This window comes from Eulemur rufifrons, chromosome 30 (assembly GCF_041146395.1).
Source record: "Eulemur rufifrons isolate Redbay chromosome 30, OSU_ERuf_1, whole genome shotgun sequence".
NCBI lineage: Eukaryota > Metazoa > Chordata > Mammalia > Primates > Lemuridae > Eulemur > Eulemur rufifrons.
This window is the reverse complement of record NC_091012.1, coordinates 18,504,292-18,576,380: the sequence shown is the minus strand read 5'-3', so window position 1 is coordinate 18,576,380 and position 72,089 is coordinate 18,504,292. Positions and strand designations below refer to the sequence as shown.

General features: G+C 37.0%; 1 protein-coding gene across 1 annotated transcript; it reads right to left on the bottom strand.

The window, feature by feature from the left end:
* Nucleotides 1-22,925: 22,925 nt before the first annotated feature.
* Nucleotides 22,926-60,136, bottom strand: CLIC2 (chloride intracellular channel 2). Its single transcript, XM_069463866.1, has 6 exons — nucleotides 60,080-60,136; nucleotides 51,844-51,953; nucleotides 51,628-51,753; nucleotides 25,167-25,273; nucleotides 23,926-24,107; nucleotides 22,926-23,087 (listed from the first exon to the last, which is right to left on the bottom strand). Exons 1-6 carry the CDS (start codon nucleotides 60,134-60,136, stop codon nucleotides 22,926-22,928), a joined length of 744 nt encoding a protein of 247 aa, XP_069319967.1.
* Between the last annotated feature and the right edge of the window lie 11,953 nt (nucleotides 60,137-72,089).

Genomic DNA, 72,089 nt, shown 5'->3' with positions numbered 1-72,089 from the left:
TAAAAAAACAAACAAACAAACAAAAAAACAAAACAAATAGCAGAAAACTCACCATAATCATTTTTTAAGTGTACAATTGAGGAGTGTTATGTATATTCACATTATTGTGCAATTTTTTTTTTAGTTTTTTGAGTTAAGTATTTAATTAATTTATTTTCAAACTTTTAATTTTACTGATAGAAATGTTTAGTATTACAAAATTTCCTCTGATCACTGCTTTAAATTCATCCAATAGATTCTGATAGGAAGTGTTTACATCAGCATCATTTGTTTTAAAAATGCTGTACTTTTGGTTTGTACTTTTTCCTTAAACTAACAGTTGTTTAATGGAAGATTTTTTTAAATTTATAATTGACACATAATAATTGTACATATTTATAGGGTACAATGTAATATTTCAATGCATGTATACACAGTATAATGATCAAATTGGGGTAATTGCCACATCCATCAATATAAACATTTATCATTTCTTTGTGGTTGTAACATTCAAAATATTCTCTTTTAGCTGTCTTGAAATATCCACTACATTGTTTTTTTTCTTTCTTTTTTTTTTTAGAGACCAGGTGTCACTCTGCTGCCCAGTCTAGAGTGAAGTGGTACAATCATAGCTCATTGTAACCTCAGACTTGAGCTCAAGCAATCCTCCCACCTCAGCCTACCAAGTAGTTGGGACTACAAGTACATGACACCACATCTGGCTAATTTTTTGTAGAGGCAGGGTCTTGCTGTGTTGCCCAGGCTGGTCTCGAACTCATAGCCTCAAGTGATCCTCTCACCTCAGCCTCCGAAAGTGCAGGGATTATAGGCATGAGCTGCCACACCCAGCCTTCCTGCTATCTAACTGTAACTTCGTGCCCATTGACCAACCTCTTCCGGTGTCCCCTCCATTCTCCCCACCCCCAGCCTCTGGTAACCACTATTCTACCTTGTACTTCCATGAGGTCAACTTAAGATTCCACATAGGAGTGGGATGATGCGTTGCTTGTCTTTCTGTGTCTGGCTTATTTCACTTAACATTATGTCCTTCAGGTTCATCCATGTTGTTGTTGCAAATAACAGGATTACATTCTGTTTTGTGGCTGAATAGTATTCCATTATGTATATGTACCACATTTTATTTATCCATTCATCCAATGATAGACACAGGTTGACTTCAAATATTGGCTATTGTGACTAGTGCTGTAGTAAACATGGGAGTGCAGATATCTTTTTGATATACTGATTTCCTTTCTTTGGGATATATAACTAGCAGTGGGATTTCTGGATCATATGTTAGTTCTATTTTTAATTTTTTGAGGAAACTCCATACTGTTTTTAATAATGGTTATACTAATGTACATTCCCACTGTCAGTGTGCAAGGATTCTCTTCCTTCCACATCCTAACACCTGATATCTTTTGTCTTTTGATAATAGCCATTTTAACTGGGGTGAGGTGATATCTCATTGTGGCTTCTGATGATTAGTGATTTTGAGTATTTTTTCATATATCCATTGCCCATTTGCACATCTTTTGAGAAATGTCTATTCATGTCACTTGCCTGCTTTTTAATGGGATTATTTTTTGTTGTTGGGTTGTTTGAGTTCCTTGTAAATTCTGGATATTAACCCCTTGTCAGATGTATAGGTTGCAAATACTTTCTCCCATTCTGTAGGTTGTCTCTTCAGTTTATTGATTGTTTCCTTTGCTGTGCAGGAGCTTTTTAGTTTGTTGTGATCTCATTTGTCTATTAATGCTTTTGTTGCCTGTGCTTTTGAGGTTTTATTAAAAAAATCATTGCCTAGTCCAATTTCATGAAGTGTGTCCTCTATGTTTTCTTCTAGTAGTTTCAGTTCTTACATTTAAGTCTTTAATCTATTTAGAGTTGGTTTTTGTACATGGTGAGATATGGGGTCTAGTGTCATTCTTTTGCATGTGGATATCCAGTTTTCCTAGCACTATTTATTGAAGAGACTATCCCTTCCTCAATGGGTGTTCATGACATCATAGTCAAAAATCAGTTGTCTGTAAATGCGTGGATTTATTTCTTGGTTCTCTATTCTGTTCCATTGATCTATGTGTCAGTTTCTATGCCAGTACCATGCTATTTTGGTTGCTGTAGGTTTCTAGTGTATTTTGAAGTCAGATAAAAACAATACAAAAGATCAACAAAATAAAGATAAACAAAATTGACAGACTTTTAGCTGGACTAAGAAAGAAAAAAAGAAAGAAAACTTCAATAAATAAAATCAGAGCTAAAAAAGGAGACATTATAGCTGATAGCATAGAAATGCAAAGGATTATAAGAGAATGCTGTAAACAATTATGTGCCAACAAATTGGAAAACCTAGAAGAAATGGACAAATTCCTGGTCACATACAACTTACCACAACTGAGTCAGGAAGAAATAGAAAACCCAAACAGACCAATAATGAGTAATGATATAGAATTATTAATAAAGTCTCCCATCAAAGAAAAGCCCAGGATCTGATAGTCTCACTCCTAAATTCTACCAACACACACATTTTAAGAAGAGCTAATACCAATTCTACTCAAACTATGCCAAAAACTGAAAGAGAATTAAATTCTCCTTAACTCACTCTAGAAAGCCAGTATCACTCTGATACCAAAACCAGACAAGGACACAAGAAAATAAAACCACAGACGAATATCCCTAATGAACACAGATGCAAAAATCCTTAACAAAATACTAGCAAACTGAATCCAACAGTACATTAAAAAGATTATTCACCATCATCAAGTGAAATTCATCCCAGGGATGCAAGAATGGTTCAACAAATGTAAATCAATATATGTGATCCATCATGCTAACAGAATCAAGGATAAAAACCATATGATCATTTCAATAGATGCTGAAAAGCATTCTATAAAATTCAACATCCCTTCAGGATAAAAATTCTCAACAAACTGGGTATAGATGGAACACACCTCAAAACAATAAATACCATATATGCCAAACCCACAGCTAACATCATAGTGAATGGGGAAAAATTGAAAGCTTTTCCTCTAAGATCTGGATCAAGACAAAGAAGCCCACTTTCACCACTTCTATTCAACATAGTACTGAAATTCTTAGCGAGAGCAATTAGGCCAGAGAAATAAAGAGTATCTAAATTGGAAAGGAGAAAGCCAAATTGTCCTTGTTTGCAGATGACATGATCATATATATAGAAACCCTAAATATTACACCAAAACTCTGTTAAAAGTAATAAGTGAATTTAGTAAAGTTGTAGAATACAAAATCAACATAAAAAATCAGTAGCATTTCTACACACCAATAGTGAACCTTGTGAAAAAGATATCATGACACCAATTCCAATTATCATAGCTGTAAAACTTAATAAAAAAAACCCTAAGAATAAACTTAACTGAGGAGGTGAAAGATCTCTGCAATGAAAACTATCAAACATTGATGAAAGACATTGAAAAGGACACAAATAAATGGAAAGGCATCCCATGTTCATGGACTGGAAGGATTAATATTGTTAAAATGGCTATACTACCCAAAGTTATCTAAAGACTCAATGTAATCCTTATCAAAATACCAGTGACATTCTTCACAGAAATAGAAAAACAATCTTAAAATTCATATGGAAATGCAAAAGACCCACAGATATCCAAAGCAATCTCATGCAAAAAGAACAAAGTTGAAGGTTGTTTTTTAAAAAAGTTTCCAGGTGGGAGCCCTCCCCCTTTTTTGTTAATACTTTCTAGTTTTATTGCATCATGATCAGTGTTGTTTATAATATTTGTACTTTAGGAAAGTTACTGATCTTTGAGACCTAACATTTGACTGATTTTTTGTGACTTTCATGGACACCTGAGAAGAAGATATATTCTTTAATATTATTGTGTAATCAATAAGCTCAACATCATTAATTATGTTGTGTAGACTCTCTGTATTGTTACAGTATTCCCCCCTTATGCACAGGGATATGTTCCAAGACCCACAGTGGATGCTTGAAACTGTGGATAGTACCAAACCCTATATACAGTATATGTGACAGTTGATCTGATAACTGAGGCTGCTACTAAGTGACTAATGGGCAGGTAGTATATACATTGTGGATATGCTGAACAAAGGTATGATTTACATCATGGAAGGGATGGAGCAGTATGGCACAAGATTTCATCATGGTACTCAGAACAGCACACAATCTAAAACGTATGAATTATTTATTTCTAGAATTTTCCATTTAATAGTTTTAGATCATAGTTGAACACATGTAACTGAAACCATGGAAAGTGAAACCATGGATAAGTGGTAACTACTCCACTTATTCTTGCCTACTTGATCTGTCTTATACTGAGAGGGGTATATTAATGTCGCCTATCATTAGTGTGTTTTTTCTATGGCTCTTTGTATATCTTGTATCGTCTGCTTAATAAAGCTGGTTATTGTGTTATTTGATTCATTTTGAATTGAGCTTTTAGCATCAAAAAGCATCCTTCTTTGTCACATTCAGTGTTTTTTGGCTTGAATTCTACTTTGACATATAATTACTCCCCCAATTTCTTATTGTTTCCATTTGCCTGGTATATCTTTATTTATTCTTTTATTTTTGGTCTTTTTCAATTAGTTTGTTTTCTGTGGTCTCTTGTATGCAGCATATAATTGGGTCTTGCTTTGTGAGTCAAATAGAAAGTCTTTTTTAATAGGTAAATTAAGGCCATTCACATTTATTGTTCTATTGTTTTTCTCAATTTAGTCATAATATCTTATAAGTATATACATTATGTTATATTTTAGGTTTCTCTGTAAGATGAGCATTCTATGCTTATTTATTTATTTATTTATTTAAGTATTTAGGAAGGTTTATATTTTTATAGTGGTTATCTTTGTACTTAAACTTTTAAAAACTTTTTATTTTGAAGTAATCATAGAATCACAAGAAGTTTAAAAAGTAGTACAGAGACGATTCTTGTACCCATCACATAGCTTCCCCTAAGAATAACATTTTACATAACTGTTGTAGTTACACATTTATGAAAAATTCTTATGAGCACATTAGTACAGAATTCCCTAAGCTCTGACAGGTTTAAAATTTTTTGTTTTTCCATAGCATTGATATTTAAAGACTAGCTTCATTGGATATAAAATCCTTGGTTCATACTTACATTCCTTGAATTTCTTGAAAATGCTGTTTCATTGTTGCTTTGCTTTGTATGTTGTTTTTGTAAAGTCTGACACCAGATTAATTTATTTGCCTTTATAAATTATTTGATTATTTTGCCCAAAGGCCTTGAGTTTATATTTTCTTTATCTTTCAAGTCTAATAGTTTTACTAGGATATGTCTTGGAGTCGATCATTCTAATAATGGCTAATTTTCCCAGGAACCCAGTGGGACTATCAATGTGTGGACTGAGGTTTTTAATTTTGGAAAGTTTTCTTATATTATAGTTTTAAATGTTAGTTATGTTCCTTTATTTTGTTTTTCTTCCACAATGATTGCAGTTATACAAATACTACTCCTTCTTTGCTGCTTTTTCAACTCATCAATTTCTTTCTAAATCTTTTTACTTTTTCTTTTATTTCACTTTCATTCTCTAAGTCACTCTCCTGCCTTTTTAAATACACCTCATCAAATTTTCTTGAGCGTATTTTCCCTTGAACACCTTTTAATTTACCTAGGGAAAACTCTTCTGGACATTGGTCTATCTAGGCAAAGAATTTATGACTAATACCTCGGAAGCAGAGGCAACAAAACCAAAAATAGACAAATGGGACTATAGGACTATATTAAACTAAAAATCTTCTGCATAGCAAAAACCAAACCAAACCAAACCAAAACAAAACAAAACAAATCAACAGAGTGAAGAGAAAACCTGCAGAAAGGAGGAAAATATTGGCAAACTATGTATCTGACAGGGGACTAATATCCAGAACATACAAGAAACTCAAACAATAACAACAAGAAAAATCCCTAGATAATCCCATTAAAAGTGTGCAAAGGACATGAGTAGATATTTTTCAAAAGAAGACATACAAATGGTCAATAGACATATGAAAAATGCTCAACATCTCTAATCATTAGAGAAATGCAGATAAAAACCACAGTGAGATATCATCTTACCCCAGTCAGAATGGCTACTATTGAAAAGAAAAAAAAAAAAAACAGATGTTGGCAAGAGTGCAGAGAAAAGCAACCTCTTATACACTGTTGGTGGGAATGTTAATTACTACCACCTCTATGGAAAGCAGTATGGAGATTTCTCAAAGAACTAAAAATAGAGCTACCATTTTATTCAGCAATCTCACTACTGGGTAACTACACAAAGGAAAAGAAATCATTATATCAAAAAGATACCTGCACTAATATGTTTGTCACAGCACTACTCACAATAGCAAAGATATGAAATCAACCTAAGCATCAATCAGTGCAAGAATGGATAAAGAAAATGTGGTACATATACACAATGGACTACTCCTCAGCTGTAAAAAGAATGAAATCATGTCTTTTGCAGCAACATGGATGGAACTATAGGCCATTATATTAAGTGAAATCAACCAGGCACAGAAAGGCAAATTAAGCATGTTCTCACTCGCAAGTGAGTGCTAAAAAATATGTTTACATGGATGTAGAGAGTGGAATGATAGACAATGGAGACTTGGAATGGTGAGGGGTTGTGAGAGGGGAAGATGGTAACAAATTGGTTAATGAGTACAGTGTATGTTATTTGGGTGATGGTTACCCTAAAAACCCTAACTTGACCACTATGCAATATATGCTTGCAACAAAATTGCACATGCATCCCATAAATTTGCACAAGTAAAAGGGAAAACCTGGTTGTTGTGAATTTCATGGAACTTAATAAAACATTAGATCTATTTGGGAGAGCTACATCATGGTGATATTCAGTCTCCTAAGGACATATGTCATCTTTCCAATTATTTCATCATACTTTGATATCTTTCAATGTATACTTTTTCTATTATAATCATTTGGTATCATCCATTAGATATATTTTAAGACTCCAGGAAAATTAGTTTTAACAGACTGTTATTTTCTAAAAAATTATTTTCAACAGCTTGTTCATGGTAATTCAAAATGCACTGCAATTTGTGTATTGAATTTGTATTCTGGAAACTTAACACAAATATTATGTATGCAGAAAATAAATAAAACAATTGAACAGTTAGGGGAGACACTGTAAAGGGAATATCTACATAATGACAACCAGGTGAAGCTTTGGGAGAAGACTTAACACCACACACCCCACTTGAAATGAATCCCAAGGGCTGAATCATCCCACTTCTCTCCAGATACAGGCAGTATTGTGAATTATAAGCTAATTTCCTTGCTATTCTTCAGTTTTATAACCTGTGTATGCATCCCTAGTCAATATACTTTATTTTTACAAAAATGGCATGTAATATTGTTTATTTTTTACACAGTAATAAATCTCCCATGGAATGATTTTTAAAAAGTATGTCTTTTTCTTTCATGTATTTTCTTAGTTTAATTAATTTTTTCATTGTTTTTCCTGGTTTTTGAAAGCATGATTTAAGGTACTTTTTCATATCCTCAAATATTTGTTTGCATATATGTTGTCTTGCATATTTTTTCTGCTTTATAGTTGTCTTCTGAAATGGGATATTTTATTGATTGAGTTGTGTTAAATCTTATTTTCTGAATTTTTGGTAATGACTCTGTATAGATTTATTGAGTAGTCTTCTTTTTTTATAGATTTTGATGGTTTACAATATTTCTAGTTTAAAGTCACACCCTCTTCTATCAGTGTATCAAAGTCCAGCATCTTTATAATTTTTTGGTGGAGGGGAGGGGTTATGTTTGTCTGATTATTTTTCGATTCTTGTAGTACCCTAAATGCTCTCCCTTTGCTTCTTTTTCCTATCAGCACCCGATTGCCTAGAGTTGTTTCTCACTCCATTTTTTATTTTTTTTGCATTCCCCCCCCCCCAGAGGCCATGTCTTTTGAAAATTTCTATTAATACAATAAATTGTACATTCTTTTAAGTTACTTCCCTGTACTCTGGTCTACCAAGGCATTTAAAAAATATTTTAACACTTGGAGCAAACTTATCCTTTTTTTTCAATGGTTTTAGGTCAAACTTAGGCTCATGACTAGGTCTCTTATTCCCTACAATTTTTCTCAGCCTGCCCTTGCTTACTGCAAAGGTTTGTGGTGAAGTGTGAATGTGGGAGAGTACTTGCTGGGATTTGATGTGTTTTCTTATTTTCCTCCTCATTCTCCTTTTTCTTTTTCCTTCACTTAGAGTTATATTGAAGTTTGAGGATGTTCCTGTCCTCAAGTTATGCTAATCATGTGGTTTTAGTGTCTTCTTAAATTTGTTTTTGTTATTCTGTGTTGTTTTTGGAGGAAATATTGAGAGACACAGACCAGGGCAGCCACCATTGTCTTTAACGACCTAGGGGCCTCATTATTTTTATTTATTTTTATTTTTTTATTTTAGTTTTTTTTTATTTCATCTTATTATGGGGGATACAGAATTTCAGGTTACATACATTGCCCATGTACCGCCTGTCCCCCCAAGTCAAAGCTCCAGGCATGTCCGTTCTCCAGACAGTGCACATTGCATCCATCATGTAGGTATATATCCATCCCCTCCCCACCCCCCCCTCCCGGAGTCAGCACCTTCAAGCGTGACCATTCCCCAAACGGTGCACATTGCACTTATCATGTAGGCATACACCCATACCCTCCCCCACCCCCATCTCAGTGTGATATCTGATTGGTATCGTTCCCAGATGTGAATTTAGGTGATGATCAGGGAAACCAATTTTCTGGTGAGTACATGTGATGCTTGTTTTTCCATTCTTGGGATACTTCACTTAATATAATGGGTTCCAACTCTCTCCAGGAGAACCACAGAGATGTCGTATCTTCGTTATTTCTTATAGCTGGATAATATTCCATGGTACACATATACCACAGTTTACTAATCCAATCATGTATTGATGGGCATTTGGGTTGTTTCCACATCTTTGCAATTGTGAATTGTGCTGCTATAAACATTCTGGTACATGTGTCTTTGTTATAGAATGACCTTTTTTCCTTTGGGTATATGCCCAATAATGGGATAGCTGGATCAAATGGTAGGTCAACTTGAATCTGTTTAAGATAACTCCATAATGCTTTCCACAGGGGTTGCACTAGTTTGCAGTCCCACCAGCAGTGTATTAGTGTTCCTGTCTCTCCACATCCATGCCAACATGTGTTGTTTTGGGATTTTTTGATAAATGCCATTCTCACTGGGGTTAAGTGATATCTCATTGTGGTTTTGATTTGCATTTCCCTGATGATTAGGGATGTTGAGCATTTTTTCATATGTTTGTTAGCCATTCTTATATCTTCTTTTGAGAAATTTCTATTCATGTCATTTGCCCACTTTTTGATAGGGTTGTTTGATTTTTTCTTGCTGATTTTCCTGAATTCTAAATAGATTCTTGTTATCAGTCCTTTATCTGATGTGTAGTATGCAAAACTTTTTCCCCATTCTGTAGGTGGTCTGTTTATTCTCGTGACTGTTTCTTTGGCTGTGCAGAAGCTTTTGAATTTAATCATGTCCCATTCATTTATTTTTGTTGTTGCTGTGATTGCCTTAGGGGTCTTCTTCATAAATTCTTTGCCTAGGCCAATGTCTGTAAGAGTCTTTCCTACATTTTCTTCTAGAATTCTAATCGTTTCACACCTAAGGTTTAAGTCTGTTATCCACTGCGATTTGATTTTTGTGAGAGGTGAAAGCTGTGGGTCCTGTTTCAGTCTTCTACATGTGGCTAACCAATTTTCCCAGCACCATTTATTGAATAGGGATTCTTGTCCCCAGAGTATGTTCTTGCCTGCTTTGTCAAAGATTAGGTGTCTATATAAGGATGGTTTTATATTTGGATTTTCTGTTGTGTTCCACTGGTCTGTGTCCCTGTACTTGTGCCAGTACCAGGCTGTTTTAAGAACCACAGCCTTGTAGTATAGTTTGAAGTCTGGCAAATTAATACCTCCCATTTTGTTTTTATTGCTTAAAATTGCTTTTGCTATATGGGGTTTTCTCTGATTCCATACAAAGTGTATAATTATTTTCTCTACGTCTGTGAAAAATGATGTTGGTAGCTTAATAGGGATTGCACTGAATCTGTAGATCACTTTGGGTAGTATAGACATTTGAACAATGTTGATTCTTCCGATCCACGAGCATGGTATAGTTTTCCACCTATTTTCAAGTTCTGCTATTTCTTTTCTCAGTGTTTCATAGTTTTCCTTATAGAGGTCCTTTACCTCTTTAGTTAGGTATATTCCTAGATATTTTATCTTCTTTGTTGCTATTTTGAAGGGTATTGAGTCTTTAATTTGGTTCTCCAATTGACTGTTATTGGCATATATAAATGCCTCTGATTTGTGTATATTAATTTTGTAGCCTGAGACTTTGCTATATTCGTTAATCAATTCCAGGAGTCTCATGGTTGAATCCTGGGGTTTTTCCAGATATAACATCATATCATCAGCAAAAAGTGACAGTTTGATCTCTGCTTTCCCTATTTGGATTCCCTTGATTCTGCTCTCTTGCGTGATAGCTCTCGCAAGGACTTCCAATACTATGTTCAAAAATAATGGGGACAGTGGGCAGCCCTGTCTGGTTCCAGTTCTAAGTGGGAATGCTTTCAATTTTTCCCCATTCAGAATGATGTTGGCTGTGGGTTTGTCATATATGACTTGTATCATTTTTAGGTAGGTTCCATCTATGTCTATTTTGTTAAGCGTTCTTATCATAAAAGGGTGTTGAATTTTGTCAAATGCTTTTTCTGCATCTATTGAGAGTATCATATGGTTTTTGATTTTGCTTCTATTTATGTGGTGAATTACATTTATAGATTTACATATGTTGAACCACCCCTGCATCTCTGGGATGAAGCCCACTGGGTCGTAGTGGATTATTTTTTTGATAAGCACTTGGATTCGATTTGCTAGTTTTTTGTTGAGAATTTTTGCATCTATATTCATGAGAGAAATTGGTCTTTAGTTCTCTATTTTTGTTGCATCCTTTCCTGGTTTTGGTATCAATGTTATATTGGCTTGGTAGAACGTGTTGGGGAGAATTCCATCCTTCTCAATATTGGAGAATAGTTTATGTAGGATTGGCACCAGTTCTTCTTTGTATGTATGGTAAAATTCGGGTGTGAACCCATCTGAACCAGGGCTTTTCTTTTTGGGAAGGTTTTTTATTGCTGTTTCAATTTCAGTTCTTGATATTGGTCTGTTCAGGTACTCTATTTCTTCCTGGTTGAGCCTGGGAAGGCTATGTGTTTCTAAAAATTTGTCCATTTCCTCCGCATTCTCCAGTTTGTGTGCATAAAGATTTTTGTAGAATTCATATCTTGTATCTTGTATACAAGATATGTATACATATCTTGTATCTCTGTAGCATCGGTTGTGATTTCTCCTTTCATGTTCCTAATGGAGGTTATTAGAGATTTTAGTTTTGTGCTCTTGGTTAGTCTAGCCAGGGGTGTGCCTATTTTGTTTATCTTTTCAAAGAACCAACTTTTTGTTTTATTAATTTCCCTTATAGTTTCTTTGTTGTCCTTTTCACTTAATTCTGATTTGTTCTTAGTAATTTCTCACCTACTGCTGGCTTTGGGGTCATTCTGTTCTTCTTTCTCCAGCTCTTTGAGTCTATTCATTAGGTTGTCTATTTGCAAGTTTTCTGTCTTTTTGATATAGGCATTTATGGATGTGAATTTTCCTCTCAGGACTGCTTTAGCTGTGTTCCATAGATTTTGATAAGTTGTATCTCCATTGTCATTTAATTCAAAGAAACTTTTGATTTCCGTCTTGATTTCTTCCTTTATAGAATAATTGTTCAGGAGAAAGTTGTTTAGTTTCCATGACTTTGAGTAGGAATGAGGGTTTCTGTTTGGGTTCATTGTTACTTTTATTCCGCTGTGATCTGAGAAGATGCATGGTATAATTTCTATTTTTTTGAATTTTTTAAGACATGCTTTATGACCTAGGATATGGTCAATCTTAGAGAATGTCCCGTGAGCTGATGAGAAGAATGTATATTCTGTCGACTTTGGGTAGAATGTCCTGTAGATGTCAGTCATGCCCATTTGTTCTAGCATTGTATTTAAGTCCATTATGTCTTTGTTTATTTTCTGTTTAGAGGATCCGTCCTGTACTTTCAGTGGGGTGTTAAAGTCTCCAACTATTACAGTATTGTTATCTATCATTTGATTCAGATCAAGTAGGGTTTGCTTTATGAATCTGAGTGCACCTAGGTTGGGTGCATATATATTGAGTATAGTCATGTCTTCTTGTTGAATTGTGCCTTTAACCAGTATATAGTAACCATCTTTGTCTTTTATTACTTTTGTTGGTTTGAAAGCTAAGTTATTGGAAATTAAGACTGCCACATCAGCTTTCTTTTGGCTACCGTTTCCTTGAAATATCGATTTCCATCCTTTTATTTTCAGTCTAAATGCATCTTTGCAGGTTGGGTGAGTTTCCTGAAGACATCAGATACTTGGTTTGTGTTTTTTTATCCATTGGGCCAGTCTATGTCTCTTGAGCGGGGAATTCAAGCCATTCACATTTATTGAGAAAACTGATAAGTGAGACAGTTTTCTGTTCAGCTTGTTGGGTAGAACTTAATTGCGATGTTTTCTCTCTTGAGCCATTGTGGTATGTGGAATTTGATCTTTAGCTCTTGAGTAGTTTTACATTCATGGGTCTTTCTTGTGCTGATCCGTGTGTAACTCTCTTTTGAGTACTTCTTGTAGGGCTGGTCTTGTCTTGGTGAATTCCCTCAACCTTTGTTTATCTGAGAATGTCTTGATTTCTCCTTCGTATAGAAAACTTAGCTTAGCTGGGTACAAGATTCTAGGCTGGGCATTATTCTGTTTCAGAAGAGTGAAAATGGGGCCCCAACCTCTTCTTGCTTGAAAGGTTTCGGTTGAGAAATCTGGCATAATTCTGATGGGCTTTCCTTTGTATGTTACTTGTTTCTTTCTCCTTACAGCTTGAAGAAGGGACTCTTTAGTGGATATTTTGGTCATCCTGGTGACTACGTGGCTTGGTGTTTTCCTATTTACTATGAATCTCCCAGGGGTCCTTTGAGCTTCTTGAATCTGTATGTCTAGAGTATTAGCAAGATCTGGAAAATTTTCCTCGATTATGTCTTCAAATAGCTTTTCCAACCCTTGCTTATTATCTTCTTCACCCTCAGGAATGCCAATAACTCTCACGTTAGGTTTCTTCACATAATCTCACATTTCTTGAAGACTCAGATCATTTCTCTTACTTTTTTGATCTATCTCTGTGACTGACTTGTTTAGTTGGAAGGAGTTATCTTCAATTTATGAGATTCTTTCCTCTGTTTGATCTACTCTGCACTTGAGACTTTCCACAGTGTTTTGTAGCTCTCTGAGTAAATTCATTTCTAGGAGTTCAGTTTGGTTTTTCCTCAATATTTCAATTTCTTTAGTGAATTTTTCCTCCAAATCCTGTATTTTTTGGTGGTTTATTTGTGTTGGTTATCCATTGTTTCTTGTATATTATTCAGCTTGTTTATGATCCGTAATTGAAATTCTTCCTGTAACATGTTGGCATTTTGAGTCTGGTTTGTGTCAAATGGTTGAGAGCTGGTATTTCTCCTTGGGGGTGAGATTTCCGTTTGATTCTTTGTGCTCCCCGTGTTTTTTTGCTGGGCCCTTCCCATCTAGATTTATTGTTGGATCTTTTCTTACAGTTTTAGTCTGGTTAACAGCACTGTTTGTACTCTGTTCTTAGGCTGTGAAGCAGTCTAGGTGTGTTGCTTCCTTTGTCAAGAGGGGGAGACTGTTGTGTATTGTTTAGAGTTTTTTCTATTTCAGTTGGGGGGCTGCTTCTGGTGGGTCTGGCCCTAGAGGATTGGAGTGATCCAAGACCCCTTTGGCGAGTTAAGACACTGTGTTGTAGTCTTTCAGTAGGCAGGCAGGGTCCACACTAGTTGCAGACCGAAATTCTCTTTGTTTGTTTGTTTGTTTGTTTCCCTTTGGTTCTTCCTCTATAGGGGTGGTTTCTGTCTCTTTCCGCAGGAAAGATACTAGCTATGGGGAGTGGACGGTGCCCTCACTCACTCAGCACCCCAGCTGCTGCAGCTCCCATGGGCAAAAGTCTTCCCTGGCCCAATGTCCCCAGGGACCAGGCTCCACACTCTCGCGTCTGGAGAAGTACTCAGTGTTTACACAAGGGCAGGGCCCCTATAGAGGGTCCGCGGACCAGGGGAGGGAGCCACCCAGGGAGCCTCTTGGCACCCTATGGTTCTGCAGCGACTTGGCTGTGGGCCCCAAGATGGTGATCGTGCGCCTGCAGATCGCCACCGCTGGGGGTGACTGCTCAGGGTCCGGTAGGTACCCGAGCTGGGGGCCTGGCGAGTTCTGAAGCCCATTGTGGCTCCCCAGCTAGAAGGCAAAAAGAGAGAAGAAAAACAAACAAACAAACAAAAATGCAGCAAGGCAAGGCATGGCAAGGCAAGGCAAGGCAGGGTAGGTCAGGGCAGGGCAGGGCAGGGCAGGGCAAGGCAAGGCAAAAAAGAAGAAAAAAATATATGAAATCTGTAGTTCAGCGATCCTTTGTTTTTTTACACATTAGCGCAGCTCTGTCCTTCCATGCTTAGCACGGCCCCGGCTGAGATTCCCCCAGGGTCCAAGCTGTTTTCCCGGTAATGTCTCTTGCCCACCATGTTTATGTATATCTCGCGCTCTTGGTGTGGGTTCAGAGAATAGCGGAGGGAGCCACCCAGGGAGCCGCTCGGCACCTTATGGCTCCGCAGCGGTTTCGCTGTGGATTTCAATATGTCGCCCGTGCGCCCACAGAACTCCGGGACTGAAGGGGATTAATGTTCCGGGTTTGGCAAACACCAGAGCCAGGGGCCTGGTGGGCAAAGATGCCCTCTGGGGCTGTCCGGCTAGTGAACCACCAAAAAAAGCAGAAAAATACACAAAAATAAAATATATAGTTCAGCTACCCTATGTTTTTTTACGCCTTAGCGCAGCTCCGTCCCTCCATGCTGAGCGCGGCCCCAGCTGTGATTCCCCCAGGGTCCAAGCTGTTTTTCCGGTAATGTCTCTTGCCCACCGTGTTTATGTATATCCCGCGCTCTTGGCGTGGGTTCAGAGAACAGCGGAGGGAGCCGCCCAGGGAGCCGCTTGGCATCTTATGACTCTGCAGCAGTTTCACTGTGGATTTTAAGATGGCGCCCACAGAACTCCAGGACTGGAGGGGATTAACGTTCCGGTTCAGCAAACACCAGATCCGGGGGCCTGGCGGGCAAAGACGCTCACCAGCGGCTACTGGCTGGAGAACCACCGAAAAAGGAAGCAAGGAGATACAAAGAAATCCGTTGTTTGGGGACCCTTTGCAGTTTTCTACCTTGGCGCAGTTCCGTCCCTCCTCGCTAAGCGCGGTCTCAGCTGAGATCCCCCAGGGTCTAAGCTGTTTTCCTGAAAATGCCTCCTGTCTACAAAGCCCCACGTCTCCCTCGGTGATTCTGCACCGGCTTGAGGCAGCTCTCTTAATAAGTGGGTGTGGAGGTCAGTGGGGAGAACAAGCCGCTTTCCTAGGAGGCTGCCCCCACCCCACTCGATGGTGGGGCGGGTGTAGCCAACCCGCGTTCCACTGTCTATTGTCCATCCCGCACTCTCCAGAATTTCGCAATCTTATTTCCCGTTCACCTCAGACTTTTCTCGCTCTGTGTGTCCCACATTGATTCTCTGTGGATTCACACCGCTGTTCTTGTGGGGGAGTGGTCCTCTAGCATTGTGGTAGGTCCGGATCCATGCCTTCCTCTCTGGGAGCACCAATCCAGGCATTCACCACCACTCTGCCATCTTTCTCTGATTTTCATAGGGGCCTTTTTAAATAGTCTTTTTGAAGTTTCTCTGTCTCTGTTTTTCTCTCTCTGTCTCTCTCTGCCATGTGAGGACCCCACGATAAGGTGGCCATCTGTAAGCAAGGAAGAGGGCCCTCACCAGAACCTGACAATGCTCACACCTTGATCCTGGACTTCTGTACTGTGAGAAAATGTTTCCATTGTTTAAGCTACCCAATTTATTTAGTTTCACTTTTGAAGTTTATTTTTCTGGGTATAGAATGCTAGGTTGACATTTTTTTTCCTTTAAGCACTTTAACAATGTTGTTTCACTCCCTTTTAGTCTCTGTAGTTTAGTCTGTGGTCATTCACATCATTTTTCCATATACGCAATGTGTAATCTTTTTCTGGCTGCTTTCAAGACTTTCTCTTTCTCTTTAATTTCTAGCAGTTTAATTATGAAGGGCCTAGCTGTGAATTTCTTTATATATTTTTTTCTCTTTCTGCTCTATTGAGCTTCCCAAATTAGCAAATTTATATCTTTAACCAAATATGGGAAGTGTTCAGCCATTATTTAAGGATTTCTGGAGTATTGCTGCTGTAGTAGGCTTTAAACTTAAATGTTAATTCAGTTATTCTTAGTTAAGCTGTTTGGAGTCTGCACTACATATCTGTGGTTCAAGGGCCAGCAATAGACTTGGGCTCAGATTATGTACAGAATTTGGTGTTCCTGGTCTGTGACTCATTTCTTTCTGGGATACCCTCCCATACTTCAGTGGCTATGATTGTCCAGGCCAGAAAGACAGTGAGCTTTCTATTAAGTTTCAGTGGCCCCATGGCCACTGTGGTTGCAGCATGTCTGTATGCTAAAGATAAAAAGACAGAAAACTCATCTGTGCTACTACTTTCCTATCTGTTTTTATTCCTCTCCAAAATCTGCCTACTCTTTTTTTTTTTTTTTTTTTGAGGATTATTTTTTTTATTTCAGCATATTATGGGGGTACAAAGTTTAGGTTACATATATTTCCCTTGGCCCCCCTCCCCTCTGAATCAGAGCTTCAAGCATGTCCATCCCCTAGACGGTGTGCATTGCACTCATTATGTATGTATACACCCATCCTCTCCCCACCCACATCTGCCCAACACCCAATTACTGTTATTCCTAAATGTGCTCTTAGGTGATGATCAGTGAAACCAATCTGAGGGTGAGTACATGTGGTGCTTATTTTTCCATTCTTGGGTTACTTCATTTAGTAGAATGGGTTCCAGCTTTATCCAGGAAAATAGAAGAGGTGCTAGGTCACCATTGTTTCTTATAGCTGAGTAATATTCCATGGTATACATATACTACATTTTATTAATCCACTCAGGTATTGATGGGCACTTGGGTTGTTTCCACATCTTCGCAATTGTGAATTGTGCTGCTATAAGCATTCAAGTGTTTATAGAGTGTTTTTTGTTCTTTTCGGTAGGTGCCCAATAATGGGATTGCTGGATCAAATGGTAGATATGTCTTTGAGATATCTCCATATTGCTTTCCACAGAGGTTGCACTAGTTTGCAGTCCCACCAGTAGTATATGAGTTTTTCTAGCTCTCCGTATCCACACCAACATTTATTATTTTGGGACTTTTTGATAAAGGCCATTCTCACTGGAGATAAGTGATATCTCATTGTGGTTTTGATTTGTATTTCCCTGATGATTAGAGATGTTGAGCATTTTTTCATGTTTGTTGGCCATACTTCTGTGTTCTTTTGAAAAATTTCTATTCATGTCCTTTGCCCACTTTTTGATAAGGTTGTTTGATTTTTTCTTGCTGATTTTCCTGAGTTCAAAATAGATTCTAGTTATCAGCCCTTTATCGGATGTGTAGCATGAGAAAATTTTTTCCCATTCTGTAGGTTGTCTATTTGCTCTCTTGACAGTTTCTTTGGGTGTGTGCAAGCTTTTTAATTTAATCAGGTCCCATTTATTTATTTTTGTTGTTGCTGTGATTGCCTTTGGGGTCTTCCTCATAAATTCTTTGCCTAGGCCAATGTCTATAAGAGTTTTTACCCACATTTTCTTCTAGAATTCTAATAGTTTTCACTCCTTTGGTTTAAGTCTGTTATCCACTGTGATTTGATTTTTGTGAGAGGGAAAAGGTGTGGGTCTTGTTTCAGTCGTCTACATGTGGCTATCCAGTTTTCCCAGCACCATTTATTGAATGCCTACTATTTTTTAGTATCCAAATTTCTAGGGTAGTTTTTAAAATTTTTATCTAATTTACAGTTGTTATCTGTGTGATGGTTGGTTTGTTAGGGGCTTTCCTTTTCATACCAGCAGTTGAACCCATTGGCTTTTATTGTTTTTAAGATTTTTTTTCTGCACCTCTCTCCTTCAGGAGCTCCAATTACATATATATGTTAGATCACTTGATATTATCCCTTAAGTTGTTGAAGCTTTATTCATTTTTTCAGACGTTTTTACTCCCTGAGCTTCAGTTTGGATAGTTTCTATTGTGTCTCCAAATTCACTGATCTCTTTTTCTGCAGTGTTTAATCTGCTGTTAGTTATATCTAGTATTTTTTCCTTTCATATATTATATGTTTATAAGTTCCATTTTGTTCTCTTATATCTTCCATTTCTTACTGTCTTTATATTTTCATTGAAATCCTTGAGCATATTTATAATAGCTATTTTAAAGTAATTTTGTTATTACATCACCTATGTAACTTCTGGTTGTTTCTATTGACTAATTTTCTCTTGGTTATTTATCATATTTTACTACTTCTTCATGGGCCTAATAAGTTTTGTTTGGATATTGGGAGTTGCAAATACTATATTGTAGAGTATCTAAATTTTATTGTCTTAAAGAGTGTTGAGATGTATTTTGGCTTTCAGTTAGTTTATTTGTGGATCAGCTTAATCCTCTCACAACTTGCTGTTAAACTGTGTTAGGATGGTACTGGAGTAGTGATTCTCAGCAGGGAGCAATTTTAATCCACAAGGGATGTTTGGCAATGTCTAGAGTTTGGCTTTCACAACTGGGTAGGGGATGCTACTGGCATCTAGTAGGTAGAACAAGGGATGCTGTTAAAAATCCTACAATGCCCAGGATAGATCTGCACAAGAAACAATTCTCTGTACCCAAGTGTCAATAGTGTCAACATTGACAAATCCTGGTTTTTAGGTGTGACCTTTCTGGGGTCACTACTCAATATCTTAGGTATGAAACAAAGTCATAACTCCATTTTTGTTGGTCAAAAATCAAATGTCTCCTAACCGTGTTCAAACCCTGGTTGTTCACTGTATAGCTTCCTTTTAGATATTATTTTCCCAGCAGTTATTCTTTGCCCAGCCCCATGGAATGTATCTTTTGTGTATGCAATTTAGTATTCAGATGAAGACTTAAGATGACTCCTATGCAGATTTCTATAGCTCTTTCTCTGCATAGCTCCCTTCTAGAACTCTGTCCTTCAAATTACATTTATTCTCAGCCTTTCCAAACTCTACTGTTTTTGTTTTTCCTCATGTCAGTGAGCCTGCTGTTCTCTGCTTGGGTGCTCTTTCCTTGTGTCAGGGTCTGGTAAGTGCCTCTAGGCAGAATGCTGTGGTGATAGTAGGGCTCACCTTGTTTCTCTTCTCATGGATAATAATCCTGTGCTGCCTATTATTCATTGTCTGAAAACACTTGTTTCACCTATTTTGTCCAGTTTTTTTGTTGTTGTTGATTATGTTGAGGGTGGATAGTGTTGTACCATAATGGTCAGAAGTGGAAGCTTTATCAGAAGGTGTAAATTTTATGTCGTCAAACTTATTAATCTTTCCCTCCATGCTTTCTAATTTTTGTGATATGCTTAGAAAGGTCATTTTTTAATATTTCCATCTTGATAACTTTAGGGGTTCATTTGTTATATTTATTTTATTTATTTGGAATTTGTTTTGATGGAAAGAGTGAGGAACAAGCTCTATTTTTTCCAAGGGCTAGTAGATGTTGCAATACATTTATTGGAGAAAAAAAATCCATCTTTTCACCAACTGATTGGAAATGCCACCTTATGAGATACTAAGTTTTCACACATATCTTATATTTGGAATTTCTATTCCACTACTATATCTATTTTTGTGCCATGTAATGCTTTCATAATAAGAAAATTTTTCCTTTTTATTTTTTTAAAAAATGTGACCCTAATTGGTAAAAATTTCCTTTCCATTACTGGGTAATTTATATAAGTAGGGGAAGAGGTTTCTGATGCTACAGAACCCCACCTTGAAGTCTTGTGTCTGCCAAAGTTGCACAAAATGTATCTAAGACCTATTCTTACCTGGTCATGAAAACGCATCTCTCAGAATTTTCACAGAGGTTGTGCAGGCTGGGGGATCACATAAGGATGTACTTCTGTTATATAACTTTTTCATAATAATGTAGTTGCATGTCTAATTGCCGATCTTTATTATTAAACTGTGTTTTTTTGTGAGAATAGAGACCATTGTTTTGATATGAAAAGAAATATTGTATTGCTAAAAGTATGGATTCAGATCACAACTCTACTACTACTCATTAGGTGGATATGAATAGGCTGAATATGTAACCTGTTTGAGCTTTAGTTTCCTCAGTAGTAAAAATAAAATAATAATGACTGAACCACTTTGGATCTATATTTTCTTATCTACAAACTGGGGATAATTATAATAACTTCATGTGAAATAAAAACAATTATTTTTTCCCTAAGAAAATACACAGTAATTCTTGCTTTACATTTTGGTGTCACAGTAGAGCATTTTCAAATAAGCCTGATTGACCTCATTTAACTCTCCTTGGGGAATGTAACTTTGCCAACATAGTATATTTTCCTAAAAATCGAAAGCTGATAAAGGTACAGATAATTTAGAGCTGTGTAAGGTTAGAACTGCAAATATGCAGAAATTGATATGTTCTTGTGATTTATAACCCTGTAGAGAACTTAACCCCAAAGTATCTTATTGCCCTGCAGAAGGTTAACCAGTTAACTTAGTAATCATTTGTCAGTATTCCTTTCCTGACTGACTGTATAAATCTCTGTTACTCTAATACTCTTCAAAAGGCTATTTTATCTTTCTGCTGGTTATTGCATAAATAAATATCATTTGAAAATTGTCTTTTTACATACTTCACAGAGTTGTTTTGAGGATTAATAACTAAATAATAATTAATCACAGTAAGTACTCAGTAAGTAGTTACTGGATTGGATTGGATTGATATTGTCTAAGAAGATAATAGGGGGTCCATTTCCCCTGGCCCTGGGAGGCCCATCTGGCCTTTTAAAAAATATAATAATTCTTTTGTATAAGAGGATAATTCTGAGCTGTGTAAGTACCTATGGAGTTGGATAACCACTTACTTGACAAAACTTCCCACCTTGCTATATGCTGGAGCTTAGCAGTGACATAAACATACTTTAAGTATGATAAAAATCTGTAAAAAGAACTTTTGTTAATGAATTTCAGGGAATGGTACTGATAAGCTTTTTTTCTTTAAAATCATAGGTCTTAAAAAAACCTTACTTTTTGAAATCATATTAGTGAAAGTGGAAGAATCTGAGCCATTCAGAGACGCCACAACCCTATCATCCAGTCCATGTCCAATTTCTCAGATCAGGGATCTTGCAGCAAAGAGGGGTACCACACTATAAATTCTTTTGTGTGTCACTTTTTACTATTATATAGTAAACATAAACAATGAAAATGATATATAGTATAAACACCTAAAATATTCTTTATTTCCCTTTGTCTCACTGATTTTAAATGGCTTATTTACTCAGTAAACATTAAAGCAGAAAAATCTAAAGCCTATACTAATGACAGTTAAAAGGTGGCACATTTTTTCAAGTGTATTATATCAGTTATAACTTGCTAGTTTATTACATTTAGTCTGTCATATGCTGATGAGAGGATGTTTCCCAAAGATTATCAACATAATTACAATTCTTGTTTTCCTAAATGTACACTATACATTTACCTTGACTTTCTGGTTTTCAAGGACAGTACTTTGGGACATTCCTATGCCTAGACTGATGTTGACTCTTTACTCATTGCCTTACTTTTCTCTGAACCTATTAAAACATTACTTCATTTAAATTTTATCTAAAATCCACCCTTCCACCAAAGCCTGTAATAACTCTGTAATTTCCTTTTTTTGAAGCTGGACTTCTGCATATGTTTCTCCGTGTAGGGAATAAATGTTAAGTTCAGCTTTTGTTTCCAGATTTGAATGATTTGAGAGTACTTTAACAAGTGAATCTGATGCATATAGCAATGTAACAATGAAAATTTTGTAGAAAGTTTTCTGATAATCCTCTAAGGACTGTGTACCTTATCCTTTTATGGACAGCAACAAGACCTTTTTGATCAGCCAAATTTCTTACAATAGTTTCCTTCTTATTTCTATGAATAGAAGATCCAATTGACTTTGCTTCTGATCTTATTTTTTAAAAAAATATGTTTTAGCTAATGAATGCTTCCTCATTTAACAGTAATATAATCTGGTCACAAAGGGCATATATTCCTCTCTGACTATGAGGTGATCATATTTCTAGGTGTGGAATTCTGTCCTAAGAACAATTGATCTTGATCTCTTCCTAGAACTGATTTTTAAAACCATTCTTTCAGAATTTGCCTTTCTGATATGCTCACTTTCTGATTTTATTATTTATATCAAAAAGAAACTCATGTACGTATTAAACTAACAAATATAAGAAATCATTGTAATGATTTAGATGGAAATGTTTTTTAGGAGCAGTTTGAGATTGTGTCTTTACTTACATCATCTGTAATGTTTAGCTTATACATTATGCGTTCTAGAAATTCAAGCAAAAGGCAAAAGATCTTGATGCTTTCCATGTCATTCAAGATTGAAGTGAGTTGTCACAGGAATAAAACAAATTAAGTGAAAATATGAAGACCTATAAGATACACAGAGGACGGGTTGTTTATAGCTAACAGAAAATAGAGTTCCTCTTCCTAAGAGAGTTGGATAGAGGAAACTATTTTCTATATTATTTTCAAAAACCTTTCTAATATGGCAACAATTGAAATCTAATAACAAATAGCCTTTTCTCACGTAAGAGCTGTCCTAACTCTTCTGTTTAGCCACACTTGCATAAGTATTTTCAATTTCTTTGTCTTCAGGACACGTGTGGGTAAATTCATCACGGGCATAAGCATTGTGGAGATAGCGCCAGACTCCTGAGAATTCTGCTGGAATATCAAACTCACGGTATTTCTTGGCAGCAACCTAGGATTTTGGGAAAAAATGAGGAAAAAGAAGTTGGTAGTAAAAGGCATCAGTAATATATCTACTATGTAGAAACAGACCTCAAAAGTCAAGGTTGTTGAAGACATCTTATCGACACAAATAGTACTACAAAATAAACTACAAAATAAAGAATATTAGATTTAATTTTATAATGTTTTGTCTACAAATGTTGACAAAGCTATATGCTTACAATCAATGTTTATACTGATACTGTATTTATTTATGAATATATTTGGAGGAAGGAAGCACAGAAAAGGAGCACATATCTCCTACCATTAGACTAAGAGTTTATTTAGGATTCTATGTCTTATTTCTTTATGTATTCTCTGTATCTGACATAAGACATAGAGAGTAAGTTATATGTAAGTTTTTACAATAAATATTTGTTAAATTGGTGATTAAATCATCATCATAATATTAATAACCCATATTGTTTATCACTTGCTATGATCCAGGCACTGTTCTAAGCATTTTGCATGCTTTAATTTATTTAATTCTCTTAACAAATCTGTGAAAGGGGTAATATTATTATCCTTATTTTACCGACAAAACAGTGAAAAACACTTTCTGACTTAGGAAGAAAAAAACAAGAAGTTTTAATGCTTCCAAGATTCTTATAGATCTTTCCTCTAAGGAGAAAAAGGAGATATATACTATGCATGATGAGATATATACTATGCATGATGAGATAGATACTATGCATGATGATGATGACAAAGCTATAATGTAACAGCCTCACACTGGAAAGTCACTGTGCTCTGTGCTGGCAACTTACAACCCGCCCCCATACCATTCAGCCTGCCCTATAAAAACTTACTTTAATAATGTTCAGTTTTGGTAACAAGCTACAGTCAGCCAATGTCAGCTGATCCCCATCCAAGAACAATCTTCTGGAAACTGTGAGTTCCTCAGCATTGTCTGGATCAATTTCATCCAGAAGTGGGGTGTTTAAGTAGTCATCCAGACGCTTAAATTCTCTGAGCAGAGATTGTTCAAAATCTGAGGCAATGAAGTCATAGTGTTATCTATAAATGTATTGTCTTTATGACTAAATACATTCTCAATATGCTTTTTACACATTTAGTAAATCTATTCAAGAATGTTTGTGGGAGATGGTGGGTGAAAATGTACACAGTCCTGCAGTTAGTTCATCCCTGGCATGTCAATACTCTGATTGAACTAAGTTGGTAATTGCTATGTTGAATATTAAGTTCTAAATCTGATAAAAGGCTGGGCGTGGTGACTCATGCCTGTAATCCTAGCACTTTGGGAGGCTGAAGTGGGAAGATTGCTTAAGGCTAGGAGTTTGAGACCAGCCTGAGCAAGGGTGAGATCCCATCTCTACTAAAAACAGAAAAATTAGCGGGGCATGGTGGCAGGCATCTGTAGTCCCAGCTACTCAGGAGGCTGAGACAGGAGGATCGCTTGAGCCCAGGAGTTTGAAATTGCAGTGAGCTCTGATCATGTCATTGCATTCTACCCTGAGCAATAGAGTGAGACCCTGTCTCAAAAAACAAACAAACAAAAATAAATATAATAAAACTTAATGCAAGGGAATTTCAGAGGAGAGAATAGAAAATGAGAGAAAAACTACACTGTTACTCAACATATACTAACTATATATTCAGAAAAATCCGGCCGGGCGCGGTGGCTCACGCCTGTAATCCTAGCACTCTGGGAGGCCGAGGTGGGCGGATCGTTTGAGCTCAGGAGTTCGAGACCAGCCTGAGCAAGAGCGAGACCCCACCTCTACTAAAAATAGAAAGAAATTATATGGACAGCTAAAAAATATATATAGAAAAAATTAGCCGGGCATGGTGGCGCATGCCTGTAGTCCCAGCTACTCGGGAGGCTGAGACAGGAGGATCGCTTGAGCTCAGGAGTTTGAGGTTGCTGTGAGCTAGGCTGACGCCACGGCACTCACTCTAGCCTGGGCAACAGAGTGAGACTCTGTCTCAAAAAAAAAAAAAAAAAAAAAAAAGAAAAATCCTATTTTTACTAAGTGAGAATGTGAGAGTGAGCGAGTGAGAAAAATAGATTAAAAGAAAGGTGTCTTACTCTTATTTGATTCCTTTTTTGTATTTTTAATGTATGCAGAAAACTTGGCAAAGAGGTTACAGCCCACATCAAAGGACTCCTTGTACTTTGGACTCAGGTGAGGATACCTTAAAAAGGAACACCAGCAAACTGTCATTCACACACAACAAGAAAGAGACCAGGTGTCTTAACTTGCACTATACTGAGAATAGAAATTTTGGAAAATTATGCTGGAAACTAAAGATTCTCAGAAATCTCTCAGCAAAAATATGTATTGTTCCCAATCTCAGAGTACTTTAATTTCTAAAATTCATAGGGAAATTAGTTGTCTGGAATTCAAAGCTCATTTACCTGTAGAAACAATGTTTCAAGTGATGGTTAGGTTTTCATACTTGCTCCTAAAAGCCTGTTTGGCAGAAGATATGGTTGTAATATAACATATTTATATTACATAATTATTTATTTATATATTATTTATATATCATATATTACATTATTTATAGAGATAAGTAGTAGAAAAATATGGTTTCAAAATATTTCAACTTATAAAACAAATGAAGAAATAGTTAACTTAGCATAATTAAATAAATAATGTAATTATGTAATTCACAACATTAACAAATTAAATAGGAAAACCCATATGGTCATAAATAGATGCAGAAAATGTATTCAATAAAAAATAGCAACTTGTAGAGATATCTGTGCTCCCATGTTAATTGCAGTATTATTTACAAAGGCCAAGATATGGAAACAACCTAACTGTCCATGAACAAATCAATAAATATAGAACTTGTGATTATACATATATATATATATATATATATATATATATAAAATAGAATATTACTCACCAAAAAAAAGGATATATTGCCATTTGAAACAACATGGATGAACCTTGAGGACATTATTGTAAGTGAAATAAGCTAGACACAGAAAGAAAATACCACATGATCTCACTTACATGTGGAATCTAAAAAAATGTCAAATACATAGAAAGAAAGATTAGAACAGTGATTATGGTGGGGAGGTCAGGGGAGGGAATACAGAGATGTAGGTCAAAGGGTACAAAGTTGCAGTTAGACAGGATAAATAAGTCTAGAGATATAATGTACAGCATGAAGACTATAGTTAATAATGTATTGTATACTAAAAGTTTGCTAAAAGATATTTTAAGTGCTCTTATCACACAAAAGGTAATATGAAGTGACAGATATGCTAATTTGCTTGCTTATGGTAATCATTTCATTATGTATATTTATAATTAAAACAGCATGTACACCTTGAATATATGTAATAAAAACAAAGGCTGAAATACTGAATTCCTATTCATAAAAAAACTTGCTAGAAAATGGTCAGATACAAAATGCACGCATCTTCCTTGATTCTTTTTTCCCTCCAACCCTATATTTGTGCCACAGCAACTCTAGCTAGCTTGCTTTCAAAATGTATCCAGAACCTATCTACTTCTCCCCACCTCCACTCTCTATGCCTTTTCCAAATCCTGTATTACTGTAACAGCCTCCTGACTATTCTCCCTACTCCCATACTTGTCCCTCACACCCCTGGAATATTCTCTACCTGCAGCCAGAGCACCCATGTTAAAATGCAAATCATATCATGTCTCTCCCTTACTCATTACCCAGAAATGTCCTCATCTCACTCAAAATCAGACAAGTCAGTCCTCACAGAGATCTACTAAGACCCCTATGATCTGAGCCACCCACCCACTCAGTGTATTTACCACCCAAAAGCCAGGGTGATGTCTTCCCCATACTCAGTACTCTGCAATGGCCTCACTTAACTTTGCTCAGTCAGAGCTCAATTCCTTATGGTGGTCTACTAGGACTGATGTGCTACCTCTCTGTTCTCATCTCCTTCCCTCTCTCACTTGTGACACTGATTTTCCTGCTATTCTTCAAATAGCTCTGGCAAGCTTCTTCCCTAGGGCCTTTTTACTTGGTGTGCTCTTGGATAAAGTGCTTTCTCCCATATATACACATACTTTGCTTTCATCCTTCTTTTGGGTCTTTTTATCTAATATCTCTTTCTAAGTGAAGTCTTTCTCTGGACACAATTTAACATTGCAACCTCTCTCATCCCTAATACCCACTACTTCTCTCCCTTGCTTTACTTTTCTCTTTAGCAGCACAGTTTTACATTATCTGCATCACCCCTCCCACAACTCCAGGCAGCACAGTATGGAGAGAGACAGCCCCTGATTGGAGGAAGGAAGGGAAGTGAACACTGGACTTTGCCTCAGACCTCAACACTATACCCACTCCAGGACCAGGCTCCAGACCCATTCTAGGCTTAAAGCCCATTCCACTTCCAGGCCATCCCCAGCATTACCAGGCTGCCTTGAGCATCAGGCCACCACCATGGACCCAACCCCCAGGCCTGCAACAGCTCCAAGCCAGCCCCTTCATCCTCAGGCTTCAAATTAGTCCCTGTACCTCTAGACTCAGCTTCTGGGCCCTCCCCAGAACCAGGTTAGCACCTGGATCCCAGCTCCAGGCCAGTACCCACAGAACCAGCATCCACACCCACCCAGCTCCAGGCTGGACCCTATGGCCTCAGGTATCATGCCACCACCCAAAGACCCAGCTTCCAATACAGCCCTCATGGTTATAGACTCCAGGCCTGCCCAGTGCCATGCCAGCCCCTGTGGCCCCAGGCTGCAGGCTGGCCCCTACAGACTCAGGCTTCATGCCCAGCTCAGGCTCCACACCAGCCCAGAGTAAGGCTGGCCCACACAGCCCCAAGTTTCATTCAATGTGACCCAGTATTGAGCTGGCCCCTGCAGCCCCAGACTTTGGGCAGTACCCAAGGACCCAGCCTCTAGTACCAGATCAGCACCAGTGTCCTCAAGCACCAGGCTAGCACCCATAAATCCAGGCTCCAGGATGGCCCCCACAGACATAGGCTCTGGACTTGCCCTCTGCCAGGCCAGCCCCTGTGGCCCCACACTCCAGTAGACCCAGGATCCTGGCCTACTCCAGAAAATCCAGGGTTCAGGCCCATACCAGTAAACCCCAATGCACCAGGCCTACCTACCTGCTGACATAGGTACCAGGATAGCCTGCCTGAGGACTTCAGCAACAGGCCTGCCCAATGGGACATACAAGACAGCCTACCCAGAATCTCTGGACAGGCTGACTGGTGAAGGGATTTCCCAGGCAAAGCCAGCCTGAAAAGACTGGAATAAGTCTTTACTTCTTCAAATGTGCAGATACCAGCACATGGCCATGAGAATCACAAACAATCAGGAAAGCATGCTACCACCAAAGGAACAAAATAAAGCACCAGAAACAAACTGTAAACAAATGAGGACCTACAACTGCCTGAAGAATTCAAAATAAATTTGTTAAAGAAGCACAGTGAACAATAAGAAAACAAAGATAGAATACTAAATGAAATCATGAAAACAATATATGACAGACTAAGAAGTTTGACAAAGAGATAAACCACACACACACACACACACACACACACACACACACAGAACCAAACAGAAATACTTGAGCTAAAGAGCATAATGGCTGAACTGAAGAACTCCATAGAGAGCTTCCACAGCAAATTAGATCAAGCAGAAGAATCAGTGAGCTTGAACAAGAAAGCCTACAAGAAATATGGGACACCAACAAGTGAACCAATATTTCCATTATAGGTTTCTCAAAAGGTGCAGAGAAAGAGAAATGGTCACTAAGGTTATTTAAAGATAAAAATGGCTGAAAACTTCCAAAATCTGGGGAAAGATTTAAATATCCAGGGAAACAAGCTCAAAGTTCTCCAATCAGTTTAATCCCAATGAGACTACACCAAGACATATATCCAAACTGTCAAAAATCAAAAACAAAGAGAGGATTCTGAAAGCAGCAAGAGAAAAGAAACATATCACATACAAGGGAACATCAGTAGAGTTATCAGCAGGTTTTTCAGCAGAAACCTTACAGGCCAGGAGAGAGTGCAATGATACAGTCAAAGTTCTGAAGAAAAAAAACTGTCAACCAAGGAAACTTTACCTGGCAAAGTTGTCCTTCATAAATGAAGGAAAGATAAAGCCTTTTGTTTGCCAGATAAACAAAAGCTGAAGGAGTTCATCACCACCATACTTGTTTTACAAGAAATACTAAAGGGAGTTCTTCAAGCTAAAAGAAAACAATGCTAATAGTAACACAAAAACACATGAAAGTAGAAAACTCACTGGTAATAGCAAGTACATAGTCAAATTCATAATATTCTAATACTGTAAAGGTGGTGTGTATATCATTTATAAATTTAGTATGATAGTTAAAAGACAAAACTATTAAAAATTATAGGTACAATAATTTGTTAAGGGATATACAATATAAAAGATGTAAATTGTGACATCAAAGACATAAAAGGCAAGGGGGAGGGAGTAAAACTGTAGAGTTTTTATATGAGATCAAAGTTAAGGTGTTGGCCCGGCATGGTGGTTCATGCCTGTAATCCTAGCACTCTGGGAGGCTGAGAAGGGAGGATTGCTTGAGCTCAGGAGTTCAGAACCAACCTGAGCAAGAGCAAGACCCCGTCTTCACTAAAAATAGAAAAATTTGCTGGGTGTTGTGGCATATGCCTGTATTCCCAGCTACTCATGAGGCTGAGGCAGGAGGATCACTTGAGCCCAGGATTTTGAGGTTGCAGTGAGCCATGATGATGCCACTGCACTCTACCCAGGGCAACAGAGTGAGACTCTGTCTCAAAATAAAACAAAAAACAAAGTTAAGTTGTTAATAGTTTAAAATAGCCTGATATAACTATAAGATGTTTTATGTAAGCCTTATGGTAATCACAAAGCAAAAACCTACAGTAGATATGAAAAAGATAAAAAGTAAGCAATCAAAGCATACCACTAGAGAAAATAATCTAATCACTAAGAAAGACAGCAAGAGAAGAACAAAGGATCTACAAAACAACCAGAAAACAATTAACAAAGTGGAAGTAGTAAATATTTACCTATCACTAATTGCCTTGAATGTAAATGGATGAAATTCTCTAATAGAGAGATAAAGAGTGGCTGAATGGATAAAAAACAAGACCCAACTATTAATATATGTTTCCTACAAGAGATGACTTCACCTTTAAGGACACACACTTACTTATTCAAAGTCAAGGGATGGAAAAATATATCCTATGCAAAATGGAAACAAAAGAAATCAGGACTGGCTATACTATATCAGATAAAATAGATTTTAAGTCAAAAAACTGTTAAAAAAGACAAAGAAATTCATTACCAATAATAAAAGGGTTCAATTAATCACGAGCATTTAACAATTGTAAACATACATACAACCAACATTGGAACATCTAAATATATAAGACAAATATTAATAGATTTGGAGGGAAAGATAGACTGCAATACCATAATAGTAGGGTACTTCAATACCCCACTAGACCTACAGATAGAAAATCAATGAAGAAACATTAGAGAATTTCAGGGGAGGGGGCAAAATGGCTGGCTAGAGACATCAATCACCAGATTGTCCCAAACAGAGGAAGAAGTTTCAGGTAAGAAATCCTCTCCCAGGTGAAATACTGAGGGAAAAGAGCCATAACCTACCCTTACCAAAGATCCCACAGGAAGAAGTGGCAGGGTAGAACAAGAAAGAGCAAAATTTTGGTGGAGATGGACCCTTGAAGGATTTGGAGCCCAGTGGAATGGGTGGGTGAGAGTGTTTACTTTTCCTCCCCTCACACCTGTGGTGGTCTGCCAGATCCCAATCTGTCAGAGAACCCTTTTTCCTTGAAGAACACAGGCACTGCTGCCATTCTTGAACTGATAGTTTTTTTGGGAACAGAGCACCAGGCTGCAGGTTGCTTCCCCTCACCATGGGACCTGAGCTGAGATGGTAGGTACCATATTACCTGTACACATGCCAGGTGCCTCTGTCCAGCCAGGAAAGTCACAGACCTTCAGTCTTCCTGTCACTGGATTTCACACAAATATTCCCCAGCACTTGCTTGGACTGTGGCAACCACAAAGGAACAGGGGGAGACACAGGAGAGTAGCAGTATTCCTAGTGTTCTGACCCATGGGGCAGAATGCCCTAAGGGGACTGGGAAATGTCATGAATGCTTATGAGGACAGAGGAAGGTGGAATACACACTCTCCTGCACCAGAGAGTCCCTGGCTTGTGATTCACAGTTGTCTTCACCCCTCCCAGTGGAGACACTCCCCACTATTTAGGGCCTTCACCTCCTACCCCCTCCATATCACCCACTGACACAAGGGCAGCCACAGCTGAAAGGCTGTTTCTACTCAAGACTGGTGAGTGTTCAACAGGGGACCATTAAGTCAGGGCACTTGGGAACAGCTGCCCCACTGACAGAGCACTTATCACACCCAAGCTTCCATGGAGCTTGGGCCTCACCCCTTCCTACTAAGAAGAAGCAGCAAGTGCTTTTGTGTGTCTCAAGGACAAAAGCTACTGCCTCCTCTGAGGATGGGCAGGGCTGGCATTGCTCTCCCAGAGCTGCAAGCTGCCTGTCTCTTTTGTGAGGAGCCTACCCTCTCTGGAGGCAACTCCCCACATTGGAGTATTTCAGCCACAGACCACACATAGTCTGGTAACCCTACACACTGTGGTTTGAGGTGATTCCACCAACTCTGCTGCAGCTTTTTCAAGGTGGGAGCTGGAAATCTGAGAACTTTTGTTCCCATAAAGGAAAGAGATCACTGTCATTGCTGAGAAAGGGAGGTGTGAGCAGCTTGTGTGTCCCCCAGATGCCCACCTTTGCTAGTCTTGTCAGGAGGGGCCCACAACTCCTGTCATAGTGCATCCACCCTTCTCCTGATTGAGCATTCTTCTGGAGGGGAGCATCCCACCCTTCACTATTACAGCAAGCACCTGAACCCAGAGAGGCTTGAGAGCAATTTTGCCAGCTCAATCTTGGTCTGGTCCCCTAGGATTCAATTATGCCATCCAGGGACCTAAGAACTAGGGCATACCTAAGCTAGTTCACCACCACTGGCACCTGAGCACTCTCCCAGGAGTCTGAGGTCCAACTGACCCAAATTGCCAACAGTGCCACAGTGGGTACCTATCTGCATGAGTCAGAAGGCAGCATACCTCTCCCTCTCTACACTGAGCATTAGAGTTCCTGGACAAGAACAGGTGAACCGCAAAGCTCTTTGTTTTGAGCTGAGGGAAGAGGTTCCAGTGAGAAGGAACCAGCATAAGAACTCTGACAATACGAAAAAGCAGGCTGTTTCAACACCCACCAAGGATCACACTAGCTCTCCAGCAATGGACTCCAGCCAAAAAGAAATTTTTGAAATCTTGGATGTGGAATTCAAAATATGGATTGAAAGTAAGCTCAAGGGGATTAATGAGAAATTTGGAAACCAACATGAAGAAACACAAAAAAATTTAAGACATGAATGAAAAATTCAATAAAGAGATGGATAGCTTAAAAAAAAAACCAGAACTTCTGAATTGAAAGAATCATTTAGGGAAGTACAAAATGCAATGGAAAGTTTTAACAACATACTAGACCAAGCAGAATAAAGAATTTCACAGCTTGAAGACTGGCTTTTGAGTCAACCCAGTCATTCAAAAATGAAGAAAAAAGAATCAAGAAGAATGAACAAGTCTTTAAGAATTACAGGGCTATTTAAGATGACTGAACATAAGAATTATAGGTATCCCTGAGGGAGAAGAAGAAAAACCAAAAAAGCATGGAAAACCTACTTGAGGGAATAATGGAGGAAAATTTCCCTGGTCTTGCTAAAGATTTAGACACCCAGATAAAGGAAGATCATTGAACTCCTGGAAGTTTCATTGCAAACAGGACATCTCCAAGGCACATAGTCATCAGACTGGGCAAAGTCAAAGTGAAGGAGTAAATCCTGTAAACTATGAGATGAAAGCATCAAGTAACTTACAAAGGAAAACCCATCAGACTAACAGCAGACTTCTCAGAGGAAACTTTACAAGCCAAAAGGGATGGGGTCCCATCTTTAGTATTCTTAAACAGAATATTGTCAGCCAAGAATTTTGTATTCTTCAAAACTCAGTTTCATAAATGAAGGAGAAATAAAGTCTTTCCCAGACAAGCAAACATTGAGGGAATTTGTCACCACTAGACCTGCCCTACAAGAAATCCTTAAAAGTGCTCTATACATTGAATGGAACAATCAAAACCCACTAGTGTAAAACCAACCAAAAGTAAAAACTAAGCTTGTATAAAGCAGTAACACAAGTGAGAAAACAAACCAACTAGGTAGCAATGAACATGAAGAGTGGTATCTCCCATATCAATATTAACATTTAATGTTAATAGTCTAAATGCTCCACTTGAAAAATATAGATTGGCAATAAGGATTTAAAAAAACTCACAACCCAAATATATGCTGTCTCCAAGAAATCCATTTAGCTCTTAAAGATTCTCATAGATTCAAAGTAAAGGAGTGGAAAAATTATTCCACACGAATGGAAACCAAAAGTGAATAGGAGTAGCTATACATATATCAGTAAAATAGATGTCAAATCAATAGTAAAAAAAAGACAAAGATGGTCATTATATAATGATAAAGGAATTGATTCAACAAGAAGATATAACAATCCTAAATATGTATGCATCTAACACCAGAGCTCCCAGATTTAGAAAAGAAATACTACTAGACTAAAGGAAAGGAATAAATAGCAATATCTTAATATTCAGGAACTTCAGCACTCCACTGACAGAACTAGACAGATCATTGGGGCAGAAGATCAAGAAAGAAACACTGAACTAAAATATGATTCTTGAGCAAGTGGACCTAATAGACATTTACAGAACATTATACCCAAATACTGCAAAATATTCATTCTTCTCATCATATGGAACATTTTTCAAGATAGATATTATGTTTAGAAACAAGTCACAGAAAATTAAAAAAATCAAAATTACATATGTACTTTCTAAGAACAGAATGGAATAATACTAGAAATCGAGTACTAGAGGAATTCTCAAAGCTACACAAATACATGGGAATTAAACAACCTGCTGCTGAATGATCCTTGGGTCAATGAAAATAAGACAGAAATTAAATTTTTTTCTAATTGAATGACAAAGGTGACACAAGCTACCAAAACTTCTGGGGTCTCGCAAAAGCAGTGCTAAGAGGGAAGTTCATAGCACTAAATGACTACGTCAAAAAGACAGAAAAGTCACAAATTAACAACCTATTTTTAGACCTCAGGGAACTAGAAAAAGAAGAACAAACCAAACCCAAAGCTAGCAGAAGAAATAAATGACAAAACTAAGAGCAAAACTAAATGAAATTGAAACTAACAAAATACAAAGGATCAAAAAACCAAGAGTTGGTTCTTTGAAAAGATAAACAAAATCAATAGATCACTAGCTAGATTAATCAAGAATAGAGGAGAAAGGATTCAAATCTGAATCAGAAATGGAAAAGGAGATATTACAACTGATACCACAGAAATACAAAATATCATCAAAGACTACTTTGAAAACTTCTGTGCACACAAACTAGAAAATGTAGAGGAAATGTATAAATGTTTGGAAACACATAAACTCCCAAGCCTGAAACAAGAAAAAATAGAAATCTTTAGCAGACCAATAACAAGTAGTGAGATTGAAACAATAATAAAAATCTCCCAGCACAAAAAATCCCAGGACCAGAAGGATTCACAGCCAAATTCTACCAGTCCTACAAAGAACTGGCATTTATCCTACTGAAACTGTTCCATAACTTTGAGAAGGAGGGAATCCTCTCTAACTCATTCTACAATTTCAGTATCACCCTGATACCCAAACCAGAAAAGGAAACAACAAAAAAAGAAAACTATAAGCCAATATCCCTTATGAATATAGATGTAAAAATTCTCAATAAAATCCTAGCAAACTGAATTCAGCTGCTCATAAAAAAAAATTATCCATCATGACTGAGTGGGCTTCACCCCAGAGAGGCAGGGATGGTTCAACATATGCAAATCAATAAATGTGATTCACCACACAAACAGAATTAAAAACAAAAACTATGTGACATATTTTATCAAAGTTGATAATTGTACTTTAAGTAATAGAATATGCTCATTTTCAAGTAAACACACTGGAGTACTTAGGGTTAATAATTCATGATACATGGAAATTATTCTCAAATGGGCCAGGGAGAAAATATAAATAGAAGGGGAAAAGTGATAATGTAAATGAGGCAAATGTTAGCAATAAGTGGATATGGGTAAAGTCTGTATGGGTTTTTTATGTACTATTTTTATTCCTGCAACTTTTCTTTACATTTGTTAATTCTTTTTAAAATAAAAACTTAAAGAAAATTTTAAAGAAGTAAACATTGGACTTAAACTACACTTAAAGCAAAGAGACTAGGAGAAATATGCAGAACATTCTAGCCAACATCAGCAGAATACACATTATTTTCAAGTTCACAGAAAAAAAATTCTTCAGGATAGATTATATGTTAGGCCACAAAACAAATCTTAAAAAATTTAAGAAGATTAACACCATATCAATTATCATTTCCAATCACAATGGTATGAAACTAGAAACCAATAACAGGAGAAATTTTGGAAAATTACAAATGCATGAAAATTAAACAACATGCTCCTAAACAACTAATGGGTGATACAAGAAATTAAAAGGAATATTTATATATATCTTGACACAAAATAAAATGGACACAAAACATAAAATTTGTGGGATGCAATAAAAACAATTCTAAGAGGAAAGTTTATAGCAATAAAGCCCTACATCAAAAAAAGGTGAAAGATCTCAAACAACCTACTGTTATGTCTCAAGGAACTAGAAAAAGAAGAACAAGCTAAACCCAAAGTTAGTAGAAGGAAGGAAATAATAAAGATCAAGTGGAAATAAATGAAATAAAGCCTAGTAAACAATAGAAAACATTAACTAAACTGAGTCAGTATTTAAAAAAATAAATAAAATTTACAATAAATTTAGCTAGAATAGATAAAAAAGGAAGACTCAAGACCAGAATTAAAGAAGAGACATTAAAGTTGATATCACAGAAATACAAAGGATTGTAAGAGAGTACTATGAATAATTATACACCAATAATTATTCTTGGATTACCTAGATAAAATGGATAAATTCCTGTACACATACAACTTACCAAAACCAAATCATAAAGAAATAGAAAATCTGAAGAGACCAATAATGAGTAAGAAGATTGAATCACCAATAAAATCTCCCACCAAAGAAAAGCCTAGGACATAGTGATTTCACTGCTGAATTCTACCAAATATTTAAAGAAGGACTAATACCAATTATTTTAAAACTATTTCAAAAAACTGTATTTTGCAAGGCCAGCATTATCTTCACAAAAGCCACAGAAAGATGACACACACAAAAAATTACAGGCCAATATCCCTGATGAACATTAATGCAAAAATCCTCAACAAAATACCAGAAAACCAAATTCAACAGCACATTATCCAGTCATTGTGATTAAGTGGAGTTTGACCCTGGGATCCAAGAATGTTTCAACATATGTAAATAAATAAATGTGATTTACCACATTAACAGAATGAAGGACATAAACCATGTGATCATCTCAATAGATGCAGAAAAGGCATCCAACAAAATCCAACATTTTATCATGATAAAAACTTTCAACAATTTAGGCATCACAGGAATATTTATCAACACAATAAAGTCTATATATGACAAACCCATGGCTAACAGTGTATTCAAAGGTGAAAAGCTGAAAGATTTTTCTCTTAGAAACAATACATGGATGTCCACTCTCTCAATTTCTATTTAATACATTACTGGAAGTCCTAGCCAGAGCAATTAGCAAGAGAAAGAAGTAAAAGGCTTTGAGGAGTGGCTCCAAGATGGTGGACCAGAGACACCACCAGCCAGAGTGTCTCAGTAAGAAGGAGAACCTTAGATGAAAGAGAAAAAATGAACAGATGGACAAACAGATCAGATGGGGGTCTGAAGGAAGGGTGCCAGAACCTTCAGGAGACTCCACAGGAATAAGTTGCAGAGAAGAACTGGAAGGAGAAAGGTTATCAGCAGAGATAAACCCCTGAGAGGCTTGGAGACCAGTGAAAAGGGTAAGTGGAGCAGTTTGTTTCTCCCTCCCTCACATCCCTGACATTTGTAGGGTTCCCGAGCTCCTGGAGAGACCTTCTACACACATGAGCCCAGAGACTGCTGCTGCCAGTGAGCTGGGATCTTCTTGTGGACAGGGTACCAGGCTTTGAGCCCCCATGGGGCACTTCCTGCCCCACAGACCTGAGCCTGGACAGCAGGCACCATATTACTTCTCTACCCACCATGCCCAGGGGACTTCAATTACTCAGGTTTCACCTTGCTTGGTCCCACACAAATATTTCCCAACTCCAGCTCAGGCTGCAGGAGCCACAAGGGTCCAGTGGGTGCCAGGTGATCTGCATGACTCCAGAGCCCAGTCATTCTTGGTGGACTGCCTCCTGGAGAGAGGGATGGACATAACCAGAGTGCTAGCATTCCTCTGTACAGACTCTTTTCCTCCGCTTCACCTCCCCGCCATGGCTGCCAAGAGAAACAATTGAGCCACAACACGGAGGCTTTCACAGAGAGTAGGGCTCAGACCTTTACCTTTGGGGTCCTGCAGCAGAGTGAGTGGTGCTCAGGCTGTGAACTCCCTGCCTGCTGGCCCTCCCTGGTGTTGCTTGCCTAGTGACCCCATCAGAGTGGGTCATGCCCTGAGGCAGAGGGACATTGAACCTGCTTGGCACCCCATGGGCAACTCAGGACCAGCATATTTCTCCATGGCATGGTCAGAGATTGATCTCTGGGGCCCCAAGGACAAGCCCATAGTCCAGATCCTGTACCCTAGGTCTTGATCTTGTTGCACAGGGGCACAGGGGCACAGAGCAGATATTTGTGAGTTACTCTCGGGAGGCATGGGTGCCCACATAGGCAGATCAGGAGGGAGAGTGCAGTGTGGGTCATCACTGCAGTGTGCTTCTGGGTCACCCCTCTTCCCACAGGAAGGCCACACTCCCAGTTCAGCCTGGGATCCTGGGCAGGGAATATCCCGGTCTGCATCACAGTTGTAGGGGAGCTGGGCTGGCATGAGGTCCTGCCAGCCAGCAGAGGCACAGGACAAACTGCAGAATAGGGGAAGGTGGAAAGGAGTAAGACCCACTCCAGACTGCCTCACTGAGGGTCTCAGACAGACACCCTTCCACAGGCACACTTACTGGTTGAGTGGGGCTGATTCACCCCTTCCCTGGCAGTGTTAGCCAGAGGTGGGGAGGGAATCTTTGACCCCAGCTGAAGCAGATACCTTGCCAGGTTTTATGGAGCTTAAGGGTAAGTTCACCCGGCCCAGCTCTGCCTAGCCTCAGTCCCCCATCCAACTCTGCTATGGTGGAGATTAAGGACTCACCTGGAAGTTCCAGGGACTCACCTGGAAGTTCCAGGGCCCCACTCACCACCTGGGGCATTTGAGTGGTCCTTCTGAGCCACTGGTCACAGGAACCAAAAACACTGCAGCTTGTTTCTTCTGGCAAGTGCCACCTACTGACAGGGAGGTCAATTTGCACACCCTTTACAGCATTTACTGACTCAATTATACAGGGTGTGAGTAATTCTCACTCACAAGCACCACCTATGGTCTCAGAGATTAAACTAGGCATGCCATCATCTAAACAAAAGAAAATCCAAAAATAAGAAGCAACAGCTTCTCCAGATGAGAAGGAATCGGCAAAAGAACTCCAGAAGTATCAAGAATCAGAGGGAAAGGGCACTCCCAAAAGGGAACTTTAGTTCTCTAGAAATGGATACCAACCAAGATCAGAATATGGAAATGACAAATGAAGAATTTCAAACATGGATTGTAAGGAAGCTTGATTAAATACAAGAGAAAATAGAAACCCAACACAAAGAAACCACAAAAACCAGCAGGAAATGAATGAAAAATTCACTAAAGAAATTGAAATACTAAAGAAAAATGAAAGAGAATTTCTGGAAATGAAAAATTCCTTCAGGAAATACAAAACACAGTGGAAAGCCTTAAGGATAAGTAAGATCAGGCAGAAGAAAAAAACATCAGAGTTTGAAGACAACACCTTCTGATTAAACAAGTCAGTCACAGAGATAAAGCAGAGAAATAAGAGGAATGAACAAAGCCAACAAGAAATATGGGATTATTAAAGGCCTAACATAAGAATCATAGGCATCCCTGAGGGTGAAGAAGAAAATACACAAGGGTTGGAAAAAGTATTTGAGGGAATAATTGAGGAAAATGTCCCAGGTCTTGCTAGAAATCTAGATATCCAGGTACAAGAAGCTCAAAGTACTACTGAGAGATTCATCACAAAGAGGCAAATACCATGACACATAGTCCTCTGACTGGTCAAAATAATCATGAAAGAGGCACTCATATGAGCCGTAAGGTGAAAGCATTAGGTAACTTACAAAGAAAAACCTGTCAGATTAACTGCAGTCTTCTCAACTGAGAGCTTACAATCCAGAAGGGATTGGGTTGACATTCTCAGTCTCACAAAAAGAAAATAATGGCCAGCCTAGAATTTTATATCCTGTAAAACTAAGTTTAGTATATGAGGGGGACATAAAGACATTCTCAGACAAGCAAACACTAGGGAGGTTGTCAAGTCAAGACCTACCTTACACGAAGTACTCAGAACTGCATTATATATGGATCAGCACAATAGACAGCCACCAGTGAAAAAATCACAGAAAATCTAAAGATCAACACCCAGATACTACAATGGCTCAAGAGATAAAACAAAGCAAAAAAGTTCTACTCAACTGTATGAACAGAAATTACCCCACTTATCAATTCTTTCAATAAATGTGAATGGCTTGAACTCCCCACTGAAGAGACATAGGCTACCTGAATGGACAAAAAAAAATACAATCCAAGTATCTGCTGTCTTCAGGAAATACATCTAACCTATAAGGACTCATTCAAACTGAAGTCTGAGCAGGGATGGAAAACAATATTCCATGCAAATGGAAACCAAAAGAAAGGTGGTGTGGCAGTTCTCAAATCAGATAACATAGTCTTCAAATCAATAAAAGTAATAAAAGACAAAGATGGTCATTATATAATGGTAAAGAGAAAATTTCAACAAGAAAACACAACAACTTTAACATTGATGAACATAACACAGCTGCACCCAGAGTCATAAGGCAAACCCTATTGGGTCTGAAAAAATTGAAAAACATCAGCACTGGAATAGCCAGGGACTTCAACCCCTCTGAAAGAACATGACAGATCCTCCAAACAGAAAATAAACAATGAAACTATGGGCTTAGACAGAATGGTAGAATAAATGGGCCTAACAGACATTTACAGAACATTCCACCCCAAAACCACCGAATATATGTTCTTCTCATCAGCTCATGGGACATTCTCTAAGATTGATCACATCCTAGGACACAACCCATGCCTCAAAAAATTAAAAAAAGAGAAATATACCATGTATTTTCTTGGACCACAGTGAAATAAAATTAGAAATCAACTCCAACAGAAACACTCAGATCTACACAAAGTCACAAAAACTAAACAGCCTACTGCTGAATGATATTCAGGTCAAGGAGAAAATTAAGATGGAAATAAAAAGATTCTTTGAACTAAATGATAAAGGGGACACAAGTTATCAAAATCTGTGGGAGATTGCTAAAGCATTCCTGAGAGGAAAAGTCATAGCCATAAATGCCTACATCCAAAAGACAGAATGCTGAACTTTTGTACCCCCATGATGATAAGCTGAAATAAAAACAAACAAACAAAAAAAACCCACAAAAATACAGAATGATCACAAACCAACAATCTAATGAGTCATCTCAAGGAAATGGAAAAGACAGAGCAAACCAATTCCAAACCCAGCAGAAGAAAAGAAATAACCAAGATCAGAGCAGAACTAAATGAAACAGAGAATAAAAGAACTATAAAGAAGATTAGTGAAATGAAATGTTGGTTCTCTGAAAAGATAAACAAAAGTGACTGATCTCTTACTAGATTGAGCAAAAGAAGAAAAGAAAATACCCAAATAGGCTCAATCAGGAACACAAAAGGAGAAAATAAAACTGATACCATAGCCATAAAAAATATCATCTCCAAATACTATAAAAATCTCTATGCACATAAACTTGAAAATGTGGAGGAAATGGACAAATTATTAGAAACACATAACTTCCCTAGGCTCACTCAAGAAGAAATAAAACTCCTTAACAGACCAATATCAAGTACTGAAATTGAAGAAGCAATAAAAAACTTTCCAACAAAAAAATTCCTGAACCAGATGGTTTCACACCCCAATTTTATCAGACCTACAATGAAGAGCTGGTACCTATTATGCAGAAATGATTCCCTAACATCAAGAAGAAAAGAATTCTCCCCAACTTATTCTATGATGCCAATATCACCTTGATACCAAAGCCAGGAAAGGACTCAACAAAAAAAAGAAAATTACAGACCAATAACCCTTATGAGTACAGACACAAAAATTCTCAATAAAATTCTAGCAAACAGAATTCAGCTGCTCATCAAAAAAATAATACACCATGACCAAGTGGGCTTCATCCCAGCTATGCAAAAATGGTTCAACATACACAAATCTATAAATGTGATCCACCACATAAGTAAAAACTAAAACAAAGATGATAGGATCCCTCAATAGATGCAGAAAAAGCATTTGACAAAATCCAGCACCCTTTTATGATAAGAACTTTGAAAAAAATAGGCAGAAACAGGACTTATCTCAAAATGATAAAAGCCATATATAACAAACCCACAGGCAACATCATACTGAATCAGAAAAATTGACAGTATTCCCCGTTAGAACTGCAAACAGACAAGGTTGCCCACTATCACCACTTCTCTTCAACAAAGTGCTGGAAATGCTAGCCAGAATAATCAGGAAAAGAAGCAAATCAAGGGTATCCAAATAGGTGCAGAAGAGGTCAAATTATCACTGTTTACTGATGATATGATCTTATATCTAGAAATCCCCAAGGATTCTGTGAAGAGACAAATGGAGCTGATAAATAAATTCAGCAGTCTCAGGTTACAAAATCAAGGTACACAAATCAGTAGCATTCTTATACACCAACAACAGTCAATCTGTGAATCAAATCAAAGACTCAATAATACCTTTCACAAAGGTATTTCACCTTAGCAACAAAGAAAATAAAATACCTAGTAATATATTTAACCAAGGAGTTGAAAGACCTCCACAGGGAGAACTATGAAACACTGAGGATAAACTGCAGAGGATGTAAACAAATGGAAAAGTCTATCATGCTCATGGATCAGCAGAATCAACATTGTTAAAATGACCCTTGATATAGCCAAAACAATCTTAAGCAAAAAGAACAAATTGGGAGGCATCAATTTGCCAGACTTCAAGCTATAATACAAGACTATAGTAACCAAAACAGCATGGTACTGGCACAAGAATAGAGACATAGACCAATGGAAGAGTACTGAGAACCCCAATATAAAACCATGCTCATATTGTCATCTGATCTTTTAAAAATCATACAAAAACATACAGTAGGGAAAATAATGCCTATTCAATAAATGGTGCTGGGAAAATTGGATAGCCACACAAAAAAGACTGAAACAGGATCTGCACCTCTCACTACTCACAAAAAATTTATTCACTATGGATAACAGACTTTAACTTAAGGCATGAAACTATAAGAATTCTAGAAGAAAATATTGGAAAAACTCTTATAGATATCAGGCTAGGCAAAGAGTTTCTGAAGACCCAAAGACAATCACAGCAACAACAAAAATATATAAATGGGACTTGATCAAATTAAAAAGCTTCTGCACAGACAAGGAAACAATCAATTGAGCAAACAGACAACCTACAGAATGGGAGAAAATATTTCCATGCTATACATCCCATAAAGGCCTAATAATCTGACACTATAAGAAACTCAAGCAAAACCACAAGAAAAAAAATCAAGCAACCCCATTAAAAAGTGGGCAAAAGACATGAACAGAAGCTTTTCAAGGGAAGAAAGACTAATGATCAATAAACACATGCAAAAATGCTCAATATTATTAATCATCAAGGAAATGCAAATAAAAACCACAGGGAAATATTACCCAACTCCAGTGAGAATAGCTTTTATCAAAAATTCCCAAAACAAGAGATGCTGGTGTGGATGCAGAGAGAAAGGAACATTTATACACTTGAAGTGAGACTACAAACTGGTACAACCTCTGGGGGAAGTAGTGTGGAGATACTTCAAAGAACTAAAAGTAGACCTACCATTTGATCCAAAAATCCCATTATTGGGCATTTATCTGAGGTAAAAAATGTCATTTTATTAAAAAGACACTTGTACTAGTATGTTTAGTGAAGCACAATTCACAATCACAAAGATGTGGAATCAACCCAAGTGCCAATCAATAGTTGAGTGGATTAATAAAATGTGGCATATGTATACCATGGAGTGCTACTCAGCCATAACAAATGGGGAACTAATACCTTTTGTAACAACCTGGATGGAACCGGGGACCATTCTTCTAAGTGAAGTATTGCATGAATGGAAAACCAAACACTATACGTACTCACTATTAAACTGGAACTAATCAATCAACACTTATGTGAACATATGGAAGTAAAACTCAATGGAAATCAAGCAGGTGTTGGGGGGGACGGGTTTGGTAAATGTACACCTAATGCGTACAACACACACTATCTCGTGATGGGCACACTTATAACATTGACACAAGGTGTACAAAAAGCAATATATGTAACTAAAACGTTTGTACCCCCATAATATTCTGAAAGAAAAAAGGAATAAAAAGCATCCAAATTAGAATGGAAGTAGTTTTGTTTACATTTCCCTAACGACTAATATTAATCATCTTTACATGTACTTTTGGCCATTTCTGTATCTTCTCTGGAGAAATTTCTAAAATTATTTCCCCTTTCTAAGACTTCTTTAAAATTTTTTTTTCTAAATTCACCATTCAGCTTTACTACTGTATAATTGATAAATAAAAATAGCATACATTTGTAGTGTACAATGTGATGTATTGACATATGTATCCATCATGAAATGATTACGATACTCATGGTTGTAAACATATCCCTCACCTCACATAGTTATCATTTTGGGGTGTGTGCATGTGTGTGTGTGTGTGTGTGCGTTTGTGTGTATAACAGGGTAGAAGATCTACCCCCTTAAAAAATTTCAAGTATACCATATAGTATTTTTTAAATTTCAGAATATTATGAGAGGTACAAAGGCTTTGGTTACATAAATCGCCTTTGCACCGCCTGAGTCAGAGCTACATGTGTGCCCATTCCCCAGACAGCATGCACTGCATTCTTTAGGTGTGAGTTTACCCATCCTCTCCTCCTGCTCCCACCTGCCTGACATCCTATGAATGTTACTTCACATATGTGCACAATAGTGTTGATTGATTAGTGCCAATTTAATGGTGAGTACTTGTGGTGTGTGTTTTTCCATTCTTGTGATACTTCACTTAGAAGAATTGGCTCCAGCTCTATCCAGGATAATACAAGAGGTACTAGTTTATCATTTTTATGGCTGAGAAATACTCCATGGTGTGAGAGTGTGTGTGTGTGTGTGTGTGTGTGTATTATTAATCCATGCATATATTGATGGGTACCTGGGCTGTTTCCACATCTTTGCAATTGTAACTTGTGCTGCTATAAATATTAGAGTGCAGGTGTGTTTTTTATAGAATGTCTTGTTTTCCTTTGGGCAACTACCCAGTAGTGGGATTGCTGGATCAAATGGTAATTCTACTTTTAGTTCTTTGATGTGTCTCCATACTAATTTCCATAGAGGTTGTACTAGTTTGCAGTCCTACCAGCAGTGCATGAGTATTCCTATCTCTCCACATCCATACCAGCATCTGTTGTTTTGGTAGTTCTTGATAAAAGCTATTCTCATTGGAGTGAAGTAATATCTCATTGTCGTTTTGATTCGAATTTCCCTAAGGATTAGAGATATTGAGCATTTTTTTTCATGTTTGTTGGCCATTAGTCCATCTTCTTTTAAAGTTTCTGTTCATGTATTTTGCCCACTTTTTAATAGGGTTCTTTGATTTTTTTCTTGCTGATTTTCCTGAGTTCTATATAGATTCTAGTCATCAGCTTGCCAGATGTATAGCATGCAAATATTTTCTCCCACTATGTACGTGGTCTATCCACTCTAATGAATGTTTACTTGGCTGTGCAGAAGCTTTTTAATTTGATCAGGTCCCATTTATTTATTTTTGTTGTTGCTGTGATTGCCTTTGGGGTCTTCTTCGTGAATTCTTTCCCTAGGCTGATGTCTATTAACGTTTTTCCAACATTTTCTTCTAGAATTCTTATAGTTTCATGCCTTAGGTTTCAGTCTGTTATCCATCGTGAGGTGATTTTTTTGAGACATGAGAGGTGTGAATCCTGTTTTTCAGTCTTGTACCTGTGGCTATCCAATTTTCCAAGCACCATTTATTGAGTAGGGATTCTTTTCCCCTGTGTAAATTTTTGTGTGCTGTGTCAAAGATCAGATGGCAATATGAGGATGGTTTTATATCTGGGTTCTCAGTTCTGTTCCATTGGTCTATATCTCTGTTATTGTGCCAACAATGCTGTTTTGGTGACTATAACCTTGTAGTATAGCTTGAAGTCTGGTAAATTGATATCTCCCAATTTGTTCTTTTTGCTTAAGATTGCTTTGGCTATGTGGGGTATTCTCTGGTTCCATATAAATCATATAATTATTTGTTCTAGATATGTGAAAAATGATGCTGGTATTTTAATAGGGATTGCATTGAATCTTTAGATCACTTTGGGTAGTATAGACATTTTAATGATATTGATTCTGCTGACCCATGAGCATGTTATGGTTTTCCACCTGTTTACGTCCTCTGCTATTTCCTTCCTCAGTGTTTTGTAGTTATCCCTGTAGAGGTCTTTCACCTCCTTAGTTAAATATATTCCTAGGTATTTTATTTTGTTTGTTGCTATTGTGAAGGGTATTAAGTCTTTGATTTGGTTCTCAGCTTGACTGTTGTTGGCGTATGTGAATGGTACTGATTTGTGTACATTGATTTTGTAACCTGAGACTTTGCTGAATTTTTTTAGAAGTGGTGATAGAGGGAAACCTTGTCTGTTTCCACTTCTAATCAGGAATGCTTTCAATTTTTCTCCATTCAGTATGATTTTGGCTGTGGGGTTGTAATATACCGCTTTTATCATTTTTAGGTAAGTCCTGTCTATGTCTATTTTTTAAGCATTCTTATCATAAAAGGGTGCTGAATTTAACCCCAACCCACCAGAAGAAAAGAAATAACCAAGATCAGAGCAGAACTAAATTAAATCAATAATAAAAAAAAACTATATGGAAGATTAATAAAACAAAACTTTGGTTCTTTGAAAAAAATAAACAAAATTGACATGCCTCTTGCTAGATTAACCAGAAGCAGAAAAGAAAGGACTGTAATAAGCTCAATCATGAATGAAAAAGGAGAAATTACAACTGATACCATGGAAATACAAAATATTTGAACGAATAGTATGAACATTATATGAGTACCATAAAAATCTCTACACACATAAACTCAAAAATAATACATGAGTAGATTAGTAAAATATGGTATATGTATACCATGGAGTATTACTCAGCTATAAGAAATAACGGTGACATAGAATCTCTTTTGTTCTCCTGGAGAGAGTTGGAACCTATTCTATTAAGTGAAGTATCCCAAGAATGGAAAAATAAGCACCACATGTATTCACCAGCAAATTGGTTTCCCTGATCATCATCACCTAAGTGCACATTTGGGAATAACACCAATTGGGTGTCGGACAGATATGGGGGGTGGGGGGAGGAGATGGGTGTATACCTACATAATGAGTGTGATGGGTACTGTCTGGGGAATGGACACGCTTGAAGCTCTGACTCGGGGGGAGGGAGGGGCCTGGGCAATATACATAACCTGAACTTTTGTACCCCCATAATAAGCTGAAAAAAAAAGAATATTATGTCACAATAAAAAAAAAGAAAAAAATGGAGAAAATGGACAAATTCTTAAAAACACACATTCTTTCTAGGTTCAATCAGGAAGAAATAGAATTTTTGAACAGACCAATTTCCAGTATCAGAATTGAAGCAGCAATAAAAAACCTTCCTAAAAAAATGTCCCTGACTAGATGGTTTCACATCCTAATTGTACCAGACCTACAAAGAAGAACTGGTGCTTATCCTGCAGAAATTATTCCACAACATCAAGAAGGAAGGAATCCTCCCCAACATGTTTTAAGGAGCCACCATCACCCTGATACCAAAACCAGGAAAGGACGCAACAATAACAAAAAAAGAAAACTATAGACCAATATTCCTTATGAATATTGATGCAAAAATTCTCAGTAAAATCCTTGCAAACTGAATTCAAGTGCTTATAAAAAAAATAATAATCCATCACTACCAAGTGGGCTTCATCCCAGAGATGCAGGGATGATGGTTCAACATACACAAATCTATAAATATAATTCACCAATATAGAGAAGTAAAAACAAAAACCATATGATTCTCTCAATAGACATATAAACCAAGATCTTGGTGCCAGGTGCCCAAATACTTTTAAGTTTTACATTTTACCTCTATTAACATCTATTTATACATTCTTTTATTATTTTTTAATGGTTACCTTAGACATTACAAAATTCATATTTCACTTATTATAGTCTAATATAAATTATTACTCTTACCCTCTCCTTGATCATGCTAGAAATTTAGAAATATTTAATTCTCTTTACCACCCTGCTATCTTTTGCATATTTAGTCTACATACACTTTAAGCCTCACAAGACATTACTGTTACTATTTTTAACAGGCTGTATTCAATTAATATTAATTTATATTTACCAACATATTTACTTTTCCTGTTGCTCTTCGTTACTTAATCCAATTCTATAGTTCCATCTGGGATCATTTTTCTTCTTTGTGAAGAACTCCCTTAAGTATATCTGTTAATGTATCGGTGCCATCAATAAACCCTATTAGGTTTTCTTTGTCTGAAACATCTTTCTTTTGCCATTATTTTTTGAAGGTTTTTTTTTACTATAATTCTAAGTTGGCAACTATTTTCTTTCAGCACTTTAGGAAATAATTACATTGTATTTTGGCTTCCATTTTCTTTCTATGGAGAGCTCACATGTTGGTCTTATTGTTGCTTCTTTACAGGAAAGTGTCTTTGTTCTCTAATTTCTTTTAAAAATTTAGTCTTTGTTTATGGTTTGCAGAAGTCTTACTGAGATGTATCTTCTCATGCTTTTCTTTGAATTTTTCCTGTTTGGAGTTCATAGACCTTGAAATTGTGAGTAGTTGTTTTTCATCAATTTTTGATAAAAATTACCTCTTCAAGCATTTGTTTTTTTCCCATTCTTTTTCTTCTCTCATTCTGGGGCTCTATTATATACATATGTTGAACCTTTCCCTGAATTCCACATGTCTCTAATGCTCATTTATGTATTTTTATTTATTTTTCCTCTCTTTGTACCAGTTTGGATATTTCCTATATACTTATTTGTCAGTTGACTCTGCATCTCTTATGCTGCATCTCATCTGCTGCTAAACACATGTAATCAATTCTTAAATCCAGATATTTTGTTTTTAAGTTATATAATTTCATTCATTCTTTTAAAAATGTATTCTAATTCTTTAGTGAAAGTCTCTGTCTTATAGAGACAGGGTCTCACTATGTTGCCCAGGCTGGTCTTCAACTCCTGAGTTCAAGCAATTCTTCCATTTTGGCCTACCAAAGTGTTAGGAATACAGGCATGATCCACTGTGCCTGGCCTAAGTCTCTATCTTTACATTCATTTTCTCCACGTTTTCCTCTATTTTCTTGAACATATCAATCATAGTTATGTAAAAATACTTTTTAGCTAACTCCACTATCTGGATCACTTGCTGGTTTATTTCTATTATCTTTTTTCACTCTTATTTTTCCATTATATGGTCTTGTATTTTGTTATTTCTAGTTATTTTTACTGAAAGACAAGCATGCTTAAAAATTATAGAGGCTCAAAATTATCTTCTTCTAGAGGGGGTGCATATACTGATTTGCTTGGAAATTAGAGATCACCTTAAATAAATCAGAGGGTGAGTCAAGGCTGTGTTAGAGTCTGGAAAGGCTTAGTCCACATCTGGTTCATCTCTGGTCCTCTGGAATTTTTACATGAGTGCCTGAAATATTCTTCATGGAACCATCACCCTGGACAGTACTAAACTCAAATTTTTGTTTCAGGAGACTGTAGAAAGCCTGTTACTCTTTTTCAGAGGTTTTCTGTTTAGAGTTTCTTCTGTCTCACTCTGAGCAGCCTCAGAATTTGGCAAATATTATGATGAGAAAACAGGCCATGTGCTTAAGAACCTCAAAGTCTTCACCAAAAGGTCTGTGGTTTCTCTGTCCCCCATCAGCAATTTGCTTTGCTATATGTTAGGCACAAGGGACATGCTTAAAATAAGTGTTTCAGATAGACTGAAAATAAAGGTCTAGAATGTTATATACTAGGCAAGTTATAACTAAAAGAATATTATAGCAGTGTGATTTTAATCAATATGGGATTCTCTAAACATCATGGAAGAGAATTAGAAATCAATCCCAAAGAAATAGACATCCCCCATGCTTTTGGAATTAAAAAAAAAGAAAATGAAAAACTTCATGAATATAGAGTAAATAAAATAATCCATGGGCCAAAAAGAAAGAATGGAAATTACAAAATATTAAGAATGAAGAATGTATCCCTGAGACCCCATCTCACTTGAAGGACTCTGCTTTTGTTCCTGGCCATAGGCGGGTGTGGTAGACAGAATTCTAAAATGACTTCCAAGATTCTCACCCTCTAGTGTACATGTCCTATTTAATACCCTACCCTAATGTGGATGAGCCCTATGAAATGATGGGATATCATGTCTATGATTAGTTGCTAATTAGTTGACTTGGAGTTAATCAAATGAGAGATTATTTTGGGTGGGTGTAACCTAATCAAGTGAGCCCTTAAAAGAGGGTGAAGCATCAGAGAGACATTATCCTGCTGATTTCAGGAGAAGAGAGCAAATAGTCATTTTATAAACTGCCTATGAAAAGGGGTGGCCTCTCAGAACTGAAAGCTGACACCAACCAACAGCTAGCCAGTAACTTGAGACCTCAGTCATATACTTTCAAGGAACTTAATTTTGCCAAAAACTTGAATGAACACAGAAGACTACTGTAGGCCTCAGATGGGAACTGCATCGCTGACTGACACCTTGATTGCAGCTTTGTGAAACCCTGAGCAGAGTACCCTAGTAGGTGAGGGAAAAATACAAGTTTCCCACCACACAGGAAGGAACACTGTGTTAACTGAGAGTACTCAAAAAATTGTTATAAAATAGAGTAGGAAAATACCAGAGTTAACTACAAGGCACAAGAGATGTGCCTTAGCACTTCCTTGATGTGACTGACTTAAACCAGCCCTAAGTGCTTTAACTGTTCTATAGTAACCTTTAGCTAATTGTAACACTAAAATCCTCATCTAATAGAGAATTATATTATCATTTACATAATGTGTTATATGAAGGTACACGATGATTGTACTGCACATGCTTAATCTGTTTTATATGTGAACATGGGAAGATGCAATGAAAGAGCTCTGCATCACTCACTAAAAAGGGATTTATGGCAACAGAACAGGTAGATTCTGTGGATTTTATTATCTGGAGAGATCCTGTGCAGTCTGAGAGTGAGTGCTCTGTGTAAGTAACCTCTAACAAACTCATTTAACTTTCCAAGCTGGACTTGTCTGAGTCATTCTTTGGTCTCTCAGCACTATCTCAGTTTGGAGGGTGGTTTTTATACCAGCCTGGATTTTCCTGAAACAGTAGGCCATGCCCATACTCCTGATCAATGGAAACTGAGATAATGAGTGTTTTTAAGACAATAAAATTGTGGTAATTTGTTACACAGCAGTAGAAAATTAATATAGCATTCCTCTTGTTTCTAGACCCTATCCTGGGTGGGCAAAGATATGCAGTTGTCATTCAAGTATAGACAATGTAGTTCTGGCCTCTGGCTAGCTGCTTGAGATCTATTTCCTAGCCTCTGGCCCTCGTGATGGGTATATTATGCCCTCATTCCATCAGTGGTGTTAAGGCCCAGTACTGACCAGTCCTCATGAGTTATGCAGTGCTAGTAACCAATTCCCTCACTCTCATCCCACTGTGTATCCTTCTTTATTTCTAGATCCCAAAGAATTTACTTTCTTGTTTTAAAATATGCTATGCATTTCAAAAAATCATTTGAAATATTATATCTATTATCTTTGTGTATTTGAAGTTGGAGGGGGAGGTTTATTCATGTGTGTCATTTGACATGTAGGTCCAGAAATCCCAAAGCACTAAAATTAAGAATTCTCAATTTATAATAAATAGGCCAATAAAATAGATTATCTTAAGCAAAATAGTATCTTGTAAAATGCTGTACCTTGGAGGAGTCAGGGTCTGCTCTAGAAACTCCTCAATTTTAATGAAGTCTGTTTTCAACTCCTTGTTGTATACCAGGAAGGGAGGATTGGTACCTGGGGCTAAGTCCTTCAGCTCTTCAGGCTTTCTATGATTATTAAAAATAAGCAGAATTAGGCCTCTAGGTAAAGTCCACACTATAAAACACCAACATTTAACATGTTCTGATTTCTCTTACCTGGTCATGTCAACAGTAGTCACATTGAATTTAACTCCTTTAAGCCAGAGGATCATGAAAAGGCGTTGGCAAAAGGGACAGTTTCCAATACTCTCCCCATCACTTCCAGCCTATTAAGATAAAGAAAGGCCTCAATCCATTTGTTTGTTCAACAAGTATGTATTGAGTATCTACTGGGAAATGAGCTAGTTGCTGGAGGCAATGTTGAAGCCCTTAATCTCATGAATTCTACCATCTATGGGCAGAGAGATATAATGAATCAAATAATCTCATTGTGTGCAAAATTACAAGTGTGGTGAGTAAATAATAATATTAATAATAAATTTTATGTATTACCAGAATTTATGTAATCATTTTCTATTGATGGACATTTAGGACATTGCAAAATTTTTGCTACTCTAAATACTTCAGCGACAAACATTTATGGGCACACAACTTGTTCTACTTCTGAGATTATATCTTTAGGGTTAATCTTTAAAATGAGAATGCTGAGTAAAAGGTATGCACATTTTCCACTTTGATGGAGCCTGCTAAATTTCCTTCCTGAAAGGTATCTTTCCATATGTCCATTGACCATTTCCTTATTTTGTGAATTGCTTGTTCATGACAGTTTTCCATTTTCCTATTAAGGTAATGACTTCGTGCTCATTGTTTGGAAAAATTATTTGTATACTAAACACATTTACTCTTTGTGACACATGTTACATGCAATTTTAGAAACATGTCTTAAGTAAAATTTAAATTTACATAAAATCTATCATTCTTTTCCTCCATGTAGTCTGGTTTTTCTGATCTGTTTATATACATCAAGATAACAAAAAACTTATTTTATTTTTGTATTTTGCTTTGCTGTAAAGATTTTGTGTTGTGTACCATTATGGCTTCATTTTTGCCTTTGCTTCATCTATTTGGAATTTATTTTAATGTAAGAGGTGCATTAGGACTTATGCTTTAGTATTTTTACTTTTTACAAATAGTTCATAGTTGACTTACGCCATTCATTTAAAAAAATTCATCTTTCTTCTACTGATCGATACCAACCCATTTTTATGCTCTGAATTTTTATATGTACTTGAGTTTATCTGTGAACCCTATATTCTTCATTAATTCACTCATTACCCAATGAATATTCACTGAGAAAATAATTGTATGTTTAATACATCCCATACATTATATATAAAGTAAAACTAGATAGTAAAATAAACGTACTTCCCCAAATTAACTTAGTTTTAAACAGAGATAAATTCTTTGACAGAAGAAAGTGATTGTTATGAGTGTGTAACAGAGAAACCCAGGGAAATCTATGTGTGGTCTGTCAGGGAATGCCTTTCCTGAGCAAGTGGCATTAAACTGAATTCAAGGGATGAGTAAGAGTTAACTGGGTGAACAAGCATGAAGAGAGCATTCTAAACAGAGGGAATAGCTCATGAAAAGGCTTTGCAGTAGGCTTGAGCATGGCATGTAGAAGGAACTGAAAGAAGGTCAATGTGATTCAGGGAGAGAAGAGAAAAATTCAATAAGCTGGGATACATAAAGCTAAAGTCTTCTGCTTTTCAAAAGAATTATTAATTCTTTGCTTCATATGGAACCAGAGAAGAACCCATATAGAAAAGCAATCTTAAGCAAAAAGAACAAATTGGGAGGCATGAATTTGCCAGATTTCAATCTATACTATAAGGCTATAGTAACTAAAACAGCATGCTACTGGCATAAGAACAGAGACATAGACCAATGGAACAGAACTGAGAACCTGGATATAAAACCATCCTCAGATAACCATGTAATCTTTGACAAAGCAGACAAAACCATACTCTGGCGAAAAGAATCCCTATTCAATAATGGCACTGGGAAAATAGGATAGCCACATGTAGAAGACAGAAACAGGATCCACACCTCTCACAAAAATCAACTCATGGAGGATAACAGACTTAAACCGAAGACATGAAACCATAAGAATTCTAGAAGAAAATGTTGGGAAAACTCTTACAGACATTGGCCTAGGCAAAGATTTATGAAGAAGACCCAAAAGGCAATCACAGCAACAGCAAAATGAATAAATGGTACCTGATCAAATTAAAAAGCTTTTGCACAACAAGGAAACTATCACTAGAGCAAACAGACAACCTACAGAATGGGAGAAAATATTCACATGTTACACATCAAATAAAGGGCTGATAACTAGAATCTGTATAGAACTCAGGAAAATCAGCAAGAAAAAAATTAAACAACCCTATCAAAAGTGGACAAAGGACATGAACAGAAATTTTTCAAAAGAAGATAGACTAATGACTAACAAACATATGAAAAAATGCTCAACATCTCTAACAATCAGGGAAATGCAAATCAAAACCATAATGAGATATCACTTCCATGAATATGTACAATTATTATGTATCAATAAAAAATTTTTTAAAGTCCCAAAACAATAAAATCTGGTGTGGATGCGGAGAGATAGGAACACTCGCACACTGCTGGTGGGAATTCAAACTAGTGCAACCTCTGTGGAAAGCAATATGGAGATACCTCAAAGAGATACAAGTAGATCTACCATTTCATCCAGCAATCCCATTACTGGACATCTACCCAAAAGAGCAAAAGGTATTCTATAAAAAAGACATCTGCACTTGAATGTTTATAGCAGCACAGTTCACAATTGCAAAGATGTGGAAACAACCCAAGTGCCGTCAATTCATGAGTGGATTATTAAAATTTGGTATATGAATACAATGGAATATTACTCAATTATAAGAAATGACAGTGATCTAGCACCTCTTATATTTTCCTAGATAGAGCTTGAGCCCATTCTACCAAGTGAAGTATCCCAAGAATGGAAAAACAAGCACCACATGTACTCACCATCAAATTGGTATTAACTGATTAACACTTATGTGCACATATAGTAATAACATACATCGGGTGTCAGGCAGGTGGAAGGGGGAGGGGGTTGGGTATATACAGACCTAATGGGTGTAGTGTGCACTGTCTGGGGGATGGAAATGCTTAAAGCTCTGACTCAGGTGGGTCAAAGGCAATATATGTAACCTAAACATTTGTACCCCTGTAGCACATTCAGGAATAACATTGATCGGGTGTCGGGCATATGTGGGTGGGGGAGGGGATGGGTGTATACATACATAATGAGTGCCATGCACACTGTCTAGGGGATGGACACATTTGAAGCTCTGACTTGGGGGGGGGTGTGGGGGCAAGGGCAATATATGTAACCTAAACTTTTGTACCCCCACAATATGCTGAAATAATAATTTAAAAAAAGAAATTAAAAAAAAATTAAAAAAGTAAATGAAAAACGCCTTGTATCCAAAATATATAATAATATGAATAAGGAACTCTTACAACTCAACAAACTACCCAACTTTAAAAATGGGCAAGAGATTTGAACATTTTTCAAAGGAAGATATACAGATGATAAATAAAAGACACAAAAAGATGCTCAACATCATTAGTCATCAGGAAAAAAAATTAAAACCACAAAGAGATAACATTGTAAGCACATTAGAATAACTGAAATGAAAAAGACTGACCACACCAAGTGTTGGCAGGAATATGGGGCAACTGAAATCACCAAGAATTATGATAGGAGTAGTACTGGAAAGAGTGACAATAATCCTCAAGAAATAAGGGGGAATGACTTGGGGTTTGGAAATGATGTTGAGGTGGGTTAGTGAGTGGTTTCATCTGGTGTTATGAGACTCAACCTAGGTATTTCTCTGGACTAGGGAGGTAGAATAGGCTGGAAAGAACAATGAAGGACAAGGATACCTAAAGGACACCCACTCCAACTCCAGGCTCAATGGTAAGAGCAATGAGGAAGAAAAGGCAATCACTTCTTTTTTTTTTTTTTTTCCTGTTTTTTTTTTATTTTTTTATTTTTATTTTTTGTTTATTTTTCAGCTCATTAAGGGGGTACAAAAGATCAGGCTATATACATTGCCCATGCCTCCCCATCCCCCCGAGTCTGAGCTTTAGTTGTGTTTCTTGAGAGAACTATACCTAATGCAGTGTACTCATGGGAGATCCAGGTTTTTAGATACCTCAATTTCAACGTGTTCCAAACTTAATTCCAACCCTTCCTCTTTACTCCACACAAACTGACAAATTACCTACCTCTTAACGCACTCTTTCTTTATGGCTCCTAATCTTGTGAATGGCATTGACATCTGCTATGGGCTGAATTGTGTGCCCCTGCCCCCAAAATCATACGTTAAAGCCCTAGCCCCCAATGTGTTGGTATTTGGAGATGGGACCTTTGGGAGGTGATTAGGTTTAGATGAGGTCATAAGGATGGGACCCCATGATGGCATTAGTGTCCTTATAAGAAGAGACACTAGACAGCTTGTTTTCTCTTTACCATGTAAGGACACAGCAAGAAGTTGGCTGTATACAAGCCAAAAAGACTCAGTCATGTTGGCATCTTGATCTTGAACTTCTAGCCTCCAGAACTGTGAGAAAATAAATTTGTTGTTTAAGCCACTCAATCTGTGGTATTTAGTTATGGCATCCTGAAGTGTCATCTACTCAATTGCCCAGGCTAGAAAATTGGGAATCATCTTTTTGCTTTACCCCCAACATTGAATCCAACACTATTTCTTGTCAATTTTACCTACTAAATATCTCTGAAATAAGTTCGTTTCTCTCCTTTTCCATGGTCCTTCCTTCCTTCCTTCCTTCCTTCCTTCCTTCCTTCCTTCCTTCCTTCCTGATGCTTAATATCTTTCAGGCTCTGTTAGGTGATAGCTATCCATGTCCAAGCCATCAGCATCTCTCATATCTTGGACCTAATTTTTTTTCTCCTTTGTTTGGGTCACTTAGCCTCTAGTCTGTAGCCTGCAGAGGGAAATAAAAGGTTCTTTATCTTACAGCTTCTCTGATCTGTTATTTGTAGCAATATTAATGTCCCAGAAACCCTGGGAATAATTTCAATTTTGGGGCAAATTTTTCTTTCCTGGAAGTGGGTGTGATAGAATAAATGATATTTGTTGTTGCTCTTTTGTGATGGCAGAGAGAGAGTGAAGAAGTATGGGAACAGGCAACCAATCTGGCAGCTGCATTTATTTTATAATAGAAATCAGACTAAAGATCCAACCAGAACAGGTTATAGTGAGTGGAAACATTATTAGGGGTGGGAGGCAGGAAAAAGAATGGAGTCTGATAATAGATATGGCAGGAAGGGTGGATCGCCTTTGGCAAAAGGAGAGTCAAAACACTGAAGTGTAGGGGAAATGCAGTAAAGTTTTACAGGAAAATTGAAGATTTTTTTCTGTTTATGTCATGCTGATTTAAAGTGCCATCACATAAAATTTTAAGATATAATTTCCCTAGCCCGATTGACAAATTACCTATCTCTTAAGTATCTTTAGTTGGCAAAGACAGGATGTGGTCATTTTACAAAACAATTTTTTCTCTTTGTGTTTGTAATCTAAGTTTCTAAACATTAAAAATAACAATAGCAGTAGTAGCTAACATTTATTGAGTGTTTACTATGTTACAAACTACTAAGCTTTACATACTTGTTTTGTTTAATCTCACAATGAGGATGATCCTGTGAGGAAGGTTCTGTTATTACCCTTGTTCTATAGGTGACGAAATTGAGGCTCAGTACACTTAGCTAGTCAAAAGTTGATAACATAACATCTCACTTGGCAAATCCCAGACTGACTGTCTCCTCTGGAACCCACTCTCTTAAATATTGGTTTCTTTCACGTGATAGTTTTATTTAACTTTTCTTTTAATAAGTCTTTATGCTAGTCTTTATAATAGCTGTAAGAGAGTTTGAAAATGGTCTGAACATTCAGAGAAGAGTATCATCTTTTCCTTCTTTCTTACACACATTAAAAAAGTTTTTGACAAAAGTATTACATTGAGAATTTTGGCTGAAATGTTAGGTTCCGTAATTTTATGTACAAATCGGCCAAAACTTAATTTTAGAGTGTTTGGTAAAGAATGCAAACATTCCATTTAGCAATGAAGAACAAACCAATAAGATGAGCCCTGCATTTAGAAAAACAAAATCTGTGTTATAAAATTCTTTGATCTTAGTTACTGGATATAAACTTTACCCAAATAAATCAGAGCTGAAAGGCAATGTTTTCACTGACTATGTGGAACACCTAGGTGGTATGATATGGATTCTTAATTGTGACAGGAGAGTGCTTAATCTCAAAGTGAAACAAAAACCTGGACCATATGATACTCAGGTTTTTCCAGAAAATCTGTAATTTTATCAACGTCCTTAGATAAGCTTATATCTAAATCATTCTATCTGATAAAATTCTGGAAAATTTTACTAAAAAGTTTCACCCAACTAAAAACAATTAAATAATAATAGACATAGCTATTTTAAGGGATTAGAATTATAACTCTGCCATACATGAGGTATGTGACCTTGGACAAATTTACTTAGCTGTTCTTTGCTTTAGTTTCTGCGTCCATAAAATAAGGTTAATAATAAACCAGTTAGCACAGTGCCTACCATATAGTAAGTATTCAAGAAATGGTTACTTTAAACTGAAAGTTATTATTTAATTTGAGATTTGCTCATCCAATGTGTGATTTGCTAAATTCTCCTGTCCAGAGTATAGCCCAAATATGGGAGGCATATGAAGATAAACAGAAGGATCAATGCCAGCAATGGATATGAGGAGTCTGATTAAATTGAATAAACAATGGCTCAGACAAAACGAACACTTTAGTTACCCTATGAAGAGACATTATCTCTGGTTTGGAATTGGTAGATGTAAAAAGCCAGTTAGGAAATTAGAGGTTCCTTTATATCCTAACTGTCTGAGCAGTCACATGTTTTGCTACAATCCAGAGATAGGAGGAGTAGGTCTTATGACTCATAGTCCAGTAAACACTTAATTAGATTACCCTGCTATTCAGGAATTCAAGGGTCTCTCTCTTATAATTTTGAAAAGACATGTTTATAATATCCTTGGTGTATATATATGACCAGTTGTTAAATAATCTAAAATGGCTGTAAAAGTATTACTTTGGCCAAGAGGTATTTAACTCAACATTTGTCAAGTATACCTTATTTCATGTCTTTGTAAGCCATCAGGAGGCTGAATAGTTTTTTTTTCTTTTTTTATTATTATTTCAGCATATTGTGGGGGTACAATAGTTTTAAAGGCAAGTTACTTAAACTTTATTGCCATGGTTTACTTACCTAGAAACGATGAGAGCAACATTGCTACAAAACTGTAATTACTAAAATTATAATAAAATTGTGATAACTACTACTATCACTACTACTAATATTAATAACAACTTATCTCCTAAATTGTCTTTAAGACTAACTAAGGTAATATATGTAAAGTGTTTATAAAAGGGCCAGGCATGATATAAGAGTTTGTTACTATTGTTATCCTGAGTACTTCCAAAGTCAATGAAAATAGAGGGAAAAACTAAATGGTTAATGTAAGCAAGGATTTAGTAAACTATTTAATTTCTACTTGGAATAACCCCTATAAATTCTTTTTCTCTTGATGAGCTAATTTGGAAACACATGTGTCTTTCTCCTGCTTTAGGGGTTTTCCAAAGTGCTTTTCTGAAAAGTTATGACATGTTAAAAAAAAACAAAAAACAAAACTCCAAGGCAAATCAAAAAGAGGAAGCAGAGCATTCTAAAATGTCTCCTTATCACATAACAGGCACATAGACTCCTGCTTTTTTTCTCCCACAGATTCCATGTGACCCTGCTGTGATGTTTGTCCATTGTGGAAGAAGTTTACAAAGTTCTGCCTGGGCTATGTGTGGGAATGGGGTTCTCAAGACATTCTTAGCTCTCTCTTCCACCCATTCAGCCTTTCCAGAACCCCCTCTCATAAAACACAGATTGTGAGAGCCAGAAAGCCCTTAAGGATCATTGTGTCAGACTCCTTTATTATATAGCTGGAGAAACAAAATTCTGGAGGGAGGGAGGGATTTTTCCAAGGTTACATAGGAAGCCACTGAGAATACAATTTAGTTGCTCTGATACCAACCAGTCCAGTGTTCTTTCTATCATATCACTTTGCCTTTTTCAGATAAGAATCTGTTTTCTTGTCATCTAAGAGAGCCACACATCCAGGCATTCTTCTAGGACTCAGAGTAGGAAAATAATTACAAAATCTTTCTCATCTCAAGTTTAAATGTTGAGATTTTTTTTTAAGAAGCCAAAGTCCAATGTCAAGAAATAATATATTCTGTATGCAGTTATAATAGCTGAAAAACTTACCTTCACAAAAAGCTCAATTTCAGGGTCTGCTTGAGTGCTGGGCCTCAGGCCTGCCATCTTTCTGTCTTTACTGCCAGTTGCCAGTCCCCTGCCTCCTGCAAAGTCCACAATATTTGTAGACTCTTCTTCCAATTTTATCCAAAAGCTCAAATAATGTTGGTATTTTAAGAGGAGAGAGAGTCTATCTTGTAGTAGACTGAGTCAGACATAGGGCCAGTCTCTTCTCTCAAAGGGTGGGATGTAGAAAATTCTAGACGCTTAAGAGCAGCTCTTGAATTTGTTTTTCTTCTTCCTCTTGACCCAACATTTGAATCAAGGAGGAGCCAAAGGGGTGTGTGTAAACTGGCTGGCTAGAAGGGTGGGAGTGTTTCCAGAGAAGCTTCAATGCCATGAGTCAGCATAGGAGAAACACATACACACAAACACACACATACAGTGCTGGCTTCCATATATCAAGCATACCAGATGTTCTTTAGAGTCTCCCTTTGAGTCCTGGGCTCCATGCCCAGAAAAAGGCCTCTTATTTCTGTTCCTGTAACCTGAAAGCTCTTCCAGGAAAAGAGCCAGAAATGATTTGGATTTTTATCATTGAAAAGGATGTTTATCCAATGTATGAAAGAGGGCTAAAAAAATTGTACTTCATCAAATGTCTCCACCCCCAATTCTACTGCTCACACAGCCAGATTTCCATTCTGGGTTGCAAATTTCACTTCTCTCTATAACCAAGGAACGTTCACTGGGGTGGCTGAGTCTGGGGGCTTGTTCAGTGTGCCCCATCTAGTCCTTTATTTCTTGGAAGTGTGGACTGGGACAGATCGCTTCCTTGTTTTGGCATCTGTTATCAGGAACCACAAGTAGTTAGTTCTGTATCTGCTTGTCAACCCTGGGAACAGCAGTAAAGTATCCAAACTGATCACACATTGTCTATGATGTTTCTAGCAGCTGTGTTTTCTGCCCACCCGGGCTAGGGCTGTGGACCCCTGGATTAATAAAACTCTTTGGTGGGAACAGTCTCTTCCTGCTTGGAGCAAAACTAAACATAGATCCACCAGTTGGGCACCACCGTGACCCTCTCTCTACAGCACCAAATGTCCCCCACGCTCACATGGGCTGTACATGCACCTGCCATTGCCCTGTGTAAAGATTTACAAGGTTAAGAGGCTCTTGGGAGAAACCCAGCCTGTTCCATACCTACAGGTTCTAGGCAAGGGGTGGCTGATATGAAGGTGGGTGTTGTTTGGGTGAGGGAGAGGCCTGATGATTTCCCAGATGGTCTGAAAAGTGAGAGTGAAATTGTGCAGGGCATCTGCTGAGCCAACCTTGAAGGTGAGTTTAGGACTGACTGTTTGGCAGGACTTGGTGACTGCTTTGTTTAGCCATATTTTTATACTATTCATCTTACTCTATTTGTTCATTCTGAAGACAATCAATGAATGCTTACTCTGTGCCAGGATGCTGATCCACTGACTGAGACTGGCAGCATGGGAGGACAGTAAGCTTGGGAGGACATCACGGATTCAACTTCAAGCCCACTCAGTCTGATGGATCCTCACCTTTCCGTCACTCTCTATATCTAATGAGTGCAAATCTTGTCACTTCTATATCCTGACTATTTTAAGAATTCATTGACTTCTCCTTGCCTCCACTGCTACTCCAAATTTCAAGCCAGCAACATTCTTTTTTAATTGATTTAAAAATTTTTATTTTAAAAGACCAAATCGTTGCTTGACCCTCAGGTCTCATGGGAAAACCACTATCCTTACCATCACCACCACCACCACACCACCACTGCAACAACCAACAAGGGCATAATAATAGCCTATGTATTTTTCATTGATCTGTCTTTCCTTGTGCTGGTACCAGACTGGATAACTGCTTTATAGTTAAGTTTTGAAATCAGGAAGTGAAAATCCTCCCACTTTTTTCTTATTTCGAAAAATTATTTCGGCTATTTTGGGTTCTTTTCACTTCCAGGTAAATTTTAGGATCAGCTTTTATACTTCTGCAAAAACACTTGCTGGAATTTTAATAAGGAATGTGTTCAATCTATATTACAATTTGAGGAGTACTGCCATCTTAGTAAGATTGAGTTTTTAAATCAAGAAATAATTTCCTATCCCTTTATTTAGATCTTCTTTATATTTCCTTAACAATATTTTTTAGTTTTTATTGTACATCTTGTACTTCTTTTGATAATTTTATTCCTACCTGTTTTATTTTTTGATGCTACTATGAATAAAAATGTTTTCCTAACCTCATTTTTGGATTGGTCATGTCAGTATATAGAAATAAAATTGATTTTTACTTTTTCTTTTTCTAAAAAAATAAATTTTTATTTTGGAATAATTTCAGATTTACGGGAAAGTTGCAAAGATAGTACAGAGAGTCCTTGCTGCCTCCTTACCCAGTTTTTCTTATCATTAATAATACCTAATGGGTGCAGTGCATGCTGTCTGGGGGATGGGCATGCTTGTAGCTCTTACTCTGGTGGGGAAAAGGCAATATATGTAACCTAATATATAAGGCAATATATGTAACCTTTGTACCCCTGTAATATTCTGAAATAATAAAAAATAAAAATAAATATCTTACATTACTATGGTACAGTTATTAGATCTAAGCGACTCACATTGTTACATTACTATTAACTAAATTTTGGACTTTATTTGGAATTCACCATTTTTCTACTAATATCCCTTTTATATTCCAAACTACCTTCTAAGAAATCACATTACATTTAGTTACCATTTCTGTATAGTCTTCTCTCATCTGTGAAAGTTCTTATTCTTTCCTTGTTTCTCATGACATTGGCAGTTTTGATACTGCCAAGTTGAAAATACTTAGCCAAGTATTTTGTAGAATCCATCTATTTGGGTTTATCTGATATTTTTCTCATGATTAAACTAGGGGTTATTGGTTTAAAGAAGAATACTACAATGGTGAAGTTCCTTTCTTATGACATCATATTAAAGGGTACATGCTGTCAACATGACTTATCACTGGTGATGGAAACCTTCATTATTTTCCCAAGGTGGTGTTAGCTGGGTTTCTCTACATAAAATTACTATTTACTCCATCCCATTCCACACTCCATTCTTAGGAAGCAAGTAACTAAGTCTAGCTCACACTTAATATTGGAGAGGGAGATTAAGATTTGCCTTCTGGAGTGGTTTATATCTACAAAAATTATTTGGAATTCTTCTCTAAAATTTGTCTCTGCTGGCCCATTTTATTATGTATTAAATTATTTATATTAGTATGGAATAATGTATACATATTTTATACTTTGGGTTGTAATCCGCTACTACATTTTTTATTGCTCAAATTGTTCCAGTTTCTGCCATTGCAAGACATTTCAGTTTGTCTCCTGTGTCCCTTAGACATACCCTATCCTTTTACTTATTTCTTTAGCATTTCCTTACTTTATTGCACTGCAAGATGCTCCTAGTTTATCTTGTATTTTCCTTGTCCCAGGTCATTTCTCCAAAGAGCCCTGGTTACTTTTATAGAGAATGGTATTTAGAAAACAGTATCTGGGTGCTGGGTATGCTCATCACTAAAGGGATGTCACCATTTCTAGGTGTTCCAAGTGGATAGAGTTAGGAAATGTATATACATGCACTAACACACACACATATATATATATATATATATACTCATCTACAATTGTTTCTGTATCTATTAATCTGTATAAATATTAAGCTAAACCTAAGTTTATACTAACATTTCCAACTCTAATTAAGCATCACATGATTTATATATCATTTTTGGTTGAGTGTCTGTTCAGATCTTTTGCTAATTATTTTATTGATTTTTTTCTCATTGTTGAATTTTAAAAGTTTTAAGTTTAAGATACACCTTGTATCTATGTATGAGTCCTTTATCAGACATATGATTTGAAAACATTTTCTTCCAATCTGTAGTTTGTCTTTCCATTCCCTGAACAGCATATTTCATAGGAAAAAAGTTTTAAATTTTGATACAGTCCAATTTATTAATTTTTGTTTTTATAGATTATAATGTCATGTCTGAGAACTCTAATTCAAGGTAATGAATATTTTCCTGTCTTTTCATTTAGGAGTTTTATAGTTTTGTATTTTACATAAAGACCTATGATTCAGTTTTAGTTAATTTTGGTGGAAGATGTGAGGTAAATGTTGAGGTTCATTTTTTCGGCATATGAATCTCCAATTGTTATAGCACCATTTGTTGAAATGATGATTCTTTCATCATTGACTTGCCTTTACATCTTTGTCAAAAATATTTAACTACATTTACATAGGTCCATTTTGGGTTCTCTATTCTAATACATTGAGGTATTTGTTTATACTTTACTTTTTTCAATACTATATACTGTCTTGATTATTGTAGCTTTATAGTACATCTGGAAATTGAGTAATTTGAGTCTTCTGACTTTGTTTTTCCTTTTCAGAGCTGTTTTAGCTATTTTAGTACCTTTGCCTTTACATGCAAATTTTAAAATCAGCTTGTGAATATATGAAAAATGATGAATTTTGATTGGGATTTTATTGACTCTGTAGGTCAAATTGGGGAGAATGGACATCTTAAGAATATTGAGTCTTCCAATCCACAAACATGACATATCTCTCAATTTAATTTAGACTTCATTTGACCTCTTACATTGGTGTTTTGTAGCTTGTCACATACATACCCTGCACATATTTTGTTAGAACTTTACCTAAGTACTTCATTTTTGGGGTGCTATCACAAATTCTGTTTTCTTATTTGAAATTCCAATAATTTATTCCTAGTATACAGAAGTGAAAGTTTTGTGTATATTGACCTTGTATCTTGTGACCTTGCTAAACTTATTATTAATAGTTCCAGGAGCTTTATTGTAGATTATTTGGGATTTTCTAAATAAAGAGATTTTTTTCCCTTTCTAATATGTATGCCTTTTATTTATTGTCTTATTGCACTAGCTAGGACTTTCAGTACAATGTTTCATAGTAGTGGTGAGAAAAGATATTTGCCTTGTTCCCAATTTTAGTGGAAAATCACTCAGTTGTTCACTGAAAGTTTTACATAGATAGCCTTTATTAGGTTAAGGCTAATATTGTATTCCAAAGTTGTTGAGAGTTGTTATCCCTAATAAATATTTAATTTTGTTGAATGTTTTTTAGCATTGATTTATATCATCATTTTGTGGTTCTTATTTAGTCTGACAATATGAGAATTACATTTATTGATTTTTGAATGTTGAACCAGCTTTGAATTCCTGGGATAAACCCAACTTGATCTTGATGTATTATGTTTTTTATATATTGCTAGATTTAATTGGCTAATATCTTAGTAAGAATGTTTGTATTTATGTTCATGAGTGATATTGGCCTTTAGTAGTTTTTTTTTGTAACATCTTTGTCTGATTTAGACCTTAGGATGATACTGGCTTCATAAAATGAGTAGGGTAGTTTCCTCTCTTTTGTTTTCTGAGAGACTGTGAAATTGGTATGTCTTACTTAAATGTTTGGTAAAATTGATTAGTGAAGCTATCTTGCCTGGAATTTTCTTTTTTGAAAAATTTTTAACTACAAATTTTGTTTCTTAAATGGATGTCAGGCTATTCAAATTATCTGTTTTTCCTTGAGGTAAATTTTTAGCTTGTGTGTTTAAGGAATTGATTCACATAATCTAAGTGTACAGGCAAGAGTGATTATAGTATTTCCCCTACTATTCTTTCAATGTCTGTAGGATCAGCAGTGATGTATTATTCTGTTTTATTCCTCATATTGGTACTTCTCTCTTCCATGTTTTTTCTTTGTTAGCCTAGCTACAGTGTTTTTTTTTTTCAATTTTATTGATCTATTCAAATAACCAGAGTTCAGTTTCATTGATTTTCTCTATTGTTTTTCTGTTTTCAATTTTATTGATTTCTGCCCTAATTTAAGATTTTCTCTTCTTTCTCCAGTTTCCTAAGGTAGTAGCTTAGGTTGTTGATTTTATGTCTTTCTTCTTTTCTGATATAACATTAACTTCTCTAAATTTTACTCTCAGTACTGCTCTTGCTGCACACTCAAATTTTGATATGTTGTATTTTCATTTTCACACAGTTCAAAATATCTTTACATTTCCATTAAGATTTACTCTTTGACCCATAGGTTATTTAGAAGTGTATTGTTTTGTTTCTTAATATTTGAGTATTTAAAAATACCTCTATAATATTTATTTCTAGTTTAACCCTGTTATGGTCTGAAAGTATACTTTGCATGATCTCTGTTATTTTAAATGTGCTCAGGTTTCTTTTGTGGTCAAGAATATGGTCTATTTTGGCCGGGCGCGGTGGCTCACGCCTGTAATCCCAGCACTCTGGGAGGCCGAGGTGGGCGGATCGTTTGAGCTCAGGAGTTCGAGACCAGCCTGAGCAAGAGCGAGACCCCATCTCTACTAAAAATAGAAAGAAATTATATGGACAGCTAAAAATATATATAGAAAAAAATTAGCCGGGCATGGTAGTGCATGCCTGTAGTCCCAGCTACTTGGGAGGCTGAGACAGGAGGATCCCTTGAGCTCAGGAGTTTGAGGTTGCTGTGAGCTAGGCTGACGCCACGGCACTCACTCTAGCCTGGGCAACAGAGTGAGACTCTGTCTCAAAAAAAAAAAAAAGAATATGGTCTATTTTAGTGAATGTTCCATGTGCATTTGATGAGAAAGTGTATTGTGCTATTGTTAGGATAGCGTATTTTAAAAATTCAGATCAACTTGTTTGATTACACTGTTCAAGTTGTCTATATCCTTGCTGATTTTCTTTCCGTGTATTCCATTATTTACTGAGAGAGAGGTGTTGAAGTTTACAGCTATAATTGTGGATTTGTCTATTTCTCTTTTTATTTCTATCAGTTTTTGCATTATATATTTTGAAGCTTTGTTGTTAGGTACATACCTGCATAGGATTGTTTATGTCTTCTTATAAAATTGATTCTTTTATCATTAAGTATTGTCTCTTTATCCCTTGTAATATTCCTTTTTCTGAAGTCTACTTTGTCTGAAATTAACATAGTTCAACTAGGTTTCTTTTGGTTAGTGTTTGATGCTATGTCTTTCTCCAAATCCTTACTTATAAGTGGGTTTAAAGTGGGTTTGTTGTAGACACCATATAGTTTGGCCTTACTTTTTTATGCAACCTATCTCTTTTTTCTACTGGTGTGTTTAAATTATTTGCTTTAAAATTATTACTAATATTGTTGAATTAAAATTTATCATTTTGCTAGTTGTTTTCTATTTATTACAGGTCTTGTGAATTATTTTCCCTCTTTTTATGGATTCTCTGTTTTTAATTGGGCAATTTATATGATTCTATTTTATCTCCTCTACTGAGGTCACTTAGATCTCTTAAACTATTCAGTGGTTGCTTTAGAGTTTACAGTATAAATTTTAAAATAATCTGAGGTCACTTTCAAGTAATATTATACCAGTCTTTGTGTAAAGACTGTATCCATCCCTTGTGCCATTGTTGTCATATATTATTTTTACATATGCTATAAACATCCTATACATTGTTACCATTAATGCTTTAAACTATTATATTTTATTGCATTTTGAGTACATTTATTCTGTCTCCAAAGTTCTTAATCTCTTTTTGTAAATCCATGTTTCTAACCCCTGTTGCAGTCCTTCTGCCTTCAGGACTTGCAGGGTAGGTGTTTTGGAATTTCTCTCAGTTTTTGTTCATCTAAAAATCTTTATTTCTTCTTTGCTTTTATGGGATATTTTCAATTGGTATAGAATTCTGGGTTGAATCTTTCGACATTTTAAAGATGTGACTCTGATAACATCAGCAAGGTAGAGGTACCAACACTCATCTCCTCCACAAAAACAACAAATAAACAATTGCATACCAATGAAAATAGCTCTGAGAGAGCTCCAGACTACAACAAAGCAGCAGAAACCTTTTGGAGTGCAAGAACTGAGGATGGCGACATAGGAAAGGGTAAAATGTATTTTACTTACATCACCCCATCCCCTACTCCAGAGAAGCTCAGAACCAAGAGAGATCCCTTTGCCATGGGGAAAAGCAGAGCAGAGAGATCCCAGAAATCTTCCTAACTATCATGGACACCTTCAGCTGCTGAGGACTCTTTCAGTCTTCATCAACAATGAGCCTAGCTGACAGACTTGCCCAGAACGCCCACTTCAGTGCTTCCCTAGAGAAGGAGCTATCACTGTGTCCCCTCCCTGGGGCTGAAGCTACTGTTGCACAGAGCCCAGGGAACCAAGTTGCTGTTGTTGTTGTGCCCCACCCTCCAGGATCAAAACACCAAACTCACTTGCCAGCTATGGGACTAGAGCTGTTCTGTCCTCTGCCCCACCGCCTGGGGCCTAAATCTCAGCTGTGACATACCATCACCAGAGCTGTGCTACAACTTCTCTGCACCCCACTCTCTGGGTCCTGAGTCATGGCTTAATTCTGGCATCATGGGGGCTGCACTGCCACTGCTCCACCCCATCCACTGGGCCCTGAGTCACAGCTTTGAACCAATCGCCAGGGCTGTGCTGTCACTGCTCTGCATCCCACATCTGGAATTCTGAGTCACAGTTTCATTTTCCCATCACTTGGGCCACACTGCTGCTGTTCTGTGCTCTGCCTCTGGGATCCTAAGTTGCAGGTTTGATCCACCATCATGAGGGCCATGGTGCTCCTGCTTTGCACCCCACAATCCCTTAGGGCCTATGTAACATTTATGACCTACAGCACCTACATTTATGATCTCCGGGGACATGCTGCTGTGAAGCCCAGCCCAGGGCTCAGGCCACGGCTGCACCCTGTTATCCATGGGCCTCTGACCCTACTGCATCCTGCTATACCTAGGGACAACTCACTGCAGTGTACCCCAGAGACCCAGACCCTGGCTCTATGGGCAATCTGCACACACCTGCACCTCAGATACCTGTGCCATTGCTGTAGCAAGTGTGCTTATAGCTGAAGTTCCAGGCATCATGGTAGAACCAGGCACCCCTAGCTCAGAATCGCAGTTCCACTGCTGCTTTGAGTGCCTGGGCTCCAAACACCAGAGCCACTACTGCAACAGGCACACCTGCTCCCTGGTTTCCAGACAAAGCTGTGTTCATGCCAGCATGACAGACACAGCACCAAGAAAGGAGTGCGATGCGCACTCTCTGGGGGATGGACACGCTTGAAGCTCTGACTCGGGGGTGGGGCAAGGGCAATATACATAACCTAAACTTATGTACCCCCATAATATGATGAAATGATAAAAAAGAAAGGATTCCCTCAGCTAGAACTTCCCTACATGGGACAAGAGGAAAGCAAGAAGACCCCAGCAGCCTTCACCACTGAGGAACCCAAAAGCACTAGCAGTCATCATAGCTGCTGACAACCACAGCTTTTGTTGCTGAGGACCCCCTCACTCTTCACTGACATTGACCTCAGCTGACAGAATTTCACAGAGACTATGCCACTGTACCTTTCCTGGAACTGTAAATGCTTCACCTGACACAGTATAAATCCTTCTAGCCACCCATCTGTAAATTTATACCTTTCACCAAATTTTGGTCATTATTTCTTCAGATTTCTTTTCTGCCTTATTTTCTCTCTTCTCCTTCTGAGACTCCAATTACACATGGGTCAGACTTTTTGATACTGTCCCACAGGTCCTTGAGGTTCTGTTCATTTTCTTTTCTAAAATTTTTCTCTCTGTTCTTCAGATAGACCAAACAAAATCATCTGGTTTTCAAATTCACGGACTGTTTTATCTGTTGACGTCATTCTGTTGTTAAGCTCACCCAGTAGATATTTTTTTTTTAATTTGTTTTTCTTTGCTGAGGTTTTCTATCCTTTCATTGAAAGCATAGTTTTGTTTACTTCATTGCATGTAGTTATAATAGCTAGTTTAAAATCCTTGTCTGATATTTCCAACACCTGGGACATCTCAGGGTTGGCCTTGATCAATTGACTTTTCCCTTAGTAATCAGTCACATTTTCCTGGTTCTTGTTATATTGAATAATTTTGGATTGCATCCTGGACAATGTGAATATTATGTCATTGAGATTTTAGATTCTGTTATGTTTCTCCAAAGGTGTTACTGTCTTTGCTTTTGTTTTAATGGGCAATTAACTTAGCTGTACTCAAAATTCAAACTCTGTTCTTTGGTAGCTCAAAGTTCGGTTCAGTTATTTTATCTTTAGACGGAATTCTGGGAGTCTGCCTTGTATATGGAAAATTCAGGGATCATGTAGATATTTGGGCACAGCTTATACACAGAGTTTAGTTGTCTACTTTTCTCAATCTCTTTATTTCCAGGATTTCCTCTTCATTTTCTGGTTGCAGTGGTTGCCCAAACTCTGCCCTCTAGTTCTTCGGACCAGAAAGACTGAGAGTTTTCTTTGGAGTTTTAACTTCCCCATATGGTGCAGGTACAGGCTGTGGCATGCCCTCGGGCTGTATGCCATGGAACTGGGAAACTCACCCAATGCAGTTTGTTTCTTCCATGTGTCAACTCTCCTCCAGAATCTGCCTCTACACTACCTTCAGGTAGTTGTTATTTATATTTTGCCTAGAGCTTTTTAATTGTCACCTGTGAGACGATGGAGTGGATCAAATAGGAGTTTACCCAGCCATTACCAGAGCAGAACCCAGTGTTCAATATTTTTAATAACATAAAAATATAGCATGCTTTGTATTATATATAAGTGAGGTTTTTCTACAAATGGAATATTATAACAGTTAACCACGATGACTATTCACAAACACATTTTAAAATTTATGAAACATTTTAGAGCAAGGGGTTTTAAAATGTAACTATTTAGATATAATTACTTGCCTGTTCTTCAGCCACTATTATTCAAAGCTTAGTCTAACCTTGTCCTCCAACTCTGAGTATAACTAACTCACCGTGAAGATGTTCATGGTTTCTAGGGCTTGTTTTTATGGCTTGAGATAGCTAAGCAGTTTTTATTTTAGCTAACATGATTTACCTCCTTTATGTCAAACACAGTGTCAGTGTGTAATATATAATGCTTTATATAATCCTCATAACAACTGTATAAGGTATTTATTGTTAATATCAGTTTCAGGTGGGGAAACTGAGGCTCAGGAGATCAAATAGCTCCTCCAAGGTCACACATCTGAACTGAGATTGTAATGGTGGTCTACTTGACTTCAGTGCCCATCGTCTTTCACTTACACCACAATCCACTCAATCACTGAGCTCTCTTTACTTGGAAATCTTTCATTGTCTGTCAGTCAATGAAATAGTTTTGTTAAACTTTCCTAGGTTTTCTTTTCAGATAAATGCCTATTTTATTTGGTTTTCCCTACTTCTAGGTCTCTCTTGCTTCATATCAAAGCTGAGAAAAAAAAATTACACAATAATATGATGACAACACTTTGTGCAAGAGTCCAGAAATAGTCTTAATCTAATCAAAAGAACATTTTACAACCATTTTGCTAATTTGTAATAGACTTTTCCTTCTGCTTCCTGCTATTGGCTTTAGAAAACAACATCATCTAATATAAGTAGTGAATACTAGATCCTAGGTAACCCTGGGCAAATTGCAAGGCCTTATCGTTATTTTCCTTATCTATAAAGTAAGATAATAATAGCTGTACTACTTACGTCACAGAGTTATCAGATAGAGGGGCAATGAGGTAGTGTGTATGAAAACACTTGTAAACTGTAAATCTCTATTTTTGGTCAAGAGATTACAATTAAAATCTGTAAAAAGTTGGTTTTATGAACAAGCATACACAGGAATTAAGATCATTTTTCTGCTCTGTGGTATAAACAATGAGTTAAAGTATTAGGGAGACCTGATTTCAAAACCTCTCTGCTACTTATAAACCCTATAGCAGGTTCAACCTATCTAAGTTTCAGGTGCCTTACATGTAAAAGGAGGCTAATAGCACCTTCCCTTCAGGGATGATGAAAGGAGTGAATGAAATAATATTTGTGCAAGTGCCTAATATAGCACTGGAGGTTTCTGGAAGCGACAATGAGTGTCGAGACCTTGGTGAAGACTATGCTTCCTCAC

What these genes read in the sequence shown, in the direction of transcription:
- CLIC2 (XM_069463866.1), bottom strand. Translation starts at nt 60,136, where the DNA reads ATGGCAGGCCTGAGGCCCAGCACTCAAGCAGACCCTGAAATTGAGCTT. An exon ending in CAGACCCTGACTCCTCCAAG is followed by an intron (nt 25,274 to 51,627) that starts GTACAGCATTTT and finishes TTCCTTTTTAAG; the next exon opens with GTATCCTCACCTGAGTCCAA. An exon ending in CAAAACTGAACATTATTAAA is followed by an intron (nt 23,088 to 23,925) that starts GTAAGTTTTTAT and finishes CCAAAATCCTAG; the next exon opens with GTTGCTGCCAAGAAATACCG.